General features: G+C 37.0%; 1 long non-coding RNA gene across 1 annotated transcript; it reads left to right on the forward strand.

The window, feature by feature from the left end:
* Window positions 1-19,783: 19,783 nt before the first annotated feature.
* On the forward strand, window positions 19,784-44,897 carry LOC135365414 (uncharacterized). The gene is made up of 2 exons (XR_010413226.1): window positions 19,784-20,007; window positions 44,679-44,897. It is a non-coding gene; the product is annotated as an uncharacterized LOC135365414 (long non-coding RNA).
* Window positions 44,898-72,089: the final 27,192 nt, after the last annotated feature.

The following is a 72,089-nucleotide window of genomic DNA, read 5'->3' on the forward strand; positions in this document are numbered from 1 at the left end:
TATGGTGAAACCACCACACAAAAAATACTGTATTGGCACCAAGACCATCAAAGGTCAGATGACTCTTAATCTGAGGAGAAAGGTAACATCCTCAACAATGTATAGGATTTACCACGGCATCATATTTAAACATAACTATTAAAGGGAATTTTGAGCTTACCACAAGCAGGACCTTCCTGGAGAACAATAAGCCCCAGTTAACTAACAATCTCCCTCGCTCTGGAAGGGTGTGGAGGGGTAGAGGAAGTACCTCTCACAAGTCTACTCCCAAAGCCTAGCAGTGTGGTAGAATATGTATTTTTAAGGAAAAAAAAAAAGCTCTTTAAGTATATTCACTTATGAAAAGCAAAATTTCCTCCTCCCCAAAAAGGGGAAAAAAATTTCCCTAATTTAGGGCACAACAAAGAAATATTCCCGAATAGGAAAATAGAGGGAAGAGGAAGGTCCAAATAGAAAGAAAGAATAGGGCGCCTGGGTGGCTCAGTTGGTTGAGCGACTGCCTTCGGCTCAGGTCATGATCCTGGAGTCCCGGGATCGAGTCCCGCATCGGGCTCCCTGCTCAGCGGGGAGTCTGCTTCTCCCTCTGACCCTCTTCCCTCTCGTGCTCTCTATCTCTCATTCTCTCTCTCTCAAATGAATAAATAAAATAAAAGAAAGAAAGAATAAAAAGGTGCTAAAAGCATATACCCAAATCATATTAACTCTATCTTTGTATTTCTACAACAACAGGTCCAGAAACAACAACAACAATATTCATAATATTCATGGCTATTATGGATAACATGATTATTATTCATGATATGATTTAGATTCTATTCCAAATATATTATAAGCCATTATCCTCATTATACAGATAAGAAAATGATTTGCATTCTATTCTATTTACATTATAAGCCATTATACAATTACAGAGATGAGAAAACTGAGACAGGAAGGTAGGCTAACTGTCCAATTTAACCAATTTAACTTCCTCTCAGTTCATTCTCTTGCCCTAATTGTTTTTCTCTCTACCCCACAAAAAACGCAAATGTGATACAATCCATAGTGATAATGATGATGCAAGGAAATTGTATATAGATTTGTGGGCATATACATATATACACATATACATACTCATACATATTCAAAAGGATGCATGAGAAGAATAGAAGGAATAAGCAGTAAATGGAGTGAGGCCCTGCAGGGGATAAGAAGAAGAAATGAAGAACAGTCTTCAAGAGGACTTAGGAACATACCTTTCTCTGTCTAGCTAACAGTAAAAATAGAAATGTTTTGTGGAGGTACTGGAAATTTTGAGGAAATTCATACTTGAAGCAGTTCTTAGAGAAGTATCATGCAGAGTCATTGGGGAAAGAAAAAACAACATATTTTCTATCTGTTTATTGAGTATATTGGTCTGGACTAGTTTCCCCTTTTTAGTAATCCATCCTTTATCCATGTAGGATATAAATATTTATCTATGATGCAAATTAAATGAATGCTTATCAAGCAAATCAGTTAGGAATGGTTGCACTGTGTTCACATAAATTCTAACAGCTCTTCCCAGCTCTCACAGGAATACTTTTTACAATTTTACAATTTTATCACGAACTTTCAGTTTGGTCAGGCTTTGTCAGGAGTTCTGGAGTCTGTATTTTACCTTTACTCTGAAGTAATGAAGAATGTTCCAAATTAGAAGTCATCTGGATCAAACCTCAAACTTAGATGACCACAGAATCTAGGCAAACAGCATAAGTGAATGAAGCAATATATGTGTGAAAAAAATTGTATGGCCATCTTGTTCTGTCTCTCATTTTCCCAACTTTTCACAATGGCCTGGAGGCAGAAATGTTACCATAAAATGTAACCACAAAAAGTGCAATGAAACTGACAAAGCAGTATTGGTCTTAGTCTCAGAGAGATAATAAAGCATGGGTAGGCACTGTCACAAACTGGCAAATACATGAACATCTAAAGCTGGCAGCTGCTACCCAGCCTTACCTGCTAGTGCCATGCCTGAAATGTAATTCCAATACGGTCAGATGTTCTGAATTTTTAAGCAAAATGTGATAAGTACCAAAAATATTCCCTCTTCCTGTGTCTATGCCCTTTGGCTTATAACTATATATATAGCCTCCATACTCTATGAGATTGCCTATGTCCTTTTTTTGACCAACAGAATGAAGTACAAGTGACTGTAATGCCAGAGCTTCTAGGCCTAGAGCTCAAGTGGTTTTAGATGTTTCTGCATACTCTTATTTTATTTTTAACCATCAGCATGAGAACACGTGTGTATGAGAGCCAAGGATCTAGAGAAAAGACAAACTGCCCTAGCTGAAAGCCAGATGTGTGAGCCCACACATCTGTGGCTTATGAAGCCACATAGCTAATCCTCAACTCACCCTAGACACATGAGCAATAGACTTATTTCTGCGTACCACTGAAGCTTTGTGGTTGTTTGCTATGCAGCATTATTATGGTAGTAGATAACAGATACCTGAAGGAAGTTCTTGAAAAACTATCATGCAGAGTAATCCAGGAAAAAAAAAAAAATGTTTCCCATCAATATTCTGAGTCTATTGGTCTCAACTAGCTTCCCCTTTTCTTTTTTTAATTTAATTTTTAATTTTTTTATTAGCATATAATGTATTGTTTGTTTCAGGGGTACAGATCTGTGTTAGCTTCCCCTTTTCTAACAGCCAATCCTTTATCCATGTAGGATATATAGATATTTGTCTATGATTAAAGGGTTTTTTTTTTATGTTAGCAACCAATTCATGCTTTTAAAAACACAACACATTTCAAACACAATATTCTGTGAATCTGATCCAGACCACTGACCGCTAATTGGCTTTCTCTATTATAGTCTAATCCCTTCATTTTACAATTAAGAAAAGGCATTCTGAGAGACAAAATCTTTTCCAACACGAAGCAGTTGGACCTCAGATGTGCTGATTCACCTAATTTGGTCACTTTTAAAAAAGCATCTTAGTGTATTCCTTTGAGTGCATGGGTATTTCCAAAATGACTCAGGTCTTCCCTACCCATCCTTTCTGTCACTTTGTTTTTGTCCAGAGGCTAGATCCACATCAAGGACCTACATTGCATTCATCTCTACAAACCTCATCCAGCACTGTCAGCTACTGTCTTCTGAGCAGATGTTTGAATTCTCCTTTTCCCAGGAAAGGTAATACTTCTAAAAATGTGCTTGATGCCAGAAACTTAGTATATTCTTTCAGCATTAAACTCACACCACCTCTCTCTGCAACACAAATGAACAAATGATGCTTCTACTGTAAAATGGAATAATTTTTACACAATGCTGACTAAGGCAAAATTCCCATGAAATCTGGATAACGCTGGTCTTGGCCAAGCAAAAGCAATCTTAGGATAAGAGCAGACAGGCAAATTGTAGTAAGGGATGTGTCCGTTCATTTAGAAAAAGCACAGTTTCTCTTTCACAGAACTACTGAAGGAGAACCCATATTGAAAGTTGTGATTATTGTTTTAGCCAGGATTCATAAAGAGACTCAACAGCTGCACACTTTATTAGATCTAAATACCTGCTCCTTGTATTTTGTGCTGGGAGATATTTATGTTATCAATTCAACTTATACTAACCATCAGGAAGAATACTCCCTGTAGCTCTGCTGACTCAAAATAATGACTTGTAAGGGAGCCCTAATGACAGAACAAGGGGCAATTATAGACCCAGCATGAGACTTAGAATTCTAACTGCGTGATGTATTTTGTGCACTTGATTGACCTCATGTTCAAGTTCATTTGTGCCTCACTGTTGTAGATACGGCCTATGCCTCAGGGTATATGCCTTGTTAATTTCAATATAAGAAGACAGAACAGATTAGATCAGATGGCTCAAACAAAAAACAAAGTGCAGCAGTGCTTGGCGGAAAAGTGGTGGCACATTGGGGTCTACCAGAGGAACCATCAGGTATCTTTCAGGGAAGAATGAGTAGTAGGAATAATCAATATGGAGTGTTAATTCACTTCTACTCTTGGGAGAACTAAAACAATGTACATCTTCTTGTGTCTTTACATAATTGTGGTGGCTCCTGGGAGGACTTAGAGTTTATTGTAAAATAAGAGAGGGATAGGAAAACAAAGAGAACAAGAACTCAATATAAAATAAGGTTACTGTGAGATGTTCATAGATTATATGGCTTTAGAGTAAAATCATCTGGCAGTCTCTTCTGTACATATTGCTTTGAAATACACTACTGCTGTGCTGTAATTCACCAAATAAGAAAGGGGGAAGGGAGTCTTTTCTGATGGGTTATTTATAATCCCAATTCTAAACATGCTTACTTAAATGGGAGGGGGCATTAAAACAAGGGGTGCAGGAGAAGAACTGCTGTTTGTTTGTTTTTTACCAATGTTAGTGTTTACCCCTCCCCCCAAAAAAAGAAGAACAAGAAGAACAAGAACAAGAACAAATCCTCTTGATTTGTTTTGTACAAAATTATAGAGGGAGCTCAAGCACATAACGATATTGCAGACTGACTTGAAAACGACACAGAATAACTGGTACTTATGCAATTTCTCAGAAACATAGCCTTGATTCTAAATTGGTTGAAAAGAGGCGTTCCAAAATCGTCGTTTCATCAGTCTTGGTTGTTTGCTAATAGTACCATCTAGTGAACTCCGCCTACACTTCCAAAGTGGTTGTTAGAAAAACGTACAAAAGCCTTGGTAAAAACTTGAAATCAATGTTTTCTAAATGATATTGGGAACCACATCTTTTCTCTACTATCGTTAGCCATGTAATCTTTGAGAAAGTGCATAACTAATATCTAATATCGTATGAGGAAGCTCCAAACTCAGAATATACAAATAAACTGCCAACCTAGCAAGCAATAACAGACACACACTGCCAAATGATTAGAAATTGGAATATGGGAATCTATTCCATATTTATTTCACATAAAAAATTTATTTTTTTTTCGCCTAAAAAATTTAGACTGAAAATGGTTCATAACTGAAACCACAGGAAAGTAAGAGCTATTATAGAAAGGGAGCAATATGTTGATGTTTTCCACACCTATTTTTACTTCAAATGTTAGAGAAGGAGTAGGAAATTTAGGCTCAAACTTGCAGCACTTTTTTAAATATTGATTTTCAATAGGCCGCCAAGTTTTAAAAGACAAATATTAGTAAGTTCTCTTCAAAACACTAGTCAGATAAAATATACTGATTTTAAATAGCACATAGAAGAATGCATTTTCACATTTCTTTGAGAAAATAGATTTCTGACTGAAAGCTCTTGATTTAGGAAAGAAGTTTCTTCTCCACTGAGGCAACATCCTCTGCTAATTCAAAGTAACTAGTAAGATGCAGGCAATCCTAATAAAACAAGCATAGCACATGTGATTGATTCATTCAATTTAGATCACTACCGTCCAAATTTTTTAAAGATTTTATTTACTTATTTGACAGAGGGAGAAAGTACAAGCAGGGGGAGTATCAGGAGGAGGGAGAAGCAGGCTCCCACTGAGCAGAGAGCCTGACATGGGGCTTGATCCCAGGACTCTGGGATCATGACCTGAGCCGAAGGCAGATGCTTAACTGACTGAGCACCCAAGGCGCCTCACTACCTTCCAATTTAATTTTAACAACACTGGCACCACTTTTCCCCAAATTAAACCAAAGAGAAAACGCTCAGAAATAAGACAGATAATGGTATTATTTTATAGAACATTTTTTAAGAAGTATAAATGCACTGATTTTAAAGTCATTAAGTTAGAAAAATAAAGCTATTTTCATGATATCAACAATTACAAGTTACAGATGCAGATATAAGCCTTGTCATATAATAGCCTTTGACTTGATTTATTTCAGCATTTCATTCAACTAAAGTTGAAGAATATTGGGTAAAAAAAAAGCCTATGACTTGGACATATTTTGGCCAGAAAGCATCTATTCATCATTCATCCAGTGAGGCAATTTTCCTCTGAAAGACACCTACCCAACTTTCAGTTCATTCATTTAGGGATGTTTATAGCTCCACCCATGGCATGTGACCCAATTCTGGCCAATCAGAATTCCTTATTTTTCCCGGCAAGAAAAATTGCTTCAAAACAGAGTATCTGATACAGTTGAGATACGGTTGAGATACAGTTCAGAGTCAAATTCTGTGCACTTTTTTAACAGTTATTGGGAGAATCACTGGATTTGAATCTGGAAGCATTTGCCCCAGAGCTATCTGCAGCCATCCCAACATTATATAGGGCCCTCAGAATGATTCCACCAAAATAGAAGACAGCTTTACAAGATAAAGTGAAAATAAATTCTGATACATTCATTAGTTTATTCATTAAACAAATATTTATTGGACATTTCTTATGGACCAGGACAGTTATTGATAAGGTAGAAAATAAAATAACAAATACTCTTGCCCTCATAATGGATGCTTGCTTTGCAGTGGGGATAACAGCATTTTTAAACAAATAATTTCAGAGTGATATGGGACCTTGTAATAAATAAAGCAAAGTACAGTAAGAAAGAATGATGAAGTAGATGTGCTTTATTATCTAAAACATGGGTTAGCAAACTACATGTCATAGATCAGATCTGTCTTTTACATTTTTAAAAGATTGTTAAAGAGAGAATATACAACATTAGCAATATGTGGCTATAAAAGCCTCAAATATTTACTATGTGGCCCTTTATAGAAAAAAGTTGCTGGTCCACCAAATAGTTCAAAGGAATTCCTCCTGTCCTTCCATAAGCATGCCACTGATTCTATCAAAAACCAGAGTCTATTTAACCACTCCTTTTACCTTGGCTGAGCTTATAAATATTTTTAGCCAACAGAATTATGCAGAAGTAATATTCTCAGATTTCCAAGTCTACATCTTAAGAGATCTTGTAGCTGTTCTTTTCACTCTTGAAAACATGACCCCATGTAAAGAAGTTTAGACTATTTTGCTAAAGAGAGAGGTCAAAAGAGAGAGTACCTGAATAATGAGAGACTATGTGGAGGGAAAAAAAAAAGCTACACAGAGGAGAACTGAAGCATCATAGGCCCTCAACCCATTAGTGAAGCTGTGTTTGGTCCTCTGTCCCTAGTCAAGGTACTCTGGCTAAGGGCTACCATGTGAAACAGAGATCCTCACTAAATCTTACTGGAATTCCTGATTCACAGAATAGTGGACAATAAAATGATTATTGTTTTAAGCCACTAAGTTTTGGGGTGCTTTGTTTTGCAGTAATAGGATGTGAAACAGAAAATGGTACCAGAATTAGAGTGCTGCTTTGAAAAAAACCTAAAATACACAGTACTGCCTTTGGAACTGGGTAACAGAGGCTTGAAGGGAGGTGAGAACCATTAATGGAGGTTTGAAAAGCATTGAAAAGAAATGTTATTAAAGACTGGAGAAAGGATGACCTGTAATACATAAAGGTGAAACATTTGGCAACACTTGTGAATCTAGCTAAGATTTTTAGACGTAAGTCTGGAAGTGCCAATCAGTTTCCTGTTATGTTATGCATGATAAAATATAGGAAGGAGAGAAACTAAAGAAGAATTGCTCCATATGTAAACATAATTTAGAGGAAACAGAGAGGACTCAGGATAGTTTTTCCAGTCAGAAAAATGTTCTCAGAGTAAGAAATGGCCTCCAGATAAAAATAAAATCAAGAGTGTGGCCAAACGATCATTTGTTAAAACCTCAGAAGAATTAAAGTTATATGTATTACACCCTTTGGTGAAATTAAGACAAGGATAAGAATCTTAAGGCACTGTCCTACATCAACCTGGTATGCTTAAAGTGGAGGAAAGAAAAGTTATTGATGTGACTTTGGCACATGGAGTGAATCCTTATATATGAAAAGTCCACAAATACTTTAAGAAAGCTACATTGGTAGAAGCACTACTAGTTTGGACTGAATGATATTGAGATAGATGAAAATGAAAAGAGGTCTATGGGCCCTCAATTTCATGTAGGTAGAAAGCAGGAGGAGGTGGGAGTAGTCAAACTGGATGGCTCAGTTAAGCTTCGGACTCTTAGTTTCAGTGCAGGTCATGATCTTGTAGTCGTAAGATCCAGCCCCAAGTCAGGCTCTGCCCTTGGCATGGCAGATTCTCTCTCCCTCTCCCTCCCGCTCACTCTCTCTCAAGTAAATAAATAAATAAAATCTTAAAAAAAAAAAAAAACGGGAACAGAAATTCTCAGTGCACAAAGCCATGAGTCAAGGAAAACAAAGTGCTAAAGAACCCCTGTCAGGGAGCGGAAAAACCAAGTCCTGCTAAAGAAACATTCTCTTGAATAAGGAAACAGGTGACATGTGCCTAGCTGGTTTTAGAATGATTATGGACCAGTGACTGCTATGTGTCTTCCTTCCTCCCACTGTTGAATGGGAGTGTCTACTGCAATTAGCCTGCTCCTGTTTCACCATTGTACTTGGTTTGGGGAGAGGATAACTTGACTTTTAGTTCACAAACCGCGCATCAAGAAAAACTACATTCAAAGAACCTTATCCCTCCAGTGCAGATGTACATCACAAGACACTGTATTTTGGGCCTGATGCTATATTTGGATAAGAATTGGAAAAGTATATTTTTTATGTGAAACAAATGAGAAAGGGTATAGTCAGAGGTGGACTGTGGTTGCTTATCTACAAAAATCATCACAATTATCTAATCCCCATACACATGACACAACTCCCAACAATAGGAAGTCTATTTCCCCACCACTTGAATATATAGTGATCTTATGACTTGTTTTGACCAATGGAATGAGGTAAAAATGACATTCTGGGACTCCTAAACATAGCCCTTAAAGGACTGCTTGCTTCAGCTTTCACTAGTGGAAGACAGCTATTATACAGCAAAGCCCAGAGAGGCCACATGGAAAGAGAAGATCCAAAAGATGAGAGATTGTGTGAGGACAGAAGCTAAGTGGAAAAGATCAGAGGTGCCCCATCTGACAGTCAACACCAAGATCCCAGACAAGTGAGTGAAGCAATATTGGTTCTCTAGCCCCAAACAATCCACCCATCCAACACTACATAGAGGGGAAGACATGCTACCCACACAGTCTTACTTGATTCCTGCACAGAGAATCTTAAGTGATAAATAGTTGTTTTAAGCCACTACGCTTTATGGTAGTTTGTTATGAAGCAAGAGATAAAAGACACATAGTCTATTTTAGATAGCGTAGCCAACGTTCACTGAAGAAGTAGCATATGAATTGAGATCAAAATGATATGGAAGAGAAAACCGTAAGATTGAACATTCCAGGCAAACAATCTACTTTAGAAACTTCATGAAGTTTACTGAAGCTGGAGTAGTGTGGATACAATAAGGAGTGGAAAGAAAATGAGGTGACTAAATAGGAAGAAACTGGAAAAAATCAGATATTGTAAGACCTTTTGTTCAAAGAAAGGAATCTGAATTTTATTCCAAGCCTGTGTTAGAATTCCTGAATCAAGCATACTACTCCAGAACTTTTAAGTTTTATGAACCCATAAATTATTTCTCTCTCTCTTTCTAAATTTGTTGTATTTACATCTCAAAAGAGCCAAACCTAAACAATCTGATTCACCAAGACCTAAACAATCTGAATCACTGAGATGACTGATTGCATAGTAACAGCATTTTAACTTATGTTGAAATCTTAGGATAGTATCACCTATCCATTAACTACAAAAGGTAAGGTATCCAATTTCTGCACAAAAAAATGAGATCCCCTGAAAGTAACAACATACTAGTGATCTCTAATGTGTTCACATTTGGCAGATTACTTATGTAGGTACTTTCAGTTTATTTTAATTAAGCTCTAAGACATGCTTGTATTAGTTTCCTGTGGCTACCATTAACAAATTAGCGCAAACTAGGTTGTTTACAACAATAAAAATTTATTCTCTCACAGTCTTGGCAGTCAGAAGTCCAAAATTGATTTTTTGGTGGGGACACCATTCAACCCAATAAAATACTAAAAATATATATTTTTTAAGTCAGAGGAAAAAGTAAAACATTGTGGAATGCCTGAAGCACCACTGCAAGGAACCAAGTTTGAAAGTCATGACTTTAATTTCAAAGGCATATGTTACTTCATTTTATTTTTAATGTCACAATTTCACAGGATGGTTAATTAAGTTTAAGAGGGACAAACAGTTGGAAGGAATCAGCTTATACTGTAGGTGCTGCATACCCACAGCACCAGCCTACTTAAAACATTTTAAACTATTCAAAAAAAATCATTTTAATAGTCTTAATACTTCAGATGCCGACCTCCATCTCCACACACAAGAAATTTTTTTTTTTACAGATTTTTTAATTTATTCATTTGAGACACAGAGATACAGAGAGAGAGAGAGAGCATGAGCAGGGGGAGAAGCAGAGGGAGGGGAAGAAGCAGACTCCCTGCGCAGCAGGGAGCCAGATGCAGGACTCAGTCCCAGGACCCTGGGATCATGACCTGAGCCAAAGGCAGACGCTTAACCATCTGGGCCACCCAGGTGCCCTGAAATTTTTATTTTCATCATGCTTTCACTGGAACCATTCTTACTCCATTTACAATGTGACTTACAACTTACATTACTACCCTCCATGCCTGAAAGTGACTCAGTAGGGAACAGAAGAGGGATACACTACACTACAGACACGTTTGGTGATCTCTGTGAAGCAAACAAAAGAGCATCCTGTGAATACTTAATTGCCTCCTTTTTTATGCTGCATCTAGTTGAACAGTTGAATCAAAAATTACTGTAGAGAAACAAATACAAAATAACACAAAAGCAGTATGATATGATTATGCTAATTTAAAACTGTATTTAATAGCAGTTTTCATTTCTGACTACAAATACAAATAATGGGTCCATACTTTAAACATAAGGAACATTCACACATTCTTTGCACATTTCTAATTCTCATGTCTAAGAATACTGAGTTAGTCAGAATGATTTCTACTCCAAGTGACAGAAAATGCACTCAAATTGGATTTTAGGGAAAAAAGCAAAAACAAAAACAAAAAAAAATGTAGTAACTTAAAGAGTCTAGAGTTTCAATTATAGATGGAGCCAGATCCCTAAATGACCTCTCTCCATATCTTCAATTTACTTTCCTATATACTGGCTTCATTCTCAAAAAAGGCTCCCTGCATAATGTATTCCTGCAAATCTTGGGTTACAGTCTTTCAGGTTCAAACCCAGTAGAATGGTACATGTTTTTCTCCTGAACACTTCAGAAGATTTAGGTTTATTTTTGGTAGGAACACGTGTCCAATCCTGAACCAGTCATTGCAGGGGGAAAGATAAAATGCTCTGAATGGTCAGGACTAATACACATGCCAGCCCTGGAAACTTCAGTAAAGTCAACCCATCATTGGTGGAAATTTCGGTTATTCCCTCTCATTTTCACTATAATGAAAATTTCATTATCATCTTATTTTCATCATTATCATCATACTTCATTCCTTTTCAAGGAATATCCTTTCTTACATATATCTCTGTGTTATTTTCTGATTATTTTAATAGAATAAATTTATAGTAATAATGCTGTGTTAATATATATACATATATTTTGAAACTTTTTAAAAAATGTACAAAATTGCTTCCCAGGAAAGTGGTATCAATTTCTATTTCAATGAGTAATTTCTAAATTTGCCTTCACAAGGTCTCATTGTATTTGGATATTATCATTTTTGCTGGGACGCCCGGGTGGCTCAGTTGGTTAAGCGTCTGCCTTCAGCTCAGGTCATGATCCCAGGGTCCTGGGATCAAGTCCCGCATCAGGCTCCTTGCTCAGGGGAGAGCCTGCTTCCCCCTCTGCCTGCCACTCCCCCTGCTTATGCACTCTCTCTCTCTCTCAGAAATAAATTAAAAAATCTTTAAAAAAATCATTTTTGCTAATCTTTCCCACAATGGAAAATAAAATAAATTAATTCATGTTTATACATCATTGAGCACACATGACTTTTGTTGAAACTTGTGAAAGCTGCAGATTTAAAACTTACCTCTACATATTTCAGCAAACATCTCTTATATAACCACAGTACCATAATCATAACCAAGAAATTTAATTTTAGTATTACTTAATAGAGTCCATATTCAAAATTTTCCATTGTCCCCCAAACATCCTTCATAGTTTTTTTTTTTTAAATCAAGGTTTTAGTCACAATCACACCACTTAGATATCATGACTCTTTATTTCTTCCTCTCCAGACCATGTAAATTTTCTTTTTCTTGTATTGCATTAGCGAGGACTTCCAGTATGACACTGAAAAGAACTACTAAGAGGAAACATCCTTACTTTGTTTCTGATATTCAAGGGAAAGCTTCTAGTTTCTCACTGTTAAGTATGATGTTAGCTGTAGGTTTTTGTAGATGTCCTTTATCAAGTTCAGGAAAGTAACTTCTGTAACTAGTTTACCAAGATTTTGTATCATGAATGGATGGTGGATTTTGTCAAATGCTTTCTCTATATCTATTCATATGATCATGTGATTTTTCTTCTTCAGCATGTTGATGGGATGGAATACATTAAATTAATTTCTGAATGTTGAACCAGCCTGTATATCTAAGATAAATTTCACTTGGTCCTGGTGTATATAATTCTTTTTATATATTGCTGAATTTCTTTTTACAGATTGTTCAATTCCTAATATTTTATTGAGGATTCCTGCATCTATGTTCATGAGAGATATTGGTCTGTAGTTTCCTTTTCCTGTAACTTCTTTATCTGGTTTTGGTATTAGAGTAATGCTGGACTCATTGAATGAGTTAGGAACTATATTCTCTGCTTCTATCTTCTGAAAGAGATTATAGAGAATTGGTATAATTTCCACCTTAAATGTTAGTAGAATAGTGAGCCAATCTGGGCCTAGGGCTATTTTTGGCAAGTTATTCACTATTGATTCAATTTCATATATAAAGGACACTTCACATTGTCTATTTCTTCTTGCGTGAGTTTTGACAGATTGTGTCTTCCAAGGAATTTGTCCATTTCATCTAGGTTATCAAATTTGTGGGCAGAGGGTTGTTTATTATATTCCTTTAGTATCCTTTCAATGATCTCAAGATCTTTAGTAATGCCCCCTCTTTAATTTCTATTATTAGCAATTTGTGCTATCTCTTCTTTTCTTAGTTAACCTGGCTAGAAGCTTTTAAATTTTATTGATCTTTTCAAAGAAATGGACTTTGGTTTTGTTAATTTTCTCAACTTTCTGCTTCCAATTTTATTGATCTATGTCTAATTTTTATTATGTATTTTCCTCTGCTTTCTGTAGATTTAATTTGATCTTTTTCTAGTTTCCAAAGGTTAATGATTCTTGATCTTTCATCTTTTCAATATATGCGTTCAATGATCTAAATTTCTCCCCAAGTATTGCTTTTACTGCATCTCACAAATTTTGATAAGTTGTACTGTATTTTCACTGTTTCAAAATATCTTTTTTTATTTTCACTTGATATTTCCCTTCAACCCATGTCTTATTTGAAAGTGTTTTGTTTCATCTCAAAGTTTTTTTGGATTTTCCAACTATCTTTCTGTTACTGATTTCTACTTTAATTCCACTGCAGTCTGAGAGGAAGCATGTATTTTCTACTGTTTTAAACTTTTTAAGGTGTGTTTTATGACCCAAAATGTGGTCTTTCTTGGTGAATGTTCCATATGAGCTTGAAAAGAATGTGTATTTTGCAGCTAATGGGTGAAGTAGTCAATACATGTCAATTATATACAGTTAATTGATGGTACTGTTGATTTCAACTATGTCCTTATTGATTTTTCTGTCTGCTGGATCTGTCCATTTCTGATAGAGGGATGTTCAAGTCTCCAACTACAATAGTGGTTTCCTCTACTTCTCCTTACAGTCCTATCAGTTGTTGCCTCACTTATTTTGACACTGTATTGTTAGGTACACACACATTAAGAACTGTTACATCTTCTTGGAGAATTACCCCATTATCATTTCATAATGCCTCTCTTTATCACTGATAACTTTCCTTGTTCTGAAGTCAGCTCTGTCTGAAATTAATACATCTACCCCCTCTTTCTTTTAAAGTTAGTATGGTATATCTTTCTCCATCCATTTACTTTTAATCTATATGTGTATTTATTTTTTAAATGGTTTTATTTTATACAACACATATTTGGGTCTTGCATACAAAAAAATATCTTGGGTTTCTTGATCCACTCTGACAATGTCTTTTATTTTTTCATTTATTTTTATTTTTTATTGAAATATAATTAATATACAGTGTTATATTTGTTTCAGTTGTAAAATATAATGATTTTAATAATATAATGATTTCCACACATTACTCAGTGCTCATCATGATAAATGGGCTCTTAATCCTCCTTATTTCACCCATTCTCCCACCTCCCCTCTGGCAACCACCAGTTTGCTCTCTGTATTTAAAAGTCTGTGAGTTTTTTTTCTTTTTTACATTGTTTCTTAAATTCCACGTATGAGTGAAATCATATGGTATTTGTCTTTCTCTGACTTATTTCACTTAATATTATACCCTCTCGGTGCATCCATGTTGTTACAGATGGCAAGATATCACTCTTTTTTATGGCTGAGTAGTATTACAGAGTGTGTGTCTGTGTGTGTATATGTGTGTGTGTACACACACACCACATCTTTATCCATTCATCTATTAATGGACACTTGGGTTGCTTCCATGTCTCGGCTATTATTATAAATAATGCTGCAGTAAACATAAAAGTGCATATATCTTTTTGAATTAGTAAAGGCCCAATAGTGGAATTACTGGATCATGTGGTAATTCCATTTTTAATTTTTTAAGGAACCCCCCCATACTGTTTTCCACAGTGGCTGCACCAATTAGCATTCCCACCAACAGTGCACAAGGGTTCCTTCCCCCTCCACACATCCTTGCCAACACTTGTTATTTTTATCTTTTTCAGTCTAGCCATTCTACAGGTATAAAGTGATACTCTGACAATCTCTGTCTTTTAATGCATGCATTGAGACTACTGATGTTCAGGGTGATTATTGATAGTTTGATTAACATCTATCATATTTGTTACTGTTTTCTGTTCATTGTCCTTGTTCTCTGTTCCTATTTTTGTCTTCTACTCTTTTCTACCTTTTGTGATTTTAACTGTGCATATTATATGATTCCATTTTCTCTCCTTGCTAGCATATCAGTTACAATATTTTCTCTTTTTTTTTTTAGTGGTTCCTCTAGAGGTTGCAATACACATTTACACCTAATCCAAGTCCACTTTCAAATAACACTATACCTTTTCACAGGTTAGTGGCAAGTACTTCATAATAATAAATGATCCTAATTCTTCCCTCCCACTATCCCTTGTATCATTGCTGTAATTCATTTTACTTACATATACACACACATAAGTAGATAATCAAATATATTGTTGCTGTTATTATTTTGACAAATTATCTGGTAGATCAATTAAGAATAATAAAAATAAAAGTTTTGTTTTACCTTCATTTATTCCTTCTCTGATGCCTCTTGCTCTCTTTATATAGATCAGAGTTTCTGACCTATATCGCTTGCCTTCTCTCTAAGAAATATTTCTTGCAAAGCAAGGCTAATACAAAAAATTCCCTCAATTTTTATTTGCCTTAGAATCTTTATGTCACTTGTGCTTCTGAGGGATAATTCTGCAGGGCACAGAATTCTAGTTAATCGGTTTTTTTTTCATCCATACTGAGTATTTCACAATGCTCTCTTCTTGCTTACATAGTTTCTGAGAAGAAGTTGGATATAATTCTTACCTTTGTATCTTTATAGATACAATGTTTTCCCCCATCTGGTTTTTTCAAGATTTGTTTCTTTATCTGTGATTTTAGGCAGTTTGAAAAAAATATGTGTTTTGACATTTGTCCTCCTTGTGCCTTGAGCTTCCTCAATAACTGGCTTGGTGTATAACTAATTTGGAGGAAATTCTGTCATTACTACTTTATTATTATTATTATTTTTAAAGATTTTATTTACTTATTTGACAGAGAGAGACAGCAAGAGAGGGAACACAAGCTGGGGGAGTGTGAGAGGGAGAAGCAGGCTTCCTGCTGAGCAGGGATACCAATGTGGGGCTCGATCCCAGAACCCTGGGATCAGGACCTGAGCTGAAAGCAGAGGCTTAACGACTGAGCCACCCAGGCGCCCCTGTCATTATTACTTTAAATACTGCTTTTGTTCCTCTTTTCTTTTCCTTCTGATATTCTAATTATGTGCATGCTATATCTTTTGTAGTTACACTGCAATTCTTAAATATTGTTCTTTTTTATTTTTTACTTTTTATTTTTTTTAAGATTTTATTTATTTATTTGAGAGAGAGAGAGAATGAGAGAGAGCATGAAAGGAGGGAGGGTCGGAGGGAGAAGCAGACTCCCCGCCGAGCAGGGAGCCCGATGGGGGACTCGATCCAGGGACTCCAGGATCATGACCTGAGCTGGAGGCAGTCGCTTAACCAACTGAGCCACCCAGGCGCCCTCTTTTTTATTTTTTTTAATTTTATTATGTTATGTTAATCACCATACATTACATCATTAGTTTTTGATGTAGTGTTCCATGATTCATTGTTTGCATATAACATCCAGTGCTCCATTCAGTACATGTGCTCTTTAATGCCCATTACCAGGCTAACCAATCCCCCCACCCCCGTCCCCTCTAGAACCCTCAGTTTGTCTCTCAAAGTCCATAGTCTCTCATGGTTCGTCTCCCCCTCCGATTGCCCGCCTTCACTTTTCCCTTCCTGCTATCTTTTTTTTTTTTTTTTTGACATATAATGTATTATTTGTTTCAGAGGTACAGGTCTGTGATTCAACAGTCTTACACAATTCACAGTGCTCACCATAGCACATGCCTTCCCCAAAGTCTATGACCCAGCCACCCCATCGCTCCCTCCCCCACCACTCCAGCAACCCTCAATTTGTATCCTGAGATTAAGAATTCCTCATATCAGTGAGATCATACAACACATGTCTTTCTCTGATTGACTTATTTCGCTCAGCATAATACCCTCCAGTTCCACCCACGTTGTTGCAAATGGAAGGATTTCATTCCTTTTGATGGCTGAATATTCCATTGTATATATATATACTACATCTTCTTTATCCATTCATCTGTTGATGGACATCTAGGCTTTTTCCATAGTTTGGCTATTGTGGACATTGCTGCTATAAACATTGGGGTGCACGTATCCCTTCAGATCCCTACATTTGTATCTTTGGAGTAAATACCCAGTAGTGCAATTGCTGGATCATATGGTAGCTCTATTTTCAACTTTTTGAGGAACCTCCATACTGTTTTCCAGAGTGGCTGCACCAGCTTGCACTCCCACCAACAGTGGAGGAGGGTTCCCCTTTCTCCGCATCCCTGCCAACATCTGTCGTTTCCTGACTTGTTAATTTTAGCCATTCTGACTGGTGTGAGGTGGTATCTCATTGAGGTTTTGATTTCCCTGATGCCGAGTGATGTTGGGCACTTTTTCATGTGTCTGTTGGCCATTTGGGTGTCTTCTTTGGAAAAATGTCTGCTCATGTCTTCTGCCCATTTCTTGATTGGATCATTTGTCCTTTGGGTGTTGAGTTTGATAAAATCTAATTTGTCTGATATAAGGATTGCCACCCCAGCTTTCTTTTGATGTCCATTAGCATTGTAAATGGTTTTCCACCCTCTCACTTTCAATCTGGAGGTGTCTTTGGGTCTAAAATGAGTCTCTTGCAGACAGCATATTGATGGGTCTTGTTTTTTTATCCAATCTGATACCCTGTGTCTTTTGATTGAGGCATTTAGTCCATTTACATTCAGGGTAACTATTGAAAGATATGAATTTAGTGCCATTGTACTGCCTGTAAAGTGACTGTTACTGTATATTGTCTGTGTTCCTTTCTGGTCTATGTTGCTTTTAGGCTCTCTCTTTGCTTAGAGGACTCCTTTCAAGATTTCTTGTAGGGCTGGTTTGGTGTTTGCAAATTCCTTTAGTTTTTGTTTGTCCTGGAAGCTTTTTCTCTCTCCTTCTATTTTCAATGACAGCCTAGCTGGATATAGTATTCTTGGCTGCATATTTTTCTCATTTAGTGCTCTGAATATATCATGCCAGTCCTTTCTGGCCTGCCAGGTCTCTGTGGATAGGTCTGTTGCCAATCTAATGTTTCTACCATTGTAGGTTACAGATCTCTTGCCCCTAGCTGCTTTCAGGATTTTCTCTTTGTCTCTGAGACTCGTAAGTTTTACTATTAGATGTTGGGGTGTTGACCTATTTTTATTGATTTTGAGGGGGGTTCTCTGTGCCTCCTGGACTTTGATGCCTGTTTCCTTCCCCAAATTAGGGAAGTTCTCTGCTGTAATTTGCTCCAATATACCTTCTGCCCCTCTCTCTCTTTCTTCTTCTTCTGGGAATCCAATTATTCTAATATTGTTTCGTCTTATGGTATTACTTATCTCTCGAATTCTGCCTTCGTGATCCAGTAGTTGTTTAACTCTCTTTTTCTCAGCTTATTTTCCATCATTTGGTCTTCTAGATCACGAATTCTCTCTTCTGCCTCATTTATCCTAGCAGTTAGAGCCTCTATTTTTTATTGCACCTCATTAATAGCCTTTTTGATTTTGACTTGATTAGATTTTAATTCTTTTATTTCTCCAGAAAGGGTTTTTCTAATACCTTCCATGCTTTTTTCAAGCCCAGCTAGTATCTTTAAAATTGTCAGTTTGAACTCTAGTTCTGACATCTTACTAATATCCATATTGATTAGGTCCCTGGCAGTCGGTACTGCCTCTTGTTCTTTTTATTGAGGTGATTTTTTCCATCTTGTCATTTTGTCCAGAGGAGAATAGATGAATGAGAGAACAAAATGCTAACAGGGTAACAATGACCCCAGAAAAATATACACTAAACAAATCAGAAGAGACCTGAAACCGGGGGGAAAGAAAGGGAAAGAAAGAAAAAAGAAAAAAAAAAAAGAAAAAAGGAAAAGATAAAGATAAAAAAAAAAAAAAAACAGAATATGATCGAATATGATCAGGTTGGTGCATAGATCAGTGCCACACACTAGATTTTGGGCGTATTTTGGTCTGTTAGAAGAAAGTGCCTCCCAAAATTTTAAAGAAAGAAAAACTTATGTATGCACAAAAATAAGGGTAAATACGATGAAGGGATGGAATATGACTGTAAAGGTGAAAATTATAAAAGATTTTATAAAAGGAATTGATAAGATAAGAAGTTGGTTGAAAAAAGAAAGAAGAGGATTAAAAAAAAAAAAGGAAGAGAATGTGATCAGGCAGGAGCCTAGAACAAAACTATACACTAGAGATTTAGGGTATATTTAGGTCTGTTAGAAGAAACTGTATCCCATAATTTTAAAGAGAGAACAACTTATACATATATACCAAAAATAAGGTTAACTACTATGAAGGGAGAGATTATGACTCTAAAAATGAAAAATAAAAAAGATTTTTTAAAAAAGGGATTGATAAGATGTTGTTTGAAAAAGGGAAAAAGAAAAATTCAAAAAACAAAAAGAAAAAGAAAAAAAATTAAAAAAATTAACTTTGAAAGACTAAAGAATTGGAGGGGGGGGAAGCCATGAATTCTATGTGCAGTATTCCCCTAGCGCTGGAATCTGCAGTTCTCATGGATCGGTAAACTTGGTCTTGGCTGGCCGTTCTTGCTGATCTTCTGGGGGAGGGGCCTGTTGCCGTGGTTCCCAAATGTCTTTGCCAGAGGCAGAAGTGCCCCACCCTTGCCCCCTCCCGGCTAAGTAATCTGCTCGGGTTTGCACTCGGGAGCTTTTTTTCCCTGCAGGCTTTCCCTACAGCTTTGGAGGACGAGAGTGAAATGGCAGCCTCCCAATCTCCACCCCGGAGGAGCCAAGAACTCAGGGCCGCACTCCTCAGTGAGCCCCCAGAGAAAAGCAGTCAATCACTCCCATCTACCCGGTCTCCGGCTGCACTCCGTGTTCACCCAGCCTGTGACTGAGTGTTTCTATCTCTGGCACCCGACCCTGTGTGGAGTCTCCAAACCCAGCAGATCCCTGCAGTGCACTCCTGCACTGCTCCCCCCGGGGGAGGAAGGTGAGTCTCCCTGGATCTGCCACTTGTTGGGTCCCTGCTGGAAGAGTAGTGGCCCGACTGCCACAGATCATGGTTTATGGCAACCCCGAGCTGAGAGCCCACTCCTCGGCTCCATCTCTGCAGCCGGCTTCCCCACTCGGATACCTGGGAGCTCTGCCGCACTCAGGCACCCCCGGTCTTTCTGTGACCCCAAGGGTCCTGAGACCACAGTGTCCCGGCGAGGGTTCCACCCCCCGCTTAGCCACTGGAGCGACCTCCCTCAGCAGAGCCGTCTTCTAAAAGTTCCGATTTGTGCTCCGTGGCTCTATCACTTGCGAGTAGCCGGCTGACAGAGGCCCCCTCCCCCGCCGTCTATTTTCCTAAATATCGCCTCAGATTCACTTCTCCGCACGTCCTGCCTTCCAGAAAGTGGTCACTTTTCTGTTCAGAGAGTTGCTGCTATTCTTTTCTTCGATCTCCTATTGAGTTCATAGGTGTTCAGAATAGTTTGATCCCTATCAAGCTGAATTCCTGGGACCAGACAAAATTTAGGTCTGCTACTCCTCCACCATCTTGCTCCTCCCCCCCCCAAATATTGTTCTTTTTAAAAATATATTTTTCTTTTTGCTTTCAGTTTTGGAAGTTTCTCCTGTCACATCCTGTAGCTCAGATTCTTTCCTTAGTCATGTCCAGTCTATTAATGAGCTCATTTTAAAAAGTCTTCATTTCTATTGCAGTGTTTTTTTATCTCTAGCATTTCTTTTTCATTCTTCCATAGAATTTCTCTCTAAATAAAAATTAGAAAAAAAAAGAATTTCTATCTCTCTGTGTACATTGCCCATCTGTTCTTATGTGGTATCTACTTTACCTGTTTTAGCCCTTAGTATATTAATCATAGCTAGTTTTAATTCCCAATGTGATAATTCCAACATCCCTGCCCTGAGTCTGGTTCTGATGCTTGCTTCATCTCTACAAACTGTTGTTGTTGTTTGCCTTTTAGTATGTCTTATAAATTTAGTATATCTCAGTACCTGGACATAATGTACTGGCAAAAAGGAATTGCAGTAAATAGGCCTTTAGTAATGTCATAGTAAAGCATGGAGGAGGGGGAGTAGAAGCCTTCTATACTCCTATGATTAGGCCTCTGACTTTTATTTAGCTTGCGTTCTCTGGACTGTGAACTGCTTAAGTGCTTCTCCATTTTTCTCCCTCCTTAAGTGTACAGGACAATTCAAACAGACTACAGTTGAGTATTTCCTTTCCCCTGGGGTTGGTTAGACTCTGGTAAAATAGTTTTTCTTGAGGGCAAGTCTTGTTAAGAAGAAAGGACTACTCTGGTTTATTTCAAAATGGTTACTTTTCCCTTCCTAGGCCATGAAAAGATACTCTCTCTGACTTTCACTAAGAGAACGGGGTCAAATTCCTTGAGGTATAACTCATGTACCCCTTATGACTGCCCTCCCCTCCTGAATTCTTAACTCTCACACTGAACCTCCAGCCATTCAATAGGTCAGGTTTTCCAACCTGACCACTGGTTCCATGATTTCTGCTCATGAGTTTCTGCTCTAGTAAACTGGGATTCTCTGTATTTGTCTGCCTGTCTCTCCAGTGTTGGGGGCAAAAGTTTGCCCTGTGACTTCACTTCTTTAGCAAATCTAAGAAGAGCTATTGATTTTTCAGTTTATTCACCTTTTTTACTTGTTAGGACAAAGTGGTGACTTCAAAGCTCCTTAAATGCCAGACTAGAAATCAGAAGTCCCCATTTTTTTCTCTAGTTTACTAGTTCCTTCATTTCTAATATCCATTGTGAGGTTCAAAGAAGACCCAGAATATGATCAGCCACTTCCATAATATGTTCCCCCTTGGCACAGAGCCCCTAAAATAATCCATGAGTTTGCTTACACTCATCAAACATTATTATTATTATTATTATTAACATTATGTTAGAGTTCTCTTTTTGTTCTCTTATAATAGAGTTCCTACCATAACTTTTAGCATTTTGGTGAAGTCTTTTCCCATTAATCACCAACACAACTGATTAAATTATAGAAAATAAAAAAAACCAACGTATTACGTAGTCTACCTAGACTCAAATCAATAATGCCTTTAGCTAAATTTGTGCTCAAGGCAACGTGGAGAATAAAGGCAGTTTGTGGTCGGCTACTTCCTTTATAGCAGATGTGCCTTCACACATGACAGAAATTTCTCATTTCTTCAATAATGTCTGCATTGTTGCAGGTCCAGGATTTGCTGGTATGCTGGAAAGTTACTACCAATCTCTGATGAGAATCCAGTCTCGTAGTTACAGTGAGAAACTTTAAGAATTATCATCCCCTCTATGCTCTCTTCATATTACCAGAGGATACTGGATCTCAGTCGTAGATGACAGAAAGTCCAAATCAAATGATCTTATGCCAAAAGGGAATTTATTGGCTCTTGTGAATGGAAAGCACAAAGTGTAGCACTTACTTCAGATACATCCTGATGTTACACAGACACTCTTCTGACCCAGCTCTGCTCTCTTCTGTGCTCTTGCTTTGTTCTCAGACAGCTCCTCTTTCATGTTTCTATGATGACTACTGCATCAAATTCAGATCTTCTCTTCTCAACTACAAGTCCAGGAGGAAAGAATGAAATACCCTCTTCCAGGATTTCCAGAAAGGTTTCATGGCATTGTTGGTTCTGAATGGTTCTGAATAGGCTGAGGGAAGCTCCTGATTCAATTACAGTTGCCCAGGGAATGCCAGATGCTGGTTAATGGCCCAGGCCATGCAATCAATCCATGCATGACCAAGGAATGGAGCTAACCCCGTAGAAGCCCTTGGAAATAAAGCTGGGGATAGTGGGAAGCTCAGAGGAGAAATGGGATACAATTAGTAGAAGATGGACGAATGGATACCAAGCAGCCAAATCAACATCTGTTATCTACCCTTGAAAATCAGACTTAATCTGTGGCTATTCACATCAGCAAGCCTTCAATGAACAGCTCAAAAGTAAATTTTATAGATGTGATAATTTAAATTTGCTCTCTTTTTCTCCATGTCATATTTACATGATTATAATATTAGAATTTTGGTATTTATTATTGGTACTTAATTCAATTTGGATCATTATTTCCTACCTCTAAAAACAATGTTTTACTCATAATTTCACAATTAACTTAGTTACTTTGGAGGAGATTTTGATACCATGAACTGAAGGTTATTTACAGGTAAAAAAATAAAATAAAATAAATAGCAGGAACCAAAAGGAGAGAAAATAAAGGTCCTGGTTTCATGAAAATGTTCTTTTCACTCCTTGTAATGAGACTAAAAAATAAATTTTAAATGTGATTTGTGATTTGTTGGTATAATTATTTTTAAACACACACACACACATACACACATACTTTACTTCATTTCCCCCCTATGTATATAGTTGTCATAATAGTTAATAATTCATCAATGTTGAATTGCTATGAATTTCATTTATACTATTATTCTGAATGCAAAATAATAAATACAAAGTTGTTTTATATGTATACAATTGTACAAAACAAATTACAGAGTTGATGAAATCAAAAGTAAATTTGATGAGTCATGTAGTCTATTAGAAATAACTCTATAATAGGTGGTATGCACAGGCAAAGAGTACAGAGTATCAATTAGAATTCTGATAAAGAGGGTGAGGAGCAGTAAACTACATTAAAAGACTTCTTATATTCAATATCACTGACATGGCTGTAGGTTACAGAAATGACAGAGAACAATAAAAACTATATCTGACAAAGGAAGTCCTGAGTAGGGGGTCATTAGTGTTAAATAAATATTCAACATTCACTTTCCACAATATTGAAATGCTGGCAGGCTGAATCCCAAAGGCCCCCACAGACCTAACTCTCACAGAAGTGTGGTTTTGAATTATCAAAATATTGGAGCTCAGTAAAAGTACTTTAGTACTCAGGCCCTAGGGCTCTATGAGGAAAAGGGGGAGATAAGCTGAAATGAAAAGTACTGTTTTTGTTCTCATACCACCCAATAAAGAAAAATGTAAAAATCACATTGCATCCTCTATAAGCCAATGAACTATGTGCACTTCACAAATATTTACTGAGCTCCTAATAAATGTCAGGTGCAATTTCTAAATGTGGTTTAAAGATTAAGTATTAAGGAGGGCACATATTGGGATGAGCACTGGGTGTTATATACAACTAATGAATTGAACTAGACTACATCAAAAACTAATGATGTACTATATGTTGGCTAACTGAACATAATAAGAAAACTTGGAAAATAAAAAATAATGTAGGAAGAAGAAAAAAAAGAAGAATTTCTTAGACAATAAAAAAGGAAGAAAAAGACTGAGTTCTCAGAAACACCAAGATCTTAGAATGATTCTCTGGGTAACTCTCATTATAAGACATTAGGTTGACCATAGAGCAAGAAAGAAAAGGAAAAAGGCAGCTTTCATTCTTGAGGGAAGTCTTCTCTAAATACCCCAAATCCCAGAGTATTGTACTGGAACAGAAAGACTATGACATCTGAAATCAAGCAGACCTGAATATGTCTTGACACCCACCAATGGCAGACGGTGGACTTTGGTTAACTTGCTGAATTTCTCTGAACTTGAGTAGAATCGTCCATAAATGGATAATCACTACAATTTCACAGGTCTGCTTAGAACAAAAACTCTTAATCTAAACTTTGGGGAGATTTCTTCATTACGTGGAAAAAATATATCTGCATATGTATTATTTTGTGTGGTTAGCTGTACCATTAGTCTTGCTGATATACCACTGTCAAGCAGTGCAATACACAAGCGTATTTTTAGATTTCATTTTAAAGTGATTATATATATGTAGTAATTCACCATTTATCCCTCTATTTTCAGAAAAGAAAAAGACTAATTTTACTCTCACTACGCCTTCAAACAATTCCACGTTATCTCTGAGTTTCTGACTATCAGTTAAGATTTGGAGCACAGGCTCTCCAGGAAGCATCTTGCTTTACCTCAGCACCCAAGGAATTATTTTCACTATGTCTAAAATACCTTATGCAGTAAGGACAAAAGAGAAGAGAAACTTTTCCGTTTAATTGCTTCTTTGATTCGTATCAGCTGCCTTAGCTTTGTTGTTGATGCCAAGCATAGTCAGAAAGTTGGAAGGTGAGAGATAACAGAAGAGGAGCTTCTGTGTGGCTTACAAATGCAAAGCAAAGCATCTTTATTGATATTCTGTTTAAAGAGTTCACTGAGGTGCAGCTCAGAGTTGTCGAATGGAATGGAAAACAGAAATCCCTTTGAAAATAAGAGCTAGAATTCAAGGTCAGTCTCCCACAAGCCAGTATTCCCTCTACCCTCACCTTTTTGGAAATGGGAAGTCATTTATCTGGGTTTGTTCACTGCATGCTGATGGTATCACACCTTATCACTGTCTAAAAGAACACTACACTAGCATATTTTTTAAAAAAACAATTTATCTTCTCTTGTCCCCTAAGCTAATTTGAACCTCAAAAATCTCATCGGAAAAAAATTCCTAAGTTGCAATTCTTCTGATAAAAGTTAAAACTTTCTTAGATCTGTCATTCAAAGTTAATGAATAGTAGATACATTTAAAAATCTTCTCTTAGATGGGCCCAATGTGTCTACTCCACTGACAAATTTCAGAAAATATTCACAGCATTTAAGACAAAAGGAGAATTATTATATCATTCCTATGTGGATGACAATGTTTTTCGTCATCTTCTCTGCATTTCTTTTATGCTGGATCTCTCAAGAGAGAAAATATTGGCAATGAGTCACTGAGAACATCATATTACCATAGCACAAAATACCTAAGCCACAAGTACTCAAACTTTAGCTCCACCTAAATTTCAGGAGGTCTGGGCTGGGGCCCAAAAATATGTATTTCTAATTTTGCCAAGTAACAGTTATGCTGCTGGTCTGGGGACCACAACTATGACAATCACTGGCTTAAGCCATAGAAAGGTAAATTCATTATCATCAGCATTAGGATTTTAAAGTATTACTTCATTGCAGGTTAAGGGATTTCTAAAAACATGTGAACTGTAAAAATGCTAAATAAAAACAGCAAAATCTGTATCATTATCTATGACAAAATCAGTTCAGCGGGCATGGTATTTTGAGACTATTAAAATACAGGTATGCTACAAAATGTAAAACTATATTTTCTGCCAGTGGGCACCTAAGATGCAAACTATGTTCAGTCATGCAAAAATAAATTATGTTTTCCTGCACACCTAAGTCATGTAGCATAAAACACTGTTAAAAGGTAAACTGATGTACATTAAAATTTTCAAGAGTTAGTTGAGCACACATAGATTCAAATCAGGCAGCACCAAACCAAAGGTGGTTAAGAGTATTCCACTGACATCACCCAGGGGAAGAGTTTTTATAGAGAAGATATGAAAGCAAGGCAAGAAAATTATTTGATTGACCATAGCTAAAGCAATTGGCTTATCTGGGAGAGCCCAGTTCGCTATTTGTGATTGGTTGTTTTTAAATTTCATTTTCTCAGATTTCAGCACATTGACTCTGGCTTACATTCTGGTTTACTTAGGTAGGCATTAGAGCTAGCCCATCTAATGGCCTCCTCGTTAAATTACTTTAATAACATTACAACTGTTTTATTCATTTTTAGGGGCCAAATATTTACTGGTGCTTTCCTACTGATGGCTAATAAAGTGATTTTCTCTGTGCCAATTTAATTAGTGCGTAAATTTTATATTTGCTTTATACAGGTATAAATTTTACATTTTCTACAATTTGAATATTCATATTATTAGATAATTTTGAAGGTTCTTATGATAGTAGAGACCAGAGTACATTTTTCTTCAAAGAATAGATAAGAAGCAAAATGTAACTTCAAGCCAGGGCCAAAAGATAAACAACAACAAAAAACAACAAAAAGAGCTCATGTTTAGTGAACACAGAAGGGCTCTGTATCATTGGTATGCATGAACAAGCCAGGGGCAGTAAACAGTTCTCCAAAAGGAACTGTCCCAAAGAACAACCAAGAAAAGAGAATGATTCCTCGGGATGTTTACATTAAAATCAATACAAAAAGAAGTGATTAATGTATCTTCTACAGTTACAATTCAATATTTTGAGTCTTCTAAAGCTTGCCTCTCCCCCAAATCTAGTGTTATTCAAAAGTGCCCTAAGAATGTACAAGCCTTCTATGCCTTGTTTCTTACTTTGCTGCAATCACTTCCCCACCCAGGATTGCCCATAAGAACTCACTGATGATCATTAGACTTTAATTAGCTATGTTAATTAAAACTAAATGTTACATTCTATATATACTCTTGTATAAATTTGTCTCAATGGAAAGGACTAAACATCAACTTCTTATTGAATATTCCCCTTAAAAATAAGACATTTAAAGACATAAACAGTTCAAGATGTCACTTTCTCTGAAAACCTTGGCATTATGCCAAGACCTTCCTAGTTTACACACTGAAAACCCTGTGGCCCAGGAATCCCTTTATCCTGGGCAAACCAGGACCGTTGGTAACCCCACTGATCATTCTGTGATTGAATGTTCATGTTTCATTTCCAGATGCCTATGTAGTAGTTGAAGCAATGAAAACACACACACACACACACACACACACAAAACCCATTCAATCTAGAGGTTTTTTCTTTTTTAATTGCACTCTTGCTCCTATTCTGTTGATACTCTTCACATATTTTTCAGAACAAGAAACAAAACATCAAATAGCCATCATATCCACGAATGACTTGACGGCAAATACAGCACCATATTCAATTTTTTATCCCCATTGTCTAACCTAGTGCCGGACGCTGTGAAAGGTATTCAGTAAAGTTTTGGTGAATGAAAGAAGTCAAACTTTAAAATATTGTTTCCCATATGCAAGAAAGAAGTCCCTTCTGTGGATATGCTCAGAGCCAGGTCTCCTCATCCCCAAGTACCAACAAATGTATTTTGCCATTTGCAAACTAGGTATATGCCCCATTTGCAAACTAGGCTTGCTCCTCCAAATCCTCTTCAGAAAGTAGTAGCTCTCAAATTTGTCAGAATTGCCAAAGTGCCAGAGAAGAGATCTGTTATTTGTTGTGAAATTTGCTTTAGGGAAATAAAGAAATGCACATATTTGCACAACCAAAGATTAGGACATTCATCCCAGTCCTTTTAATATCTACCAATAAGGATACCAGGAAAGTCAAATTAAGTTCAGATTCATTTCTCCTGATTCCTAGTGACAGCTGGGAGGCTTCTGACAGCCATCTGACAGTAGAAAAGTTTCTTCCTATGAAGGAGAAAATTATAGGACCACATATCAAACTAGGACATCAAAATGAACATTCCAAAGCTTTCCAGAGATTTTTCAATGAAGAGGCTTAGGAAGAAGTTCTGCCTTTTATTTGAAACATGTATCACAGAAACATCAGCAAAAATTAAAAATTCAGAAATCAATATATCCACTATTGTCACCTCACATCAACTGAAGTTATGAAGACTCCTAAATATCCTGGGGAGAGAGAGAGGGGAAGAAGAAGTGTGTGTGTGTACACATATCTGACCAGGTGGGCTTAGGTCTGGGCAGAAAATGTAACAGGACTATGAAGAAGATACAGATCTCACACAAAGAACAAGTGACTTGGTAGCTGGCAATTCACATTCGTGTAGCTAATTTGAAAGCTCTGCATGTAAGTGACTCTTCTATCCAAATCCTAATCCTCTTCCTTGTACCAACCACACAAACTACTTTACACATTTCAATCACCCATTAATAATGAAAAGCCCTTGAAAAACAACCTTTGAGTCATAGCCTTTCAACATGGTCTTTCAGTATCCCCTTGTCCCTGACCACACAACCCATACTTGCCCATTATGTCTGGCTGAAACATTAAGGTCAAGACTCTTCCTCCCCTTACCACCTATGCTCCATTACTCTGAAGCCTTTCTTTCAGCATCCTAGCTCCTCTTACTCTGACAAACAGGGTAACGAAGGACAGGAGCACATGGCTTTTACAAAGTCTTTTCACTTAGGTGGTATAGGATGATGTAACCCAGTTCAACAGGCACAGAGAATTTATTCCTTCCATTTCACACACTTCTCTCTGGGGTTTCTGTGCTGACAGCTGACTTTGTAGTATGTTCGACTCTGATGTAACCCCAGGCATATATTAGTTAGGTCAAATCTTTTTAACAAGAGTAATTCAATCCAGATGAAAAGAAAACACATAGGTAATAAAATGTGGGGTGTGTTTATCACAGCCTAAGAAGATGGAGCCATTTATTTTTAAACCCAAATAATTATTTTAATAATGCCTTCTATCATTAAGACCTTTGCATTTGTTTTGTTTTATTTTGCTTTTGGGTGGGTGGGGAGTTAATTTTGTTTTGTTTTCCTTTGCTTTTGGCCTTAGCACTTGATAGTAAGTTTTTTGATTTCCGTGGAGAGTAACGCAACCCACCAGAATTGCTCCACAGATTATTTTTAAAGTTTCCCTTGCAAAATAGGCCATTTGACCTCTCTTGGGCATTACCAAGGTGAACAGTTTTGGATAAAGAAAGAAAGAAAATTTAGATATACTCTGCCAAAGACATGATACTTGCATATATTAGATATTTAAGGGTAAGTCAATAATTCTTTATTGTTAGAACTATAAAATCATCACAGAATAAGAAATAATCTTAGTTGCAACACATCTTATAGAGGTTATAGGCTTGTGTGAGTCATGAATTTTTATACATTTAAGCATGAAACCTTTTTACAGCTTCATGGAGACTGGTTTAGGAAAGCAGAAAATGTCAGATCACATAAAGAAGTGACTACCATGGATGAAAAGAGATACAGAATTTTGGAATCTGCAATTTACTCCTCACCATTCCCCCTCTAACTCCTGCTCAAATTCAAGTTTATACACTCCTGGGTCAAGATGGAAAGTGACAAAGACTTCCTCCTTGACCAGACTATTCAGGTTCCTCTGAGCTCTTTTTTTTTTTTTTTAATAATTTTTTTTTATTCTTATGTTAATCCCCATACATTACATCATTAGTTTTAGATGTAGTGTTCCATGATTCATTGTTTGTGCATAACACCCAGTGCTCCATGCAGAATGTGCCCTCCTCAATACCCACCACCAGGCTAACCCATCCTCCCACCCCCCTCCCCTCTAGAACCCTCAGTTTGTTTTTCAGAGTCCATCGTCTCTCATGGTTCATCTCCCCCTCCGACTTCCCCTGCTTCATTCTTCCCCTCCCGCTACCTTCTTCTTCTTTTTTTTTTTTTTAATTTTTTTATTCTTATGTTAATCCCCTTACATTAAAACATTAGTTTTAGATGAAGTGTTCCATGATTCATTGTTTGTGCACAACACCCAGTGCTCCATGCAGAATGTGCCCTCCTAAATACCCACCACCAGGCTAACCCATCCTCCCACCCCCCTCCCCTCTAGAACCCTGTTTGTTTTTCAGAGTCCATCGTCTCTCATGGTTCGTCTACCCCTCCAATTTCCCCCGCTTCATTCTTCCCCTCCCGCTACCTTCTTCTTCTTCTTTTTTTTTTTCTTAACATATATTGCATTATTTGTTTCAGAGGTACAGATCTGAGATTCAACAGTCTTGCACAATTCACAGCTCTTACCAGAGCACATACACTCCCCAGTGTCTATCACCCAGTCCCCCCATCCCTCCCACCCCACCCCCCACTCCAACAACACTCAGTTTGTTTCCTGCGATTAAGAGTTCCTCATATCAGTGAGATCATATGATACATGTCTTTCTCTGTTTGACTTATTTCACTCAACATAATACCCTCCAGTTCCATCCACGTCGTTGCAAATGGCAAGATCTCATTCCTTTTGATGGCTGCATAATATTCCATTGTATATATATAAAACTTCTTCTTTATCCATTCATCTGTCGATGGACATCTTGGCTCTTTCCACAGTTTGGCTATTGTGGACATTGCTGCTATAAACATCGGGGTGCACGTACCCCTTCGGATCCCTACTTTTGTATCTTTGGGGTAAATACCCAGTAGTGCAATTGCTGGATCATATGGTAGCTCTATTTTCAACTTTTTGAGGAACCTCCATACAGTTTTCCAGAGTGGCTGCACCAGTTTGCATTCCCACCAACAGTGTAGGAGGGTTCCCCTTTCTCCGCATCCCCGCCAACATCTGTCGTTTCCTGACTTGTTAATTTTAGCCATTCTGACTGGTGTGAGGTGATATCTCATTGAGGTTTTGATTTGGATTTCCCTGATGCCGAGCGATATTGAGCACTTTTTCATGTGTCTGTTGGCCATTTGGATGTCTTCTTTGGAAAAATGTCTGTTTATGTCTTCTGCCCATTTCTTAATTGGATTCTTTGTTCTTTGGGTGTTGAGTTTGATGAGTTCTTTATAGATTTTGGATACTAGCCCTTTATCTGATATGTCATTTGCAAATATCTTCTCCCATTCTGTCGGTTGTCTTTTGGTTTTCTTAACTGTTTCCTTTGCTTTGCAAAAGCTTTTTATCTTGATGAAGTCCCAATAGTTCATTTTTGCCCTTGCTTCCCTTGCCTTTGGCGATGTTTCTAGGAAGAAGTTGCTTCGGCTGAGGTCAAAGAGGTTGTTGCCTGTGTTCTCCTTTAGGATTTTGATGGACTCCTGTCTCACACTGAGGTCTTTCAGCCATTTGGAGTCTATTTTTGTGTGTGGTGTAAGGAAGTGGTCCAGTTTCATTCTTCTGCATGTGTCTATCCAATTTTCCCAACACCATTTGTTGAAGAGACTGTCTTTGTTCCATTGGACATTCTTTCCTGCTTTGTCGAAGATTAGTTGACCATAGAGTTGAGGGTCCATTTCTGGGCTCTCTATTCTGTTCCATTGATCTATGTGTCTGTTTTTGTGCCAGTACCATGCTGTCTTGATGATGACAGCTTTGTAATAGAGCTTGAAGTCCGGAATTGTGATGCCACCGGCTTTGCTTTTCTTTTTCAATATTCCTCTGGCTATGCGGGGTCTTTTCTGGTTCCATACAAATTTTAGGATTATTTGTTCCATTTCTTTGAAAAAAGTGGATGGTATTTTGATGGGGATTGCATTGAATGTGTAGATTGCTCTAGGTAGCATTGACATCTTCACAATATTTGTTCTTCCAATCCATGAGCATGGAACGTTTTTCCATTTCTTTGTGTCTTCCTCCATTTCTTTCATGAGTATTTTATAGTTTTCTGAGTACAGATCCTTTGTCTCTTTGGTTAGATTTATTCCTAGGTATCTTATGGTTTTGGGTGCAATTGTAAATGGGATCGACTCCTTAATTTCTCTTTCTTCTGTCTTGTTGTTGGTGTATAGGAATGCCACTGACTTCTGTGCATTGATTTTATATCCTGCCACTTTACTGAATTCCTGTATGAGTTCTAGCAGTTTTGGGGTGGAGTCTTTTCGGTTTTCCACATAAAGTATCATATCATCTGCAAAGAGTGAGAGTTTCACTTCTTCTTTGCCAATTTGGATGCCTTTGATTTCTTTTTGTTCTCTGATTGCTGTGGCTAGGACTTCCAATACTATGTTGAATAGCAGTGGTGATAGTGGACATCCCTGCCGCGTTCCTGACCTTAGGGGGAAAGCTCTCAGTTTTTCCCCATTGAGAATAATATTTGCTGTAGGTTTTTCATAGATGGCTTTTATGATATTGAGGTATGTACCCTCTATCCCTATACTCTGAAGAGTTTTGATCAAGAAAGGATGCTGTACTTTGTCAAAAGCTTTTTCTGCATCTATTGAGAGGATCATATGATTCTTGTTCTTTCCTTTGTTAATGTACTGTATCACATTGATTGATTTGCGGATGTTGAACCAACCTTGCAGCCCAGGGATAAATCCCACTTGGTCATGGTGAATAATCCTTTTAATGTACTGTTGGATCCTATTGGCTAGTGTTTTGGTGAGAATTTTTGCATCCATGTTCATCAGGGATATTGGTCTGTAATTCTCCTTTTTGATGGGGTCTTTGTCTGGTTTGGGGATCAAGGTAATGCTGGCCTCATAAAATGAGTTTGGAAGTTTTCCTTCCGTTTCGATTTTTTGGAACAGTTTCAGAAGAATAGGTATTAATTCTTCTTGAAATGTTTGGTAGAATTCCCCTGGGAAGCCATCTGGCCCTGGGCTTTTGTTTTTTGGGAGATTTTTGATGACTGCTTCAATTTCCTTAGTGGTTATAGGTCTGTTCAGGTTTTCTATTTCATCCTGGTTCAGTTTTGGTAGTTGATACATCTCTAGGAATGCATCCATCTCTTCCAGGTTATCTAATTTGCTGGCATAGAGTTGCTCATAATATGTTCTTATAATTGTTTGTATTTCTTTGGTGTTGGTTGTGATCTCTCCTCTTTCATTCATGATTTTGTTGATTTGGGTCATTTCTCTTCTCTTTTTGATAAGTCTGGCCAGGGGTTTATCAATCTTGTTAATTCTTTCAAAGAACCAGCTCCTAGTTTCGTTGATCTGTTCTACTGTTCTTTTAGTTTCTATTTCATTGATTTCTGCTCTGATCTTTATGATTTCTCTTCTCCTGCTGGGTTTAGGCTTTATTTGCTGTTCTTTCTCCAGCTCCTTTAGGTGTAGGGTTAGGTTGTGTACTTGAGACCTTTCTTGTTTCTTGAGAAAGGCTTGTATTGCTATATACTTTCCTCTTAGGACTGCCTTTGCTGCATCCCAAAGATTTTGAACAGTTGTGTTTTCATTTTCATTGGTTTCCATGTATTTTTTTAATTCTTCTTTAATTTCCTGGTTGACCCATTCATTCTTCAGTAGGATGCTCTTTAGCCTCCATGTATTTGAGTTCTTTCCGACTTTCCTCTTGGGATTGAGTTCTAGTTTCAAAGCATTGTGGTCTGAAAATAGGCAGGGAATGATCCCAATCTTTTGGTACCGGTTGAGACCTGATTTATGACCTAGGATGTGATCGATTCTGGAGAATGTTCCATGGGCACTAGAGAAGAATGTGTATTCCGTTGCTTTGGGGTGGAATGTTCTGAATATGTCTGTGAAGTCCATTTGGTCCAGTGTGTCATTTAAAGTCTTTATTTCCTTGTTGATCTTTTGCTTAGATGATCTGTCCATTTCAGTGAGGGGGATGTTAAAGTCCCCCACTATTATTGTATTGTTGTTGATGTGTTTCTTTGCTTTTGTTATTAATTGCCTTATATAATTGGCTGCTCCCATGTTAGGGGCATAGATATTTACAATTGTTAGATCTTCTTGTTGGATAGATCCTTTAAGTAGGATATAGTGTCCTTCCTCATCTCTTATTACAGTCTTTGGTTTAAAATCTAATTTGTCTGATATAAGGATTGCCACCCCAGCTTTCTTTTGGTGTCCATTAGCATGGTAAATGGTTTTCCACCCCCTCACTTTCAATCTGAGGGTGTCTTTGGGTCTAAAATGAGTCTCTTGCAGACAGCATATCGATGGATCTTGTTTTTTAATCCAGTCTGTTAGCCTGTGTCTTTTGATTGGGGCATTTAGCCCATTTACATTCAAGGTAACTATTGAAAGATAGGAATTTAGTGCCATTGTATTGCCTGTAAGGTGACTGTTACCGTATATTGTCTGTGTTCCTTTCTGGTCTATGGTGCTTTTAGGGTCTCTCTTTGCTTAGAGGACCCCTTTCAAGATTTCCTGTAGGGCTGGTTTTGTGTTTGCAAATTCCTTTAGTTTTTGTTTGTCCTGGAAGCTTTTTATCTCTCCTTCAATTTTCAATGACAGCCTAGCTGGATAGAGTATTCTTGGCTGCATATTTTTCTCATTTAGTGCTCTGAATATATCATGCCAGTCCTTTCTGGCCTGCCAGGTCTCTGTGGATAGGTCTGTTGCCAATCTAATGTTTCTACCATTGTAGGTTACATGTCTCTTCTCCCGAGCTGCTTTCAGGATTTTCTCTTTGTCTCTGAGACTCGTAAGTTTTACTATTAGATGTCGGGGAGTTGACCTATTTTTATTGATTTTGAGAGGGGTTCTCTGTGCTTCCTGGATTTTCATGCCTGTTTCTTTCCCCAAATTAGGGAAGTTCTCTGCTATAATTTGCTCCATTATACCTTCTGCCCCTCTCTCTCTTTCTTCTTCTTCTGGGATCCCAATTATTCTAATGTTGTTTCGTCTTATGGTATCGCTTATCTCTCGAATTCTGCCCTCATGATCCAGTAGTTGTTTATCTCTCTTTTTCTCAGCTTCTTTATTCTCCAGCATTTCATCTTCTATATTACTGATTCTCTCTTCTGCCTCATTTATTCTAGCAGTTAGCGCCCCCATTTTTGATTGCACCTCATTAATAGCCTTTTTGATTTCTACTTGGTTGGATTTTAGCTCTTTTACTTCTCCAGAAAGAGTTTCTCTAATAACTTCCATATTTTTTTCAAGCCCAGCTAGTATCTTTAAAGTGATGATTCTGAACTCTAGATCTGACATCGTACTAATGTCCGTATTGAGTAGGTCCCTGGCAGTCGGTACTGCCTCTTGTTCTTTTTGTTGAGGTGATTTTTTCCGTCTCGTCATTTTGTGCAGAGGAGAATAGATTAATGAGAGAACAAAATGCTAGCAGAGTAACCACGTCCCCAGAAAATATACTCTAAACAAATCAGAAAAGACCTGAAGCAGTGGGATAAGAAGGGGAAAGAGAGAAAAAAGAAAAAGAAAAAAAAAAGAAAAAGATAAAGATAAAAACAAAAACAAACAAAACAAAACAACAACACCAAAAGAAAAACCAGAATGTGATCAAATATGATCTATATGGTATATAGATCAGTGCCACACACTAGATTTGGGGTGTGTTTTGGTCTTTTAGAAGAAAGTGTCTCCCAAAATTTTAAAGAAAGAAAAACTTATATATGTACAAAAATAAGGGTTGATATGATGAAGGGATGGAAAATGACTGTAAAAATGGAAATTATAAAAAATTTTATAAAAGGAATTGATAAGAAGTTGTTTGAAAAAAGAAAGAGGATTTAAAAAAAGAAAAAAGAAAAAGAAAAAAAAAAGGGAGAGGATGTGATCAGGCAGGGGAATAGAAAACACCATATACTAGAGATTTAGGGTATATTTTAATCTGTTAGAAGAAACTATCTCAAAATTTTAAAGAGAGAACAACTTATATATATAAGCCAAAAATATGGGTAACTACTATGAAGGGATAGAATATGACTCTAAAAATGAAAAATAAAAATGTTTTTTTTAAAAAAAGGGATTGATAAGATGTTGTTTGAAAAAGGGAAAGAGAAAAATTCAAAAAGAAATAAAAAAGACAAAAAGACAGTTAAAAAAAAAATTAACTTTAAAAGACTAAGGAATCATGGTAAAAAAGCCGTGAATTCTATGTGCATTATTCCCCTAGCGCTGGAGTTCTGCCGTTCTCATTGATCGGTGAACTTGGTCTTGGCTGGCTGTTCTCGCTGATCTTCTGGGGGAGGGGCCTGTTGCCGTGGTTTCCAAATGTCTCTGCCGGAGGCGGAATTGGCCCGCCCTTGCCCCCTCCCGGCTAAGTTATCTGCTCGGGTTTGCTCTCTGGAGCTTTTGTTCCCTGCAAGCTTTCCGTACAGCTTTGGAGGCGGAGAGTGAAAATGGCGGCCTCCCAATCCCTGCCCTGGAGGAGCCGAGAACTTGGGCCCCGCTCCTCAGTGAGCCCCCAGAGAAAAGCCGCCAGTCACTCCCGGCTCCCCGGTCTCCGGCCGCACTCTGTGCTCAACCGGCCTGTGACCGCGCGTTTCTATCTCTGGCACCCGACCCGGTCTGGAGTCTCCAAACCCAGCAGATCCCTGCGGTGCACTCCCGCGCGGCTTCCCCCGGGGGAGGAAGGTGAATCTCCCCGGATCTGCCGCTTGTTGGGTCCCTGCTGGAGGAGCAGGGGCCCGACTGGGCCGCGGATCACGGTTTATGGCCACCCCGAGCTGAGAGCCCGCGCCTGGGCTCGGCCTCTGCAGCCGGCTTCCCTGCTCCGATTCCTGGGAGCTCTGCCGCCCTCAGGCACCCCCGGTCTTTCTGTGACCCCGAGGGTCCCGAGACCACACTGTCCCGGAGGGTTCCACCCCCCGCTTAGCCACCAGAGTGACGTCCCTCGGCGGAGCAGACTTTTAAAAGTTCCGATTTTGTGCTCCGCGGCTCTATCACTTGCCAGAAGCAGCCGACGGAGGCCCCTCCCCCGCTGTCTGTCCTCCCGAATATCGCCTCGGATTCCCTTCTCCGCACGTCCTACCTTCCAGAAAGTGGTCGCTTTTCTGATGAGAGAGTTGTTGCTCTTCTTTTCTTCGATCTCCTGTTGGGTTTGTAGGTGTTCAGAATGGTTTGATCCCCATCCAGCTGAATTCCTGAGAGGAGACGAAATCCAGGTCTCCTACTCCTCTTCTTCTTTTTTTTTTTCTTAACATATATTGCATTATTTGTTTCAGAGGTACAGATGTGAGATTCAACAGTCTTGCACAATTCACAGCGCTTACCAGAGCACATACCCTCCCCAGTGTCTATCACCCAGTCACCCCATCCCTCCCACCCCACCCCCCACTCCAGCAACCCTCAGTTTGTTTCCTGCAATTAAGAATTCCTCGTATCAGTGAGATCATATGATACATGTCTTTCTCTGTTTGACTTATTCCTCTGGCTCTTTTTGAGTAGGTCCTGTCCTTGGACCTATTTTTTTTTTTAATTTTATTATGTTATGTTAATCACCATACATTACATCATTAGTTTTTGATGTAGTGTTCCATGATTCATTGTTTGCATATAACACCCAGTGATCCATTCAGTACATGCCCTCTTTAACATCCATCACCAGGCTAACCTATCCCCCCCACCCCCTCCCCTCTAGAACCCTCAGTTTGTTTCTCAGAGTCCATAGTCTCTCATGGTTCGTCTCCCCCTCCGATTCCCCCGCTTCATTTTTCCCTTGCTACTATCTTCTTCTTTTTTTTTTTTTTAACTCATAATGTATTATTTGTTTCAGAGGAGCCCAACTTTAGCAAGAATCCTGTCATGTCAGATTAGCCAGAATCATCCAACCTTGATACCTGATCACTCTTCTCATCTCCTACTATCCCTCAGGTGATGTCTGACCACCCTAGCTTGCCTTTAGCAAGAATCCTATTAGGTTGGTTTAGCCAAAATCCCTCCTTAACCCTGATGGTTCCTTAGTACTATTTTCCACTCTGCTTCTTGGCTATAAATTCCCATTTTTCCTTGTTATATTCAGAGTGGAACTCAATCTCTATCCCCTACTGCAAAACCCCATGTAGTAGTCCCTATATCTATTGCAGTAGTCCTTAATAAAGTCTGCCTTACTGTTCTTTAACAAGTTTCCACAAATAATTATTTCTCTAACATAAGACACTCAAGAGATATTTTAGGAGGCAATGATTCTTTTCTTAACTTAATGCTACATCAAACTGTGGAGCTCATTCAACTGTGAAGAAAATATGCAGATCTCCCTGGGTGTACTTTTGTTGTCCCAGGAGAAAATGTGGTCTTATCAAGAAAGAGAGACCTGGAGAAAGAGAGCACCTTACCCCTGCAATGTGTCTACCGAGAAAATGCTAAACGAACAAAAGGCAGAGCAACAAGCTTATTCAGAGGCAGAAAAGATGCAAGTTTATGATCTCAAGGATAGAGAAGTCTCTCTTGCCATGCAGATATTTTGGGTGATCATTAAGACCTGTGTTTATGTGGAAATGATGCTGCTTTGGAAAGCAAGGTTGTTACTAAAGTTCAAGTGACATCTCTGTCACCATTTTATCTAGGTTTATCAAATGACTTAAATGGTCCTTTGCTGATTTACCAAAACTCCAGCTTTGAAAAGTTGTTTTGTTTTATTCTCTTTCACAAATGATCCATGAATTATGTGGGTTAAGAGGGACAGAGATTTATAGGTTTGGCGGATGAGAATTAAGGATTTGGGGAAGGTTTTTGGTTTTTTGTGTTTTTTTAAGTCACACAAAAAAGTAGTGGACCACATCACTATTGAGTTCATAGCTATTTTTTCACATTGTACTCAAATTAAATTGGGTGAGAGTGGATAGGGAGGAATTCTTCATTTAAAGTAATATTTGGATTTCAAAAGTGAGATTTGCATTGCAAAAGTTGGAGTAAGCTCTTGTGGATGAGTGAGACTAAAGCTGAGATCACTGAAGATAACAACATTCAGTCCTTGGCTTTCGCACTATCACTATTCTGAGGTCCTAGATATACATTAAAAGAGTATTTATCCTACACATGTTTTGGAGGTCTATTTTTGCCTCTAGCTCCCTCTTACCAAAAAAAAGCTCTGATTAAGTTCATTACTGCTCCTTACCAAAGCCAATATTCAGAGGCAAGATTTTTGCTGGTTTATCATAGCCTAAGCTTCCTCTAATATTTTCTCATTTCAGCTCTTACAATACGTAATGTTAATTTCACTGGATTTTCTGGGTCATTTTAAGGAGGGAGAAAGGGGGCGGCTGGGTGGCTCAGTTGGTTAAGTGACTGCCTTCGGCTCAGGTCATTCTGGAGTCCTGGGTTCGAGTCCGCATCAGGCTCCCTGCTCAGCAGGGAGTCTGCTTCTCCCTCTGACCCTCCTCCCTCTCATGCTCTCTGTCTCTCATTCTCTCTCTCAAAATAAATAAATAAATAAATAAATCTTTAAAAAAAATTTAAGGAGGGAGAAAGGAAGGAAAATAGATTTACGGAAATATACACGGGGCACCTGGGTGGCTCAGTCGTTAAGCATCTGCCTTCGGCTCAGGTCATGATTCCACGGTCCTGGGATCGAGTCCCACATCAGGCTCCCTGCTCTGCGGGAAGCCTGCTTCTCCCTCTTCCACTCCCCCTGCTTGTGTTCCTGCTCTCGCTATGTCTCTCTCTGTCAAATAAATAAATAAAATCTTTAAAATATATATATATATACACATGTGCTATAAAAGTTCATTAAAGAATGACAATTTTCATATACATGAGATACATATGTATATGTATATAAATATACACACACACATATGAAATAGACACGTGTGTGTGTGTGTGTGTGTATCCCATTCAAAAAAGCCATAAAACATGGGGGAATTAAAATATATCACAGAAATAATCTTTTACATCACAAAAAGAATTTATGCATTATAACTTTTAAATAGTCCTTTTGCTGATTTTTTTCCTAAAGGCTTTTATTTTATTTTATAAGTCCCCTATAATCTCTCTCTTTCATTAGGAAATATAAAACAAGAAGTGATGGTCCTTGATCTAGAGTTGAGTAGAAAAATATACACATATAAAACAACTGAAGAACAATAAAACAAGTTCAAGTTTCTATGATACAAAGCTTAGAAGTGTACATAATTTTATTCCATTGTCCAATGTCCAGAGGCCAGTCCAAGTAAGAGATACCATCTATACAAAGGCACAGAAAAGGATAGAATCATGCATGCATATTTCAATATACCTATTGTATAATACAGGAGCAGTATAGTAAAAGGGGCAGAGGCCTGGTGAAGAAATAATGAGACAGAGCTCAGAAGGGAGGAGAACTGGTATCTAGATCTATATATTAAACATATCAAAACCAAAAATTAAGTTGAAATCGTTTCATAAATTTCTACCTAATTTAAAAGTCTGGTTATCAGTTTGTCATATGCAGAATTTACCATTTCCAATTGTGATTGTGTTTTTCTATGTCTTCATTTAACTAAATCTATGCTGGGCACCACCAAAGCAAAGAATGTGGTATATTCTTTTTTGTTTTAATTGTTTAACTGACAGCCAACATAATGCTCTCATTTTTAAGGCAATGAAAGAGCAAAGTTGTCCATTCTTGCTCTGACTCCACAGTCAAAAGCAGCTGGAGTTTATACAAAGGTTCAGACAGTTCAGACCCAACTGGAGCAGGTTATTTCCTTTTCCACTCTGACTGTGAAAGACCCGGTGCCAGGTTATCATCTCCAGAAAACATCTATGCCAGAAAAACCTGCAGATAGAGACTTTTTTTTTTTTTTCTTTCTGAATTGTTAGCTGGTCTTGCAGCACATTTTGAATGTAACCTTTTTAATCCCTGCATTTGCAATTAGAGATTAAAATTCCATTCCAAGAGCCATTCGGCAGATGGCAAAGCATGAAAAAACTGAAGGTAGTTTAAAATTGTATTTATACAGAACACCAGATGAATTTGCCAGCCTGTTTCTTCCTGAGTTTATATATTCACTTGTGAAAATTGATTGTTTAAGATGTAGATTTCATTTGCAGGGATTTAGCATTTTTATAGGATTTTAAAGCATCAATTAATCCATCTCTTTTGTTCAGCACAGTTGCTTTAAATATGGAAGTAAAATCTATATTTAAAGCAACTGCTTGTTAAGAAGATTAAGTCACCTGCGCAAGGGTCACCAAGGTAGGTTCAGAAAGCCCACACGATAATAAAATGGACAGGCCACCAACCAATGCATCTATTAAGTGGAAACCCCATCACACCTTAGGCCATGTAGGCAGTCTGATTCTTAATTAAGATTTTTTTCCTGGGGCGCCTGGGTGGCTCAGTTGTTAAGCAGCTGCCTTTGGCTCAGGTCATGGTCCCAGGGTCCTGGGATCGAGTCCTGCATCAGGCTCCCTGCTCAGCAGGGAACCTGCTTCTCCCTCTGCCTCTCTCTCTCTGTCTCTTATGAATAAATAAATAAAATCTTTAAAAAAAAGATTTTTTTTCCTTTAGATTCCTCCAAGAGCTTTTGTGAAAATCCTTATGGTTTTAAATGTTTACTGACATTTAACAGATTCAGAGAGATGCACAAATCATAAATATATAGCTTAAGGAATTTTTTAGAAGTGAGCATACCCACATAAACACCTCCCAGAACAAGAAATAAAAAATTACTCCTACTCTGGAAGCCTTCCTTGTGCTCCTTCCCAAGTTACTTCCTCCCCAACATAACCACCATTCTAATTCTAGCATCAAAAATTACATTATATCTTACTGAAATTCATGTAAGTAGACTCATACAGTATTGACCAATTTGTGTTTGCCTTTATTCACACATTTTGTTTAAGATTCATCCACTCTACTGCATGCAGGGATATATTTGTTCATTGTCACTGCTGTATGTAAGTTTATTTCATAAATATTTCACAATTTATCTATTTACTATTGATGAGGTTTGGGATTTTTCTAGTTCGGAGGGATTATAAATAGTGCTTTTATGATCATTTTTAATACATGTTTTTGGTGAACATATGTATGCATTTCCGATAGAATTAGAATTAGACCTACTTGTGGAATTGGTCACAGTTTTCCTTGACAGCACTGGACATTGTTGGTCTTTTTCACTTTAGAATCTGGTGAGTATATAGTGGCTTTGTATTGTAATTTTAATTTGTACTTCCCTGATAACTAATTGAGCACATTTCCATAGTTATTTGCAAAGTGTTTGTTGAAGTCATTTGACCATCACTAATTCATCTTTTTAAAAAAATTTCCACTGGATGCAACTCTCTTGAGATAAATGTATTGCAAATAATTTCTTTTTTTTTTTTTTAAGATTTTTATTTATTTATTCATGAGAGACAGAGAGAGAGAGAGGCAGAGGGAGAAGCAGGCTCCCAAGGAGCAGAGAGCCCAATGAGGGACTCGATCCCAGGACCCCAGGATCATGACCTGAGCCGAAGGCAGACGCTTAACCATCTGAGCCACCCAGGCGCCCTGCAAATAATTTCTAACCTGTGGTTTGCTTTTCTACTCTCTTGGGTTAACAAGTTCTTAATTTTTAAAAAATTCAATTCATCAATAATTTCTTCTGTATGCATAGTGCTTTTTATGTATTGTTTTATATATCATTGCCTCTCTTAAGTTCACAAAGTAAACCATGCTATATTCTAGAATACTGTTTTAACTTTTAAATTGAATCAACAATCCAAATTTATTTTTGTATATTGTGTCAATAGGGAATAAAATCATTATTTTCCATTTAGCTATGCCATTGATCCAGCACCTTTTATTGGAAAAACCACCCTTACTCCTTACCCTCAATGCATGGCAGTGACATCTTCTTCACAAATCAATTGATCTTGTATATGTGGGTGTATTTCTGGACTCTACTTGTCTATCCTGCGTCAAAACTATACCATTTAATTGTGTAGCTTTATAAGTCTCACTATCTGGTGGAGTAAGTCTTCCAATTTTGTTCTCATTCAATAATAATTCCTTGACTATTTTGGTCCTGTGCCTTTCCATATAAAGAATCACTTACGAATTTCTACAAAAAAAGTATAACCTGCAGAGATTTTGACTGAAATTATATTGCAAATAGATTATTTTGGTGAAAACGGGCATCTTTGCAATATTTTCATTCCATTAATATAGTATATCCATCTATTTATTGACCACTTTCTCTCAATAATATTTTGTCATTTTCTATGTAAACATACATCATTTAATAGGTTTAGTCTTATTTACTTTGTTCTGCTATTATGTATTCTGTAGCTTCAAAATTTTATTTTCTGATTGTTTACTGCTGATATTTAAAAGTGTGTTTTTGTGTGTGTGTGTGCGCAAGCATGCGCACATGCTTGTCTTGACTTTGATTTCAGAGAATTTGCTAATTTAATTCTAATGGTTTACCTGTAGACATTTTTGGATATTCTCAGCATACAATCCTTTTTGTAAATAATGACTTTTTTTCCTTATTTCATCAATTTATACCTTTTATTTCCTTTTCTTTCATTATTGCTACTGGCTAGAACTTCCAATAAAATGTTAAAAGAAGTGGTCACAGGGGCATCTTTGTTTTATTCTGGATCTAAGGGGAAAATAGTTCAATAATTCATCCTAAATTAAGATGTTTATTATAGGTTTTTTATATTCTATAAAATTATGTAAGCTCCCCTTTATTCTTTTTTTTTTTAAAGATTTTATTTATTTATTTGAGAGAGAGCTAGAGAAAGAGAGAGAGAGAGAACACAAGCAGGGGGGAGGGGTAGAGAGAGAGAAACAGACTCCTCGCTGAGCAAGGAGCCTGATGCAGGACTCTATCCCAGGACCCGGGGATCCTGACCTGAGCAGAAGGCAGATGCTTAACCAACTGAACCACACAGGTGCCGCAGCTCCCTTTTATTCTTTATTTATGTTGAGGTTTTTATCATCTATATGTGGTTCACCTTTATCAAATGCTATTTTTTAATTTATTGTGATAATCATGCTTTTTTCTTTTTAACTCTATAAATGTGGTGAAGATCAGTGATTACTCTTGAAATATTATACCTTGTATTCTTGAATGAAATACTATTTCATTATACTAGGTAATATTTTACACATTGCTTATTTTGGTTTCCTAATATTTTCATAGCATTTTTCACTTATGTCACATAAAAAGGTTTGGTCCATAATTTTACTATCCTGTAATGCCCCTGACAAATTTTGACACCATGACTACGCTAGTTTTATAAAATGAGTTCATAAAAATTCTCTCTTTTTCTATCCTATGGGTAAGGCTAGTGATATTTCTTTCTTAAATTTTTTGGAAGAATTTACTGAAGATCTGTGTGTCTAATGCTCTCTTTTATAAAATTTTAGTATTAATTTATGTATATATTTTTGAGGGTTCATGTTTTTCCCTTAATATAGAAATTTAAAAATTTCTATTTCTTCTTGTATCATTTTTGATAACTGTGTTTTTTTAAGCTTTACCCATTTCACCTAAATTATAATATGTATTGTTAAAGTTTCTTGTTTTGTTTTGTTGTTAGGTAAGCTCTACACTGGACATGGGGCTTGAACTCATCAACCCAAGATCAAGAATCACATGTTCTGACTGAGCCAGCCAGGCTCCCCTGAAGTTATTTTATATTATCTGTTTTATATTTCAATGTCTGTAGGCTCTGAAGTGCTTTAATTTTCTTTATTGCTGATACTGACAATTTGGGCTTTCTCTCTGTTTTTCTTGATTAAAAGTATTTTAATTATATTAGTTTTTTCAGAAAAGAAGACTGGCTTTACTGATTTTTCCCTATACAAATTTACTGTTTTATTACTTTTTCTTATCTATTATTTCCTTTCCTTTCTTTCAATTTATCTCCTGTTTTCTTCTCTCATTTTTAATTTGATAATAAAATTATTCTTTTCAATTTCTCTTTCTCTTTTAAGAGAATATATATATACATTTAAGGCTACATAATTCCCTATAAGTATGGCTAGAGCTGTATCTCACATGTTTTTATAAGTAGTATTTTTTATCACTTAGTTTGAAATGTTTTCTAAATTTTGTTTTAATTTCTTCTTTGACCCAAGGATTATTTAGAAGTATAACTTAAGTTTTTAAAGATTTTTTTTTTGTTATTGATCTCCCACTAATTTCAGTCTGGTTGGAGAACATACTCTATATATAATTGTAATCTTTGGAATTTGTAAGGATTTGCTTTAGGAACCAACATATGGTCTGTGCATTTGAAATAAATGAACCCTATAGTTATTGGTATAGTGTTCTACAGGTATCAATTACATCATGCCATGCATTGATAAAATTTTATGTATTTCTACTAATTTTCTATTATATGTATTGAGAGAGGTCTGTCAAAATCTTCAACTATCCAATGTGAAGTGGACTACTTTTTGATACTTTTCTTTACGTTATTGTATACCCAAAAAGAGAACCATTATGTTTTTCTACTAAATTGATCTTTTTGCAATTATGAAATGTCTGTAGATCCAGCAATTTTTTTTATGGTCTACTTTTTCTGAAGTTTGTATGACAGCATTCTATTATACGTGGTTTGCTTCTTCTATTTTATTTAATCCTTTTATTTCAATATTACTTTGTCCTAATATTTATGGTATATCCCTTATAAATAGTATATAGGCAGGGCTTGCTTTTTATCCAGACTGACAATGTTTATTACTTGGGTGACTTAGTCTACCTACATTTAACGTGACTTAATATATTTGGGTTTATTTACTCCCTTATTCTTTGTTTTCCAATGGTCCTATCTGTTTTTTATCCTTTTTTTCTTCCTTCCTGAATTCTTGTAAAGTAACCAACCATATTTTATTCCATCGTCACCCACCATTAGCTTTTTAGTTACCCAATATTTATTTTTTTTAATTACCTAAAGAAAACAAAACAAATGAACAAAGGGAAAAAGAGAGAGAGGCAAACCAAGAAATAGTCTCTGAACTATAGAGAACAAACTGATGGTTACCAGAGTAGAGGTGGGGGGGGAGACATGGGAAATAGGTGATGGGGATTAAGGAGCACACTTGTGATTAGCATCAGGTGTTGTATGGAAGTGTTGAATCACTATACTGTACACCTGAAACTAATATTACACTGTATGTTAACTGGAATTTTAAAAAAAAGTTTTTAAAAAATTACCTTAAAGATTATACTACCATTTTGGCCAATAAATTCTACTATAAGTTAGTACTTTTGCACTACCAGGACAATGCACTCTTTAAATCCATTTACTCCTCTCCACTCTTTTATATAATTGTCATCTGTTGTTATTCCAATAATATTTATTGTTTTGTAAATCAATATAAATTTGGATTTACCCACATATTTACTTTTATTGTTCTTCATTATTTACCGAATTTTCACACTTTTATAAGAGATGATTGTCCTTCTCCCTGAATAACTCCTCTAAAATTTTCTTTTACTATGAGTCTGCTGACAATAAATTCCTTTTCTCCTGAAAATATTGTTTTCTTCACATTTTTTCTTCAAGTTTTTATTTAAATTCCAGTTAGTTAACATATAGTGTAATATTAATTTTAGGTGTAGAATTTAGTGATTCATCACTCACATACAACACCTAGTGCTCATCACAAGTGCCCTCCTTAATCCCCATCACCCATTTAACCCAGCCCTTACCCATCTCCCCTCCAGTAACACTCAGTTTGTTCTCTACAGTTAAAAGTCTCTTTTCTGGTGTACTTCTCTCTCCTTTTTCCCCTATGTTCATCTGTTTTGTTTCTTAAGTTTTCTTCATTTTTGATTTTTAAAGTTAGAAGTTATTTCCTTTCATTACCTTAAAGGTATTATCTTAATGTCTTCTGGCTTCCATCACTTGTGCTAAATATTTATTCATCACTTATTGTTGTACCTTTGGAATTTTTTCCTAGATATTTTTAAGATTTTCTCTTAATCTTTGATTAGATTATAATGAAGATATGTGTATGTATATGTGTGTCTGCTTTTTATTTTGAAAATTTATACTGCTGGGTGTTTAGAGAAAACCTTCCTAAATCTGCACTCATAGCAGATTTGGAATATTCCTGGCCATTATATTTTTAAAGACGGCATGTATCTTATTCAATTCTCTCTTCTCCTTTTAGAACTTTCCACATTTGTTAGACCTTTTTGTACTATCCCATGTATCTCAAATGTTCTTGTATATTTTCCCTAATAGTTTCTATCTGAACATTTTCAATTCATCTGTCTGTAGTAAGTTTTATCTTCTGCCATTAAACCAAACTCCTGGGTTTATAACTGCCACTTTATTTTTTTAATTCTAGAACTTCCATTTGATTAATCATTATTGATTCTAATGTTTTATTCTCCACATTCTTATTTTTTTTAACATAACAACAAACTATTTTAAAGTCTTGAACTCCAAATTTTTGTACTGCTAAAATCAGATTCTGATAGAAACTCTGCTTAGATTTTTAGCCTCCCTTCCTCTATGGTGGGCCTTTTTAGCCTTCTGGCTTACCCAGAATATGTCTCCATTGGGAAAGAACCACATAATGCCAGGTCCATTGGATTGTTGTTGTTCTCTTCTCTCTAGAAACTTGGCCTCTCAAGTCCTGACTTCCTTAAAGCCCCAAACTCTGTCCTTTATCTACTCAACCCCAGAAGACATGCAAAAGGTCTCTGCACTGTACCCATCCCACTCAGGAAAGAAAGAACACTTTTAAGGAGAAGTAGAAGAGAGTGTTAGGCTTACCTCACCCTTTTCAACGGGCTCTGTAATCCTCAAGTCCTGAATATTCTGGTTCCTTTAAAATGACTTTTGTATTCCTTACTCAGCTTTTATAACTGTTCTCCATAAAAGACTGGTCACATACAAGCTATTCTATCATAGCCAAAGGGAGAAATCACCTATCTTAGACTTTTGCAAAACTTCAAAGTTTGAAGCTATAAGACAGACTGGGAGAAAAATCAGTGTATCTCTGGTCACTTCTCATAATTGAAAAAAAAAAAAATATTACAGATTCAAAAGTGTAAACTGGTAATCAGTTTGGGGGGAAGAGAGGGATTATAATATGTGGAATAAAGGACCTATTTTTAAATCCCAGTAATGAGATTCAATAGCTCTAGGGCCATGGCTAGTCACATAAGCTTCCTAACTACTGGTTTTCATCTATATATAAAAGTAAAAATTAATGAGATTAAATGATGTTTAGGATGAAAATCATTTATAAATTGAAAGGCAAGATACCAAAGAAATTCAGAAAGTTTCAGACATATTTTTATGCAAAAGGATCAGAATTTGACATACACTAATCGGCTCCACATGTAAAAGCAAGCCTTTTGTGGGTTCTGGGAAGTTATTTTTCAATGGGTTTTTTATTTACTCAAAACATACCTAACTAAAATATGATGTATGTAAAAGGAAAATAGAAAAATGAATAGACTATGACAAATAAAGAGATTAAGCTAATAATTAAAAAAAAATACCCACAAAAAAATACCAGGTACAGATGATTTCACTGGTGAATTCTACACTTAAAGAATCAAAAAGACATCATAAGATAAGAAAACCATGGACCATTATCTCTTAAGAATACAGACATAAAAATCTTCAACAGAAATATTAGCATACCAAATCCAACAACATATAAAAAAGATTATACACCACGACCAACTGGATTTTATCCCAGGAATGCAAAGTTGGTTTAATACAGAAAAATCTATTAATGTGACAGACCATATCAACAGATAAAATTAAAAGCCAAAAACCATATAATCAACACTAAATTGCAAAAAAAGCATTTGACAAAATCCAACACTATTTCACAATTAAAAAAAAATCTAGGCATAGAAGGAAACTATCAACTATCAGCATGATAAATATCATCCATGAAAAACCCATAACTAACTACTAGTTAATTATGAAAGACTGGATGCATTCCTCTAAAAATCAGCAACAACACAAGATGTCTGCTCTCTTCCACTAAACACTGTTCTGGTAGTTGTAGCCAGGGCATTAGGACAAGTAAATAAAAAGATATCTAAATTAGAAAAGAAGAAATAAAATTATCCCTACTCACAGATGACATGATATTGCACATAGAAAGTTCTAAGTAATCTACTCTTAGAACTAATAAATTAGGGGGCAGAGCAAGATGCTGGAGGAGTAGGAGAACTAAATTTCGTCTGGTCTCAGGAATTCAGCTGGATAGGGATCAAACCATTCTGAATACCTACGAACTCAATAGGAGATCGAAGAAAAGAATAGCAGCAACTCTCTGAACAGAAAAGCGACCACTTTCTGGAAGGTAGGACCTGCGGAGAAGTGAATCCGAGGATATTCTGGAGGATAGATGGCAGGGGAGGGGGCCTCCGTAGGCCACTTCTGGCAAGTGATAGAGTCGCGGAGCACAAAATCGGAACTTTTAGAAGTCTGCTCCGCTGAGGGACGTCACTCCGGTGGCTAAACGAGGGGTGGAACCCTCGCGGGACAGTGTGGTCTCAGGACCCTCAGGGTCACAAAAAGACCGGGGGTGCCTGAGTGCAGCAGAGCTCCCAGATTGGAGCAGGGAAGCCGGCTGCAGAGACGGGAGCCGAGGCGGGGGCTCTCAGCTCAGGTTGCCATAAACTGTGATCCGTGGCACAGTCGGACCACTGCTCCTCCAGTAGGGACCCAACAAGCAGCAGATCCGGGAGACTCACCTTCCTCCCCCGGGAGAAGCGGTTCAGGAGCACACCGCAGGTATCTGCTGGGTTTGGAGACTCCACACAGGGTTGTGTGCCAGATATAGAAATGCTCCATCACTGGCCGGGTGAGTGCGGAGTGCGGCTGGAAACTGGGTAGATGGGAGTGATTGACTGCTTTTCTCTGGGGACTCACTGAGGAGCCGGGCCAAGTTCTCAGCTCCTCCGGGGTGGATATTGGGAGGCCGCCATTTTGACTCTCGTCCTCCAAAGCTGTAGGGAAAGCTTGCAGGGAACAAAAGCTCCCTAGAGCAACCCCAAGTAGATTACTTAGCCAGGACCGGCAAGGGCGGGGCAATTCCTCCTCCAGCAAAGATATTTGGGAACCATAGCAACAGGCCCCTCCCCCAGAAGATCGGCAAGAACAGCCAGCCAAGAGGAAATTTACCGATTAATGAGAACGGCAGAACTCCAGAGCTACGGGAATACTGCACATAGAATCCATGGCTTTTTTACCATGATTCTTTAGTCTTTCAAAGTTAATTTTTTTTGTCTTTCTTTTTTTGAATTTTTCTTTTTCCCTTTTTCAACCAACATCTTATCAATCCCTTTTTTAAAAAACATTTTTATTTTTCATTTTTAGAGTCATATTCTATCCCTTCATAGTAGTTACCCTTATTTTTGGCATATATATATATATAAGTTATTCTCTCTTTAAAATTTTGAGACACAGTTTCTTCTAAAACATCAAAATATACCCTAAATCTCTAGTGTATAGCTTTGTTCTAGTCTCCTGCCTGATCACATTCTCTCCCTTTTTTTTTTTTTACTTTTTTTTTTAAAAATCCTCTTCTTTCTTTTTTCAAACAACTTCTTATCAATTCCTTTTATAAAATCTTTTATAATTTTCATCTTTACACTCATATTCCATCCCTTCATCATATCAACCCTTATTTTTGTACATATGTAAGTTTTTCTTTCTTTAAAATTTTGGTAGGCACTTTTTTCTAACAGACCAAAATACACCGAAAATCTAGTGTGTGGCACTGATCTATGCACCAGCCTGATCATATTTGATCATATTCTGGGTTTTTTTGTTTTGTTCTGTTTTTATTTGTTTTTATCTTTTTCTTTTTCTTTTTTCTTTCTTTCCCTTTCTTTTCCCCCGGCTTCAGATCTTTTCTGATTTGTTCAGAGTATATTTAATGGGGACATTGTTACCCTGTTAGCATTTTGTTCTCTCATTCATCTATTCTCCTCTGGACAAAATGACAAGACGGAAAAATGACCTCAACAAAAAGAACAAGAGGCAGTATCGACTGCCAGGGACCTACTCAATACGGACATTAGTATGATGTCAGACCTAGAGTTCAGAATCACGATTTTAAAGATACGAGCTGGGCTTGAAAAAAGCATGGAAGGTATTAGAAAAACCCTTTCTGGAGAAATAAAAGAATTAAAATCTAACCAAGTTGAAATCAAAAAGGCTATTAATGAGGTGCAATCAAATATGGGGCACTAACTGCTAGGATAAATGAGGCAGAAGAAAGAATCAGTGATACAGAAGACCAAATGATGGAAAATAAAGAAGCTGAGAAAAAGAGAGATAAACAACTACTGGATCACGAGGGCAAAATTCGAGAGATAAGTGATACCATAAGACAAAACAATATTAGAATAATTGGATTCCCAGAAGTAGAAGAAAGAGAGAGAGGGGCAGAAGGTATATTGGAGCAAATTACAGCAGAGAACTTCCCTAATTTGGGGAAGGAAACAGGCATCAAAATCCAGGAGGCACAGAGAACCCCTCTCAAAATCAATAAAAATAGGTCAACACCCCAACATCTAATAGTAAAACTTACGAGTCTCAGAGACAAAGAGAAAATCCTGAAAGCAGCTAGGGGCAAGAGATCTGTAACCTACAGTGGTAGAAACATTACATTGGCAACAGACCTATCCACAGAGACCTGGCAGGCCAGAAAGGACTGGCATGATATATTCAGAGCACTAAACGAGAAAAATATGCAGCCATGAATACTATATCCAGCTAGACTGGCATTGAAAATAGAAGGAGAGATAAAAAACTTCCAGGACAAACAAAAACTAAAGGAATTTGCAAACATGAAACCAGCCCTACAAGAAATCTTGAAATGGGTCCTCTAAGCAGAGAGAGTCTAAAAGCAACATAGACCAGAAAGGAACACAGACAATATACAGTAACAGTCATCTTACAGGCAATACAATGGCACGAAATTCATATCTTTCAATAGTTACCCTGAATGTCAATGGGCTAAATGCCCCAATCAAAAGACACAGGCTCTCAGACTGGATTAAAAAACAAGACCCATCGATATGCTGTCTGCAAGAGACTCATTTTAGACCCAAAGACACCCCCAGATTGAAAGTGAAGGAGTGGAAAACCATTTACCATGCTAATGAACACCAGAAGAAAGCTGGGGTGGCAATCCTTGTATCAGAAAAATTAGATTTTAAACCAAAGAGTGTAATAAGAGATGAGGAAGGACACTATATCCTACTTAAAGGGTCTCTCCAACAAGAAGATCTAACAATTGTAAATATCTATGCCCCTAACGTGGGAGCAGCCAATTATATAAGGCAATTAATAACAAAAGCAAAGAAACACATCGACAACAATACAATAATAGTGGGGGACTTTAACACACCCCTCACTGAAATGGACAGATCATCTAAGCAAAAGATCAACAAGGAAATAAAGATTTTAAATGACACACTGGACCAAATGGACTTCACAGACATATTCAGAACATTCCATCCCAAAGCAACAGAATACACATTCTTCTCTATTGCCCATGGAACATTCTCCAGAATAGATCACATCCTAGGTCACAAATCAGGTCTCAACCGGTACCAAAAGACTGGGATCATTCCCTGCCTATTTTTAGACCACAATGCTTTGAAACTAGAACTCAATCACAAGAGGAAAGTCGGAAAGAACTCAAATACATGGAGGCTAAAGAACATCCTACTAACGAATGAATGGGTCAACCAGGAAATTAAAGAAGAATTTAAAAAATTCATGGAAACCAATGAAAATGAAAACACAACTGTTCAAAATCTTTGGGATGCAGCAAAGGCAGTCCTAAGAGGAAAGTATATAGCAATACAAGCCTTTCTCAAGAAACAAGAGAGGTCTCAAATACACAACCTAACCCTACACCTAAAGGAGCTAGAGAAAAAACAGCAAATAAAGCCTAAACCCAGCAGGAGAAGAGAAATAATAAAGGTCAGAGCAGAAATCAATGAAATAGAAACCAAAAGAACAGTAGAACAGATCAACGAAACTAGGAGCTGGTTCTTTGAAAGAATTAACAAGATTGATAAACCCCTGGCCAGACTTATCAAAAAGAAAAGAGAAAGGACCCAACAAAATCATGAATGAAAGAAGAGAGATCACAACCAACACCAAAGAAATACAAACAATTCTAAGAACATATTATGAGCAACTATATGCCAGCAAATTAGATAACCTGGAAGAAATGGATGCATTCCTAGAGATGTATCAATTACCAAAACTGAACCAGGAAGAAACAGAAAACCTGAACAGACCTACAGCCACTAAGGAAATTGAAGCAGTCATCAAAAATCTCCCAAGAAACAAAAGCGCAGGGCCAGATGGCTTCCCAGGGGAATTGTACCAAACATTTAAAGAAGAATTAATACCTATTCTTCTGAAACTGTTCCCAAAACTAGAAATGGACAGAAAACTTCCAAACTCGTTTTATGAGGCCTTGATCCCAAAACCAAAGACCCCATCAAAAAGGGGAATTACAGACCAATATCCTTGATGAACATGGATGCAAAAATTCTCACCAAAATACTAGCCAATAGCATCCCACAGTAGATTAAAAGGATTATTCACCATGACCAAGTGGGATTTATCCCTGGGCTGCAAGGTTGGTTCAACATCTGCAAATCAGTCAACGTGATACAATACATTAACAAAAGAAAGACCAAGAATCATATGATCCTCTCAATAGATGCAGAAAAAGCATTTGACAAAGTACAGCATCCTTTCTTGATCAAAAGTCTTCAGAGTATAGGGGTAGAGGGTACATACCTCAATATCATAAAAGCCATCTATGAAAAACCCACAGTGAATATCATTCTCAATGGGGAAAAACTGAGAGCTTTCCCCCTAAGGTCAGGAACGCAGAAGGGATGTCCACTATCACTACTGCTATTCAACATAGTATTAGAAGTCCTAGCCACAGCAATCAGACAACAAAAAAGAAATAAAAGGCATCCAAATCAGCAAAGAAGAAGTCAAACTCTCACTGTTTGCAGATGATATGATACTTCATATGGAAAACCCAAAAGACTCCACCCCAAAACTGCTAGAACTCATACAGGAATTCAGTCAAGTGGCAGGATATAAAATCAATGCACAGAAATCAGTGGCATTCCCATACACTAACAAGACAGAAGAAAGAGTAATTAAGGAGTCGATCCCTCTTGCACCCAAATTCATAAGATACCTAGCAATAAATCTAACCAAAGAGACAAAGGATCTGTACTCAGAAAACTATAAAATACTCATGAAAGAAATTGAGGAAGACACAAAGAAATGGAAAAACATTCCTTGCTCATGGATTGGAAGAACAAATATTGTGAAGACGTCAATGCTACCTAGAGCAATCTACACATTCAATGCAATCCCTATCAAAATACCATCCACTTTTTTCGAAGAAATGGAACAAATAATCCTAAAATTTGTATGGAAACAGAAAAGACACCGAATAGCCAGAGGAATGTTGAAAAAGAAAAGCAAAGCTGGTGGCATCACAATTCCGGACTTCCAGCTCTATTACAAAGCTGTCATCATCAAGACAGTATGGTACTGGCACAAAAACAGACACATAGATCAATGGAACAGAACAGAGAGCCCAGAAATGGACCCTCAACTCTGTGGTCAACTAATCTTTGACAAAGCAGGAAAGAATGTCCAATGGAAAAAAGTCTCTTCAACAAATGGTGTTGGGAAAATTGGACAGCCACATGCAGAAGAATGAAACTGGACCATTTCCTTACACCATACACAAAAATAGACTCAAAATGGTTGAAAGACCTCAATGTGAGACAGGAGTCCATCAAAATCCTAAAGGAGAACACAGGCAGCAACCTCTTCAACCTCAGCTGCAGCAACTTCTTCCTAGAAACATCGCCAAAGGCAAGGGAAGCAAGGGCAAAAACGAACTATTGGGACTTCATCAAGATAAAAAGCTTTTGCACAGCAAAAGCAACAGTCAACAAAACCAAAAGACAGCCGACACAATGGGAGAAGATATTTGCAAAATGACGTATCAGATAAAGGGCTAGTATCCAAAATCTATAAAGACCTTATCAAACTCAACACCCAAAGAACAAATGATCCAATCAAGAAATGGGCAGACGACATGAACAGACATTTTTCCAAAGAAGACATCCGAATGGCCAACAGATACATGAAAAAGTGCTCAACACCGCTCGGAATCAGGGAAATCCAAATCAAAACCTCAATGAGATACCACCTCACACCAGTCAGAACGGCTAAAATTAACAAGTCAGGAAATGACAGATGTTGGCAGGGATGTGGAGAAAGGGGAACCCTCCTCCACTGTTGGTGGGAATGCAAGCTGGTGAAGCCAACTCTGGAAAACAGTATGGAGGTTCCTCAAAAAGTTGAAAATAGAGCTGCCATACAATCCAGGAATTGCACTAATATTCCTATTATCTAGCAATAAACAATACAAAAATAAAATTAAGAAAACAATTCCATTTATAATAGCATCAAAATGAATAAAGTGTTGCTTAGAAGTAAATTTAACAAATGAAGTATAATATTCATATCCTGAAAAATACAAAACACTGTTCAAAGAAATTAAAGATGCTCTATATGAATGGAAAGACATCCCACAATCATGGTTCAAAAGCTGTAATATTGTTAAGATGGCAAGATTTGCCCAACTGATTTACAGATTCAATGCAGTATCTATAGAATCCCAGACAGCTTCTTGCAGAAATGAACAAGTTGATCCTAAAATTTATATAGAAACTCAAGGAATTCAGAATAGCCAAAACAGTCTTGAAAAGGGAAATCAAAGTTAGAGGATTCATACCTCTGATTGTAAAAGTTACTACAAAGCAAATGTAATCAAGGCAGCATTGTACTGGCACAGGACAGACATATAGATGAAAGGATACAAGTGAGTGTCCAGAAATAAGCTTTGGATTTGGCAGAGGTTTCATAGACATGACACCAAATGCAAGCAACAAAAGAAAGAACTGATAAATAAAACTTCATGAAAACTAAAACCATCTGTACTTCAAAGGACCACAAACACACCTCACAGCATGGGAGAAAATATTTGCAAATCCTACATCTAACAAGGTACTTGTATCTAGAATATATAAAGAACTCTTACCACTCAAAAATAAAAATGTAGGGCGCCTGGGTGGCTCAGTTGGTTAAGCGACTGCCTTCGGCTCAGGTCATGATCCTGGCGTCCCGGGATCGAGTCCCACATCAGGCTCCCTGCTCAGCGGGGGTCTGCTTCTCCCTCTGACCCTCTTCCCTCTCGTGCTGTCTCTCATTCTCTCTCTCAAAATAAATAAATAAATAAAATCTTTAAAATAAATAAATAAAAATGTAAATAACCCAATGGAAAAAATAGAGAAAAGATTAAATCAAAATTTCTCAAAAAAAAGATACTAAAATGATTAAAAAGCCCATAAAAAAGATGCTCAATATCACTTGTTATTAGGGAAATGCAAATCAAAACCACAATGACATACCACTTCAACCCAGTAACTTGGCTAGAATCAAAAAGTCAGATAACAGGAATTTATAAGGATGTAGAAAAACTGAAACCTTCATACATTGCTTGTGGGCACTTAAAATGGTGTGGCTGCTTTGATAAACAGTTTGGCAATTCCTCAAAAAATTAAATATACAATTATTATTTTACCAAGAAATTTCACTCCTAGGTTTATACCAAAGAGAAATAAACATATATCCACACAAAAATTTATTCCCAAATGCAGCATTATTCATAATATCCAAAATGTGGAAACCATTTAAGCGTTCATTAATATGTCATATGGTATGTGGTATATGTGAATAAACAAAATGTGGTATAGCCATGAAATGAAATATTATTCAGCATTAAAAAGGAATAGAATACTGATACATGCTTCAACATGGATTAACCTTAAAAACATGCTAAATAAAATATGGTCACAAAAGAGCACATATTATTTGATCCTATTTTTATGAAATGTCCAGAATAGGCAAATCTATAAAGACAGAAATTAGTGATTGTCTAGGGATGAGGGGAGGAGTGGGGATTGAAGGGTGATTGCTAAAGGGTTTCTTCTGGGGGCAATTTCAGTGTTTCAAAATTGTGGTGATTCTTGTACAATTCTGGAATATACCAGAAACCACTGAATTGTATAGTTTAAATGGGTAAATTGTATGGTATGGTAAATTATGTCTTACTAAAGCTGTTACCTGCCTCCACCCCCAAAAAGGGTATATATATTCAGCATTGGCACTAGGTACTATAAGAATTTAAAATATATTTATTACTGGTTTCCATACATATAATAAGACCTATAGAAAGAAGACACAGATATATTTTTATATTAAACACCACACTCAGAACACATCTGCCTTATTTTTAGACCCTAAATTTCAGTATTTTTTAAACTACTGACATGAATAAAAGTAGGATATATCTTAAAATCAAGGTATAATTTAATGTAGTTTACCACTCTTCCTAAGAACTATTAGTTATCCTTTCTCGGTAACTTAGAATCAAACAAAATCTAATGGAAAACAATTTGTGTTATACAGGTCAAAGCGCATTGCAAATTCATGCAAGAAGTCTCATACTACAAGATCTGAAATGGTCAGAGAAGCCTTTGTCAAGATTTGGGCTCAATGAAATCTTTGAAGTAATAGGCAATGTGCAGGTTGTGAGAAAAAGCAAGAAAAAACTTTCAGGCACTTTTTATGGAATTTCTGCAGATGCCTATACCTTTAAAATTCCGTTTTGCTTCTACTTCTGTGCCCTTGCTTTTAAACATACTGGACACATACATCTGCTGCATATAATCATCCAAATAAAGAATGAGGTTCAGGTCTTTCCCTTTTATAAGTCACACATATTACCAATACAAATACTTCACACCATTCAAGAAAAAAAACAGACAAAAATAAAGCATTTTTTAAATAAAAGAGGGAATTATAATTCTCTGATCATCTATTGTCTTACTCATACATGAGCAACAACTGTATTTATAGGAAATCTAAGTTCATATGGTGATTTTACATTTTACATAATTTATTTTATCTTCCTCAAATATCACATCACCAGCTATACAACTAACTAAGACCATAAAACAACACAGGATAAGCCCATGCATTATTTCCTTTAAAAACTAGACAAACAGTGTAATTGTTAAGAGCCTGGGCTGGTTTCAAAGCCAAAACCCTGTTATTACTACCTGTAAGATCTTGTGCGTGATCCTTAACCTCTGAGTCTCAATGTCCTCATCTTAAAGTGAGAATAATGATTATCATCTAGCTATGGAAAAATGGATTTGTTTTCATGGTCCTTATATGAACTGGGTATCAGAACTACTCAAATAAAAGACCACTAAACCAGGGGCACCTAGGTGGCTCAGTCATTGAGCGGCTGCCTTTGGCTCAGGTCATGATCCCAGGGTCCTGGGATCGAGCCCCGCATCGGGCTCCCTGCTTGGCAGGAAGCCTGCTTCTCCCTCTCCCATTCCCCCTGCTTGTGTTCCCTCTCTCGCTATGTCTCTCTCTGTCATATAAATAAATAAAATCTTTAAAAAAAAAAAAAAAGACCACTAAACCAGAGCTGAGGTAGACTTCAGGGAAATGGATTTATGTAGGTGAAGAAAACTGGACAAAGCTGTAAATATACTTTCTGCTTCCAGATAAGGATATAGGTTTGAGATATTACTAAGTTTGGTTTCAGAATCAAAAGTGTCCCATTATTGTAAAAATTCCCTTAAAAGGCAATGCAGATATTGCTTGTGAAACTTTCCGAATAGTGACACAAAAATGACTGTGGGACAGCAAAGATAATATTCTCTGGTCTAGCAAAATCCTTCCTGTCAGTACATCTGGATGATCTCTCATTAGAGACTCTGAAACAGTGAAAGCTATGCTAAGGTGTGCTGAAACTGGTCCTGCTGTCTCTCAGCATCTACCTCACTTACACAAAGATTTTGCATCCTTGACTAATTAACTCAGGATCCCAATCTAACCTACAAAGGATATTTGTGTAAGTGCCAGATCTCCCCAGGATCCATAACCTCATAGGCTGTTATGCACACATAACCATATAATACATTTAAAGTGCTTAGCAGGATGCCTGTTACAGAGTAAGCCCTAAATAAACACTAGTTAAGACTATGATGAAGGTGATGACGTTGATTATGAAATGAACAGATGCACAGATGATGTCACATTCTATTTTGGTGGATGATCAATAAGACAGAGTGGGGAGGGATGCTTCTTTTGCTCTTCTAAAAGCTAGTGACATGAAAGAATAGGGATTTTAATTAGTTTAATCTTACTCCTCCTCATTTTAAAGAATTTTAAAGATAACTAAAGGCAAAGTGGTGGTCTAGAGATTACATCAATGAACACTTTTTCCTTTGTCTTTAAACTAAAAACTGAATGACAGATACTAAGCTGGAATCCAACATTTCAAAAGTAGTAGTTTTTGTGATTCAGAGCCAGTCTGTTTTCAATGTTTAATACAACAATGGTTCAATGACTTAGGAGACAACCCTGCAAGATCATCTGGAAGACACAGATGCAAAATCTACAGGCCCCTCAGAGTGAAAGTAATACATAGGACTGAATTACTGCAAGCTTCTGCCTCTGTCTCATACTAAAGCTCTGCCATTACCAGCTCTGTGGCCTCAGGCAAAATAATCTCTCTATGTCTCATTACACTCGTAAAATGGGGCAAGTAGAAGCTACCTCTTAAGTTGTGTGGGCATTATCATTTTGCCATTATAAGCATTATCAAAATGTCTTAATTTAAAAAGATGGAAGAAAGGAAGCCAAGATTATTCAGAAGCCATGACATTGTGTCTATCCTCCTTTCTAGCTTCATCTATAAAATAGCCCTCAACTCTTCCTAGATTTCAGATACATCAAAATATTAAATTCTCCTTAATTACACTCTATCTAATTCATTCATTCTCAAACATTAGTTAAGCACCTACAATCTTTCAGAGCTCTGAAATACATGAAACAACAGGGACTCTGTTCTCATGGAATTTACAATCTGGTAAAAAGCTAGTATTATACCATTACTGATCTCGCTCCCTTAATCTAAACATAATTCTCTACTATCATCCTGAACAGATTCAGGAAACATCTTCCAATACACTGAAAATATCTGGATCTATCCGCCCTCCTTCTTGTGTTACAAGTTTTTTAACCTTGAATATAGTACTTAAAACACTGGGTCACAGAGAACAATTAGTGTATAAACAGTAAATTCCATTATGGAAAGGATGATGTGTTTTGTTTTTATATATGGTCTTCTGTCTGTTTATCCCACAGCACTACCAAGCTGTATCTATCACCAGACATTACATATAAATAAATATACATGCACATAATAATACCTATATTCCTTTGGCATTTTATATTTTCAAAACACTTTCTCACACATCTCTTCTTTTAACCTCACAGTAACTTCTAAAATGTATAAATGTGAAAGAAAAGAAGAGTGCTTTGGTGAGTTGCCAAAAGATAGAACTGGGGAGTCTAGAACAAAAAAATTCCAACTTCAGTTCCAGTGATTTTTCTTCCATGATCCATTAACTCTTCTAAGAGATATCCTACAATCTGTCAATTTTCAGATGGGCTTTGAAGAAACACTTGAGCAGACTGGAAGTGAGAAATGAGAAAGATCAGGAGCAGGAAAGATTTACTACCTTTTTAGAAAGGATAAAAAACTACTGTTAGCAAATGACAAGTCTAAACTCAAAAGACAATTCTAAATCAATAACTTCTGGCACTACTTATCTGCTAAAATATAACTTAGGTCAAAACTTTTTCACCTGGGGTGCCTGGGTGGCTCAGTCGTTAAGTGTCTGCCTTTGGCTCAGGTCATGTTCTCAGGGTCCTGGGATGGAACCCTGCATTGGGCTTCCTGCTCAGCGGGAAACCTGCTTCTCCCTCTCCCACTCCCCCTGCTTGTGTTCCCTCTCTCGCTGTCTCTCTCTCTGTCAAATAAATAAAATCTTTAAAAAAAAAAAACAAAAACCTTAAAAAAAAAAAAACAAAACCTTTTTCACCTGTAGGAGCTGCCAAAATCTTTGATTTCTATCCATAGCACTAAGGTTCAGGGGTATGTTCGTCTCCCAAAAATAAACCTTATGATATTGGTTACTGTACTCATTAAAGGTATGGTTTGTTTTCCTACATATGCATGTACATGTACATGTATGTGTGTGTATGACTCTGTCATTGTGCAAAAGAAGTACTAGACAAGCTCCTAGTTAATATTGCTCTCTTACAAATATTCTACACTTTCAATACTGTGATTCTCACTGAAGAAAGGGGCAACTGGACAGAATCCAGTGAACTGAGACTGGAATTCATGAACTATCACCTTAGATCTAGCCAATTCTTTCTGTTATCTAATCTTTTCTTTTTTTGGACAATCAACTGTGATTTAAACGGTTATTTTTCAACATGTATGCTTGAGCATTTTGGTTGATGTTGGTCTAGAAATGTATGCTTAAGGAAGCATTTCGGTCAGTCAAGGGGATTATAACTGCCTAAAACAGACTAGGTTGAAATCATCATGTTCTACATTTTCAAAGACTAACAGACAGACTTTCCTGATTTCCATTGACCTCTGTTCTTTAACCTGGCCACTACTTCCACAGTCATTTGGACAAGCTCACACCATGAAACAAGAACTTTTTCCACTGCTACTGAGCTTATCACTTTCTCCTAAACTCAGGGTTGATGACAGAGTGAATGGTATATTATTATCTGTAAAAAAAAAAAAAAAAAAAAAAGGGAGGGTGCTTTGTAGCTGAGTGGGGGGATGGTGGGTGGAGGGAGAGACAAGAGGACAAATTCTAAAGCAAGAAGAGATCCCTATCTGTTAGAAATTTGCTAGGTTCAAAATGTAACCCACATATACACTAAATGTTGCTTTTTATTCTACCTCTACAACTTTGCACAACTACTTTCTAAAAGGATCTTAGTCTCCAGGCATTTTTTCCAAGCTCTCTCAAGTTTTAATTATCAATTCACATGGTAAGTCTAAAACCAAGTGTAGAACCAGATTTACTGCAGTGTGGGCAAGGGTCTGTGCATAAAATATCAGCCCTGTTGGCCAACTGACAGCTCTCGTTGTTTGTACACTCCTGCGATTACTTCCAGGTCATTAGGCCCATCTTGAGTAGGTATTTTACTGTCATTAAGAAAAGTGGTGTAATGACATTCAGTGATTAAGAAATTATAGCAACAGGGCGCCTGGGTGGCTCAGTTGGTCGAGCGACTGCCTTTGGCTCAGGTCATGATCCTGGAGTCCCTGGATCGAGTTCCGCATCGGGCTCCCTGCTCGGCAGGGAGTCTGCTTCTCCCTCTGACCCTCCTCCCTCTCATGCTCTCTGTCTCTCATTCTCTCTGTCTCAAATAAATAAATAAAATCTTTAAAAAAAAAAAAAGAAATTATAGCAATAAAAGAGGGGAGAAGTGATGCCAACAAGAAGTATAGGCATTGAATTTTAGCCAAATTTTGAAAAATTTGAGCTAAATTTTATAAGAAAGAAATATTAAGAAGAAAACCAGCATTTTAAATTAATAAGTCAAGAAATGACAGATGTTGGCGAGGATGCAGAGAAAGGGGAACCCTCCTACACTGTTGGTGGGAATGCAAGCTGGTGCAACCATTCTGGAAAACAGAATGGAGGTTCCTCAAAAGTTGAAAATAGAGGTACCCTACGACCCAGCAATTGCACTACTGGGTATTTACCCCAAAGATACAACTGTAGTGATCTGAAGGGGCACACGCACTCCGATGTGTATAGCAGCAATGTCCACAATAGCCAAACTATGGAAAGAGCCTAGATGTCCATCAACAGATGAATGGACAAAGATGTGGTGTATACACACACACACACACACACACACACAATAGAATATTATGCAGCCATCAAAAAAATGAAATCTTGCCATTTGCAACGACATGGATGGAACTAGAGGGACTTATTATGCTAAGCAAAATAAGTCAATCAGAGAAAGACAAGCATCATATGATCTCACTGATATGAGGATTTTGAGAAACAAGACAGAGGATCATAGGGGAAGGGAGGGGAAAATGAAACAAAACGAAACCAGAGAGGGAGACAAACCATAAGACACTCTTAATCTCAGGAAACAAACTGAGGGTTGCTGGAATGGAGGGGGATGGGAGGGATGGGGTGGCTGGGTGATGGATACTGGGGAGGGTATGTGCTATGGTGAGTGCTGTGAATTGTGTAAGACTGATGAATGACAGACCTGCACCCCTGAAACAAATAATACATTATATGTTAATTAAGAAATTTAAAAATCAAATAAAAAAGCAAATGGAAAAGGACCACATTGGGAGACAGAAATATAATTAACAAACTCCTTTATCTAAACTTTCATTAAAGACAAACAATCAAATGTTGGGATATAAAAAAAAGGGGGGGGGGCGCCTGGGTGGCTCAGTCGTTAAGCATCTGCCTTCGGCTCAGGTCAATGATCCCGGGGTCCTGGGATCGAGCCCCGCATCCGGCTCCCTGCTCAGCGGGAAGCCTGCTTCTCCCTCTCCCACTCCCCCTGCTTGTGTTCCCTCTCTCTCTGTGTCTCTCTCTGTCAAATAAATAAATAAAATCTTAAAAAAAGAAGAAGAAAACCAGCATTTTCATACTTTGATTATCAGATTTGTCTTATTCAACAAAAGTATATTGAGGGCCTATAGTCAGCCAGACACTGTTCTAGGTGCTAAAGGATAGGGCTTTGGATAAGATAGACAAGGCTCTCAGTTCAGAGAATTTATTTCTAAGTGAGATGAAATAGGCAGATGAACACATGTACTAGAAGCTATTCACTAGTCATTTAAGTGCTATGAAGAAAAAAAAACTAGGTAACATAATAGACCTAATATAGAAGTCCTTCCTGAGGTCTCACACTAAAACTTAGACCTAAATGACAGAAAGTACCTAGTCATTTGGAAATCAAGTAAAAGCTGGGACAGCTGAAACAAAGGCTTTGGAGACAGCAATAAATTTAGTTGTGTTTTAGGAATAACAACAAAAAAAAAGGTCAATGTGACTAGAGAATACTGACCTAGGAAGGGGTTGGAGCAGTCAGGGACTAGATTGTATAAGACCTAGTAAACCCAAATACTGTATTAAATATTTATTGAAAACCTAGTATGTGTCAGGCACTATTCTAAATTCTGGGGGTTGTATCAGTAAACAAAAAAGGCAAATTCCATGACTGCAGGGAGCTTACTTTCTAGTTGTTAGAGACAGATTCTTAAAGTTTTAAAAATATAAGTGCTATGGAGAAAAATAACTAGTATGCAACGGGAGCCGGTGGGGGGAAGCATACTATATTATATAGAGTAGTGTGGTAGATGAAGGATGACTAAAAATTCTTCGCCACTCCTTATACTGAGATGTTGAATCTGATTCCATTATCCTTAAACCTGAGCTAGATTTGATCACTTACTTGACCAGCAGGATACAGTAAAAGTGATTTTCTGAAACTTATGAGGCTAGAACATAAGAATCCTTGCAGCTACTGTCTCTTAGAACACTCTCTCTGGGAACCCTGAGAGCACCATGCTAGAGATGTCATGTGTTGACTCTGGTTGTGGTAGGCAGCATCTCAAATGGCTCCCGATGATCACAACTTCCTAATATCCATATCCTTCTGTATTTCCTTACCTTGAGTATGAATTGGACCTAGTGACTCACTTCTAACAAAGAGAATACCACAAACATGTTTGGATGTCACTCCCGACATTAGGTTTCAAAAAATCATGTCTTCTGTCTGGCTTGCTCTCCCTTGCTCTCCCCCTACCAGATCCCTCACCACAGGGAACCCAAATTGTTATGTTGTGGTCAATCAATGAAGAGGCCCATGGAGCAGGGACCTAATGTCTGTGACAAACCACCAAAAACACTTAAGACTGCCAACAGCTGCCTGAGTTTGAAAGCTGTTCCTCCCCAGCTGGAGTCTTGAGACAAAACTTCAGAAAACACTGCAATTGCAACTTTGTGAGAAACCCTGAGCCAGAGAACTCAGCTAAGTTCCACCTGAATTTCTGACCCACATAAACTGTGATTTAATAATATTTGTTATTTTAAGCCACTATGTTTTGGGATAGTCCGTTAAACAGCAACAACTAATATACTGGAAGACAATCCTAGTTGATGCCAGCCTTTTGTTCATCCCTGACAAAGTGCAAGCATGTGAGTGAAGCCTCCTTATGAGTAAACCCCCCAAAACACCACTAAATGACCTCTGTCAATGCCAATTGCAATAGAAAATTCCTCCAGCCAGGCTATGCCCAAATTTCTGACCCACAAAATTATAAGCTATAATAAAAACGGTGGTTGTTTTTAATGAGGTACTATATACTGGCTACCTGAACATAATAAATAAATAAATAAATAAATAAATAAATAAATAAATAAATAAATAAATAAATAAATAAAGAGTTAACATAAAAAAATGGTGGTTGTTTTAAGCCACTATGTTTTGGGGTGTTTAATATGCAACAATAGACAACTGGAATAGGTGGTCAGGAATACCTCTTTGATAAGGTGACATCTGAAGAAACATCTAAAAGAAATAAGGGAGTGAGACATGCCAGTATCAGCCAAAGGAAATAACTACTAAAGGACCTAGCATACTAGGCACATTCAAGGAACATCAAGTAGCCCTCTGGCTAAAGTGGAGTAAGTAAAGAATAGAGGAGATGAGATCGTAGATGAGCTCAGAGAGGAAGCAGCATGGCAGATCATGAAGGCCATTTAAAGGACTGGCATTTACTGTGAGTGAATTGCAGAGTTCTGAGCAGTAGCTCAAAGTTTTGAGTGGAATAGTCTATCATGAAATTCTCTTTTAGTCCTTCTCCCTTCACTTATAATAGCCATGTCCAAATGGTGAGAGCCACATGCCTACATCAGACACCCTTCATAGCATCAAGCACTCAACAACAACCAGTCATTTTCAAACTTGTCCTCAGAGAATGGCTCATGGACTCGAGTCTGTGTGTGGCCTGTGCCTTCACTTCTTCCCATCCTTCTTCTTCGCCCGGTCATATACAGCACCAGTGCTTTAATTTTTGGAGTGTTTACATTAACTTGCAGTTGTTAACCTAGTTGTGTTGCAGAATGTTTCAGACAGTGCCAGAGGCTATAAATAAATAACAGTTATTTCAGGTCTGCCTGGCAAACAAGCATGTGGATTCTGTTGAGACCCCAGAGACTATGACTGCTGCAGTGCTGAATACCTCAAACAGGACTAAAAGCAGGTTTCTCAAGGAATACTAAGCAGACACACTCCAGGTGACACAGTTATGTCTCCCATCAACATACATCTCCTGATTGCCACCGAGACCAATAAATAGATCTCTCTGTCATATGCACTTGGAATAAACCTCAGCTAACCAGAGCCTAATTATTTCACATTACCAACCAGATTTCTTATCTCTTCAAACTTTAGCAACTGACAGATACCAAAACAAAGTTTCCCAAGGATTTTTTTTTTAATTTATGCTGTCATCTAGAGCAGTGGGTCTCAAATTTTTCAATAAGGAAGACCTATTTTTTAACATCTCATTAAGTACCAATATCTAGCTCTATGCACTTGAACCAGGTATTTCATCTCTCTGTGCCTTGGTTTCTACACTTGTAAAATGGAAACGAAACTACCTATGTCATAGAGTTAATGATCATTTAAATGCTTAGGAAAGCACCTGACCTATAGTTAACAGTCAACAAATATTAGTTCGTCATCATTTACAAATAGTACTGACTACTCTCTCCACACAATAGTAGTTATTAACCATTTTTTCCAAGAAAAAGTCTTGACCATTTGCAATAAATTCAGGAGCACTTATAAATGAATTTATAATTCATTATCCATTAAAGAATTACATATCCTTGAAACATAGTACATATCTGACAAAGAAACAGTGATGCCTGAGTTAGTTAAGCCTCAAGAATATATGATCATCATAGAGTTCGTGAATCTCTTGTTTCCATCCACTCCATCATTTCTATTGCTAGTATTTTACAATGAAAATTGTTGTGCAGAACCATGACACCTGCCCCAGTAAGTGTCTCACTTAGCAAAGAACATAATTTAAAAATACATTAGTGTGTTTTAAGAGAAAGGTGCAGATAATTTGAGTTCAGAACTCTTGAGCAACAAAACTGAAACAAAACAAAAATGTCCTTCAGCTTCACTTTCAATTATGTAGTAAATTCAACTAATCAGAATTCCTCTTTCTTTGGCACTGTAACTGGTTAAAATTTATAACAATGCCACTTCACTAAAGTACCTCAGTATGTAAACTGGCAACCCACTGCTTGGTCTATATACTTTTTATTGTAGGCATCTCCATCTTCTGACAAAATGTCACCTAATATATAGACTATGAGCCATGGAAAACGGCTAAGGGTGGTCAATTTTCTCCTCTGGCAGATTTCTGATTTCCTTATAATAAGTAAACTATTCATGGAAAAATAACTTCTCTCTCATCTGATCTAATTGTGTTTATACATTAATTTCAAATAAAAGTAGAGGTACAATTTTCTGATTTACTGAACATCTACTATGTTCTCATATGGAAGGGAAAGTAGAGAAGACAGAGAGCTGAAAATGTCATCCAATCATATTCACTAGCAGTGAAATTACATAATATACTGTAAATCTGAATCATGACAAAGTTTTAGTTACTAGATAATGATTGTCTTTATCTAGTTTAACTTCACTAACATGTTTTTGGACTTTACATAGTGGGAGAGAGAAATATTCTCCAATGAACTATAACAGAACAAGTTTGTAAAGAAGCAAAATGTATTTTAGAAAAAAGGAAAAAAGGATAAACGAATATGGTTTTGGTGTGGGAACTATTCATAGTATCATTAAAGAATCTACCCATTTTATTAATTTTTCCTTCATACTCGTTTTCACATTTGCCTTTCTTAGCAACAAGAGATTCCTTATAGACAAGCCAAAGTGCAAAATTAAATGCTATTGTGATATCTAATTACTAAGAATAATTCTGTCTTATGAACAAGAGAACATATTATTGCTAATCTTTGGTACTGAACCTGGATCAAAATGTTGATTATTTTTTCTTCCCCAAATCAGCTGCTCGCACCCATTTAAAGTCCCTGTCTGTTATCATGCTTGTCTTGGAATTCCATGTCTATTTGTAGGCTGCTATTTGAAGTTAGAGATGGACTAGGGATGCCTCACCTAGGTATTTACTCCAAGAAACTCTTGATAGTATGGGTTAATTATCTCTCATCTCACTTCCCGTTACCACTTACTCAATTAAATACAAATTCGAATGGAAAAGCAGTTTTCTTCCCACATAAATGTTTGTTTTTAGCCTAATGCTCTTTCCAAACAACTGACTGCCATGGTGGCAGGTACTTTGTACAGAGTGTCTCAGAGTAAGTAAAAATCATTAAAAATGACTAATTAGCCAGCAGACAGGAAGCTGCTATTTTCATGCCCAGGTGAGAACCAGAATTCTCCCTACAGATTTCATTTACAGCACATAAAATGGGAGAGAGGTAAAGGTTGAAGAAAACAATATTTCCTTTTAACCTTCTTTCTCCCTGATCAAAACTCTATTTCAAAAGCATATCATAGGCTACAAAACTTGCTTGAGCCTTTTGGTTACCTGAGTACCAATTACTGCTGCCTTTCTAGAATATCCATCCAATATCTGTCCTTTCATGGGTCAATTGTTTGTGATGTATATGAAGAGTGTAGTCATTGGTCCGTTAGCCATAATTATATTCTGCTACTTCCCTCACCAAATCAAAACCCATGATTGTATTTCCAGAGAAATGTTTCTAAGCACAAGGTCATAAAGACACTACCAATTTCAGTTTAACCTGTCTCTTCAATTGACCACTTAAACTGACAACTCTAATTGTCCAATAGTGGACACATTTATGCATTAAAATGTCTGGTTACATTGTTCTAAACCAAAGGATAATCTGACTTCAATAATCAGGTCTGAATTTAGAGACTAACTGCACATCACCCTTTAACCTTTAAAATGAGTTGCCCTTATAATTTAGCAGAATCCTCTGCACATTTGTCTAAAACCAAAAGAGATGAAAATGAAGAGATTATTCTCTGTGACTGAAAAGTGACAAAGAAATGACACCCCAAGTCTTCAATTTCAAAAGGGTTATGAAATCTATGTTCTTACTGCATACTTGCTGGGTTTATAATTTGTTCACTGCCCACTGCTTTCATTTGCATGAAAAAAGGAGGGAAAGGTCAATATATTCCTTTTACAGTGTCTAAACTTCAATTGCAGAAAGCACTATTTAATGGATAGTATCTCTCTTTCACTCTCTCCTTCTCTCCCTCTACCTCTTTCCCAAAGACACAACTTCATAATGTAGATTCGTGTTTGGTTTCAGAAAAATCTGAGTCTCAATCTTAACTCTATCCCAAGAAGCCAAATAACACAGAAAAAAAAAAAATCCATCTTTTTTTTCACTATCATTTGTTTCTGGAGTATAAAGATTATTTTACAACCTACTCAGTTACTAGCAGTATCTTGCATATGTTTAACAGATAGTCATTAAATGTCTGCTTGTTTGCATATCACTGCATACATTTGTAAAAAGGCCAAATAGAAATGAAGTAAATTATGTATGTTTACTAGGGACTACAGTCACTCCCTCAGAGAGATTATAACCATACACCTACCAGTTTAAGGCAACAATAAAAATGTGCCCTCAGGGAAAGACAATCCATAGGTAATTATCAGTTGTTATTAGTTGTTTAGATTTCTCTATCACTTGTCTACTCGGCTATACCAAAGAAACAGCTTTTCTTCTGATTCCTGTACTGACTCTAAATTGTAGATTCTATCATTCATTCTTATTCTTCCCACAGGCAACACACTTTCAATCAGGTAATATTGGTGAAAAAAATAATTATAAGGAAAGTATAAATATGTCTATTTATGCCTATTTCATTAGACCAATGAATTGAATGTGCTTTTTGAATTTATGACATTCACACCTATTTCAATTAAATGAAGGGAATCCCTATTCTCCAATCAGAACTGCTCTCTCATAAGTCTAGGAAAATCTAGGGGGAGGGACGCTACTATTTAATAGGTATAAAGTTTCAGCCATGCAAGATGAAAAAGTAATAAAGATATGCAGCACAACACTATGCTTATAGTTAACAATATTATACTGCACACTCAAAATTTTAAGTGGGTAGATCTCATGTTTTTTACTACAATGAAAAAATTAGAAGTCTAGAAAAATCTTTATTTCATGGATGATGAAGAAACCATTGGGATTTGAAAAAAGCATTTGAATAATCAGCTATTTACCACTAACAGATTCAATAATAATCTGCTGTCCTCTATAAGGGAATATGCTATTATTTTTGGTCTACAGACTGACTAGGTTTGCTTGTCTGACATGCAGTTTCTAGGACTCCCAAAGATTCTAATTCAGTAAGTCAGCTTTATGATTCCCAAATCCACATTTTTAACAGTACTTCAAGAATTCATAGACAGAGGTTTAAGTTTGGGTGATCAGAAAAAAAAAGAAGTTTGGGGTGGCATGCCCTTTTTTTCCAAATGCTGAATATGATTTTGATCATTCATTTATAATACCTTACCTAGGTTCTATTGAAACATGCACTTTGAAAACACTGGCAAAAGTCTAAAATAGTATAATATTAAGGGTTCAATTCTGGAAATAAAATCCATGACTCTGGCACTATTAATACCAACAACTGGTTGCCATGGTGACAGAAACTATAGTCAAAGCACCTCATACAGAAGTAAATTTCATTAAGAATGACTAATACACCATCAATAGGAAATTTACTAAAATAGCTATAATTCATGGGCTTAATAGAGGAAAGAAACTACCCTTGAATCTGTCAAATCTCAGAGCCTGTACTTTTTTTTTAAAGGTCCTTGAAAATACAGTGGGACATGTGAATGGTGATGCCACAACTTTAGCCATTCATTTTGCTCCTTTTATTATAGCACCACTAACTTTGATTAGAATATTAAAATTCCAGGAGTTACTGCAATTTTAAAAATATATTAAGAAAGGCTTATGAAAACAAAGACATGGATAAAATATACCAATAGGCCATAAGATATTTCAAGGTTACAATTCTCTTCCTTTTTCTTTTATTAACATGAAAACCTTTTCCACTCAAAAATCTTTAAATTGCATTCATGACATCTTGGCATTCTTGGAATATCCTTCTTTTCAATGTAAGGTCCAATGGTTATAAATCAAAACCATCAAATAGGATCATACTCCCAGACAATAATTTCCTGGATAACTAACTTGTATATATTAAGATGTCTTAGAATATGTAAAAATCCTCTTTCCCTAATCAGACCTGCTTCAGCAGAAGTCTAGGAAAGTCTTTCATACCATGGGTAATTAAGAACCCATCAGAATGTGAAGGGAGGATTTAAATAACACAATCTCTATAATGCTGGAAAGTTGTCAAATCATTCACAGATCGCTTGCATTTATATTCTTCTTTTTTTGTTGTTTTTGTTTTGTTTTGTTTTGTTTTTGTATTCTTCCTTTGCATATGTAAGCTTCAACAACACTCACAAGACCAAGTTATCAATTAAAAAAAAATCAGTCTAAAGCAAAATTTATATCTAGACAATGATGGATACACTAGATTGATTAATTTATATCTCTCAGCCATTAAAAAAGTTTGTTGTTTGTTATAGTTTTTTTACTTGTCAAAAATACAAAATACCATCAAAAGAGAAGTTGCAAATCATAAATATTGTAAATGGAGTCCAAAACCCATGTTCCATCTTTGCAATCCAAAGAAACAATTTCAGACTAAGGCAACAACCTGAATAACTTAAAAGAGTTTGTTTCCATTAATGTAGTAGACACTGATGAGGTGAACATGGGTCTTAGACCACATGCG

This window comes from Mirounga angustirostris, unplaced genomic scaffold, assembly GCF_029215605.1.
Source record: "Mirounga angustirostris isolate CCGP_5_RB_7025 unplaced genomic scaffold, mMirAng1.0.hap1 SCAF_7, whole genome shotgun sequence".
NCBI lineage: Eukaryota > Metazoa > Chordata > Mammalia > Carnivora > Phocidae > Mirounga > Mirounga angustirostris.